At 43.0% G+C, this 72,089-nt stretch overlaps 1 protein-coding gene across 3 annotated transcripts; it reads right to left on the bottom strand.

The window, feature by feature from the left end:
- Positions 1 to 15,990: 15,990 nt before the first annotated feature.
- On the bottom strand, positions 15,991 to 67,970 carry LOC147622883 (uncharacterized). 3 transcript variants are annotated; one of them, XM_086822503.1, is made up of 3 exons: positions 67,763 to 67,907; positions 16,613 to 16,689; positions 15,991 to 16,494 (listed from the first exon to the last, which is right to left on the bottom strand). In XM_086822503.1, exons 2-3 carry the CDS (start codon positions 16,634 to 16,636, stop codon positions 16,069 to 16,071), a joined length of 450 nt encoding a protein of 149 aa, XP_086678629.1. In that variant the 5' UTR covers positions 16,637 to 16,689; positions 67,763 to 67,907; the 3' UTR covers positions 15,991 to 16,068. The 3 variants fall into 3 exon arrangements, 1 of the variants encoding a protein (XP_086678629.1); XR_015269546.1 differs by lacking the exon at positions 16,613 to 16,689 and having other exon boundaries at positions 15,991 to 16,517; positions 67,763 to 67,970; XR_015269545.1 differs by lacking the exon at positions 16,613 to 16,689 and having other exon boundaries at positions 67,763 to 67,970.
- Positions 67,971 to 72,089: the final 4,119 nt, after the last annotated feature.

Raw genomic sequence — 72,089 nt, 5'->3', positions numbered from 1 at the left:
TTGGATATAATGATTCAATTTTGACACTTTGGTAAGGATAAGGGAGATCTTCAAGGAGGCGCCTATTTCACTTGTGTGGTGGAGTTTTAAACTCAAAAATATTGTGATATTTTTATCTCTCCTCTCTCCTAGATCAAACCAAATCAAAAGGGAGCCAAACTAGGTCCAAATCTTGTCCAAATTCAGCCAAACTGAACCTGGAAAATTCTAGAAACTAGTTGGGCTCCCTCACCTATAAATAGATCCTTAGCCCTTTGTAATGACATTTGGAATTCCATTCATTGAGATGGAAAAAGAGAAATTCCTAGCATATTGGAATTAATGAGTATTTTAATTAAATTTAAAGATAAAATTTAGATAAATTTATTTTATCTATGAGAAATATTTAAATGTTCAAAGAGGAATTCCTATGACATTTGGAATTCCACCATTTACATGGGAAAAGAGAAATTCCTAGCATATTGAAATAATGGATATTTTATTTTAGATAAATTTATGAGAAATAATTGATGAAAAAAGAGGAATTCCCATGACATTGGAATGCAAATAGTCAAATGCAAAAAGAGGAAGGAATTTCCATGGTATTTGAGATCCAAGAAATTAAATGGAAAGAAGAGAAAATTTTAGTATAATTCAATTTATGATTATTTACCAAAAGTGAAAATATGGGTAGAATTGATTTCTACAAATCTCATGAATTATTTCATTCAAAAGGAGAATATTGAATATAATTCAATTGAGAAATTGAGAAGGAATATGAAAATAGTCGTCGAGAAAAAGAACCTTTGATTAGACCAAGCAATTGGCAGAAATTTAGAAAAAGTTTTATTATCAGTATTAACCTAGAAAAAGCTATTAAATGAAAATAGCATGTGAATGGATGTGATAAGATGTGTATGGGATATGATGGGATGTGAATGGATGTAATAAGATGTGTATGGGATGTGATAGGATATGAATGGATGTGATAAGATGTGTATGGGATGCGATAGGATGCGAATGCATGTGATAAGATGAAAATAGGATGTGATAAGATGTGATGTAATGAAATGAATGTGGATGTGAACAATGAGATGAGAGGATATGTGAAAGGGTGAGATGATGGGAAGTACATGGATGTGGATGTGGATGTATGGATGTGGATGTGGATGTATGGATGTGGATGTGTATGTGGAAGAATGAATGTGGATGTGTATATGGAAGAATAGATGTGGATGTGGATGTGGATGTATGGATGTGGATGTGGATGTGGATGTGTATGTGGAAGAATGAATGTGGATGTGTATGTGGAAGAATGGATGTGGATGCGGATGCGGATGTGTATGTGGATGTATGGATGGATGTGGATGTGTATGGATGTGGATGTGTATGTGGATGTATGGATGTGGATGTGTATGTGGATGTATGGATGTGGATGTGTATGGATGTGGATGTGTATGTGGATGTATGGATGTGGATGTGTATGTGAAAGAATGGATGTGGATGTGGATGTGTATGTGGAAGAATGGATGTGGATGTGTATGTGTATGTGGAAGAATGGATGTGGATGTGTATGTGAAAGAATGGATGTAGATGTGCATGTGAGAGGATGTGACGTTGATGTGAGTAAATGGATGAGATGTGATGTCATGTCAATCAGGATGTGAATGAATGATAGGGGATGTGAAGGGATGAGATGTGATGCCATATGAATCGGGATGTGAATGAATGAGATGTGATGTGAAATGGATGTGATGAGATGTGATGTAAATTGGGATAGATGTGAATGGATGATATGTGATGTGAATGAATGTGATGTGATAGGATGTGAATCGGGATAGATGTGTATGAATGGATAAGATGTGAATGAATGTGATGTAATGAGGTGTGAATATGGGAAGATGCGAGTGAATGTGATGTGATAGGATGTGAATCGGGATAGATGTGTATGAATGGATAAGATGTGAATGAATGTGATGTAATGAGATGTAAATATGAGTAGATGCGAGTGGATGAGATCTGATGAGAAAAGATGCGATGAGATGGAAAATGATGTAATTGGATGAGAATGGGAATACATGGAAAATGATGTAATTGGATGAGAATGGGAATACATGGAAAATGATGTGATTGGATGATAATGGAAATACATATGAAATGGATGTGGATTAAGTAATGTGGATTGATGTGGAACAATGTGGAAAGACGAGAGTTCGTTATTATAGATTCTGTATTTATGACCTATTTTTAAATGACTATTTTATGTCAAGAATGTTGGTGGGGAAGCATTTTGACCATCTTGTGATTAAGGTCGTGGAGACCTAACTGATAAAGTTGCAATAGCTGACACAGAGAGTCAACAGAGGACATCTCGCGTAGCAAGGTCGCCGAGGTCTTGACCAGCCTCAGTTCGATTTAAATGGTGAGCTTCCGGTACGGTGGATAAGGGACCAAGGAAGCGGCCTATGAGTGAAGTACTAGGTCACCTGCGAAGGATCCTAGAGGGTGCTGACCATATGGTGCTCGGGCTCTGGGTCACCATAGATACCCACACATGCATTGGGAAAGATATTGGAACAAGGAGTAAGTGTTGTTTTCTGAAACCGGGCATGGATCTGGTTGATTGACCTTGCTGGTCCTCAAAACGGATGAGTCCATGGCTCTTTTATATGGATCTGTTGGTTGATCTTGCTGATCTTCAACGGAGATTCCATCTTGATTTTTATAAGTGAATATATTGTCGGGTACTATGAGCTAGGAACTATCGAAAAAGCCCCCTGACAGGTGGTGAGTGTTCTGGTTGCCAATGATGTCATAGATACATCGATGAAGGAATGATTGGAAATAAGGATTCAACCGGAGATTTTGAGGATTATGATCAGTGACACTATGGTTTCATTAAAAGATCAGTGACACTATGGTTTCATTAAAAGATTGTTTTAAAGATAGCTGAATCTATGAAAAAGGCAATTTCATATTGGGTGTGTAAGTGGTGTGACTAGTGTTAAATTTGCATGAATATCTGGCTAGGGGACATGGAAACTCTTTTCCCTGGTACCCGGGATAAAACCTAACCAAATTCCTAATTGGATCCCATCACTACAGTGGTTGGGCGGTTGGCTAATCCATGGTACTAGATGGGGTTAGGCTAGATTGATGGATCCGTAAAATTAGACTCAATTCTATTATAGTATGATAAATGAAATAAATCTCGGATAGTAATTGTTCTATGAAAAAAGAATCAACGGCTGTGCCTCTCGATGGGAAAAAAAGCATTGGTTTCTATGATCCAAGTGCAAGTTTCTTCCTTGATCTGACCAAGAGACTCATAGGTTCGGTCGGATCAGTTTGGTCTAGTAATGACCCTGACTACGTTAGAGTAAAAATATCCTGGAGGAATCGCCCGTGCTTTTCGGGCAAGGGAAGTTTTTCCGGGTTCGGTTTTGGAAGAACCGAGGGATTAGTCTCTTGTCCAGATATCCGTGTGGGCGAGGCCCCGAGTGAGGGATCCCGCCCCGTGCAAGAAGTGCTACTTCCGCTGCTAGCACCCCCGAATTCGTTGCGCGGAAGGGGCAGGGATCTTTCACACATACACCAACAATCACAAGCATGCAAGCATCACAAGCAAGCAAACTACCATAAGCTCAAGAGAGTGAGAGAGAGAGAAGGCAAGAATCAATTGAGACAAATGGGATTGTCTCTTTTCATATTACATAAAATGTCTTATATATAGAAGCTCACTTTTTACAATGGTCGACCGCCCAATTACAAATGGGGGTCCAAAACTAGTCTTTCTAGTTTAAATAGTTCTATGTACATCAATTCCTTATGACCGGCATTACACAAGCCATAAGCTCAGTCATCCCTTGTCTTATTTACAATTGGCGCTTAGCGCGGTTACAAAAAAGACAGATTACAAAGGTAATGTGGTAGTAGTCATGCGAAAGGTCATGCTAGCCAGAGGGGTTAACACTTGAGTAACCAATCATTAACACTGGACCCTGCCTTTTAGAAGTTTGGACGTCCTTGAATTTTAATCTAGGTAATAGCTTCTTTTTTGATACACTTCAATAAGTGATACACTTCTTTTTTGATACACTTCAATAAGTGAAAAAATGTCCACATAGATATTTATTTTTATTAGTAGATCTTTTTCAAGCAACTTGTTTGCTTTATAACTTTTATGCATAAAAAGAAACAATTATAAGGTTCCTTATACCAGGTCTAGAATTATGAAATCCACGAGCATAATCACTAATAATTCCTCTCTTTAATATGGTAAACTTTTCTTTTCACAAATGAGTACATGTCATTACTGTCTTTTACAATTACATACTCATACCTTTACAATGTGACTGAAGCAAACATCACTTTATTATATCACCATCATGAGAATTTATAGTCTTTCCTCTTTTCCAAGGATTTAGATTATTTATCGATACACAAGCCGCTTTTACTAGGTAGAAATTATCTTTACCATGCAATAATGATTTTTTCCACTTTTGACCCTTCTTTAAGTGATTCCTTTGAACTGCCATCTTTTTAAGTGATATCCTTTTATCACTAGCAGCGGAGCAGCTGCATTTTCCTATTTGAGAGTTATCTTTTTTAATCAAGTAATTCCAAACTACTTAATGGCTAGGGTCATTAGCACATTTTTCTTTTAAGTGAGCCAGCACTCACTTTCTAGTTGAGTAAAACTCAACTCACTTATCATGGGTGCTTGACTTAGAGCATCTACCCCATGACCTTAAAGTTTCCTTTTCAATATCTTATTTGAAAATCAAACTCTTGCAAGATTTCAGCCCATCTAGCCTTCCCACCTTTTAACTCCTTTTGAGTAGTTAACCATTTAAGACTTTCATGGTCAGACAATACTTCCAAATTGGCAGTATACAAATAATGATGCCACTTTTTAAAAGCGTACACAATTGCAAATAGTTCTTTTTTATAAGTTGAATAATTAATTTGAACTTTGTTCAACTTTTACTTTCAAATAATTTAGATTTTTTTTGGACAAATAATTTATTTTTTCTCTATAATTGAAATACTTTTCTAAGGTGCTTAATATGTTCTTGTTCATTTTTACTAAAGACAAATATATCATCAATGAAAACCACCACATAATTTCCTAAATATAGAAGTAGCAAGAGAATTAGCTAGACCAAAAGGCATAACTAAAAACTGAAAGTGCTCAAAAGATGTCCTAAATGTTGTTTTTGGCACATGTACAATTCTAACTTTTACTTGATGATATCCAGGCTTTAAATCTATCATATAAATAGGATTTTTTTTAAATTATAATTGAATTTAATCCATAATAATATCTACACAAGCGCATATATATATGCATCTTTTTTCTTCACCAATAATATTGGTGAAGTCTAGAGAGACTTACTTGGCCTAATAAAGCCTTATTCTAAATATTTAGCCAATTTCTTTTCAACTTCTTGTCTTTCTGTCAACATTATTAATTGGCTTTCTTATTCTTTAAGATGACTTATTAATTGGCTTTGAATCCTTTAAAACGTCTATGGATGATTTATTTCTCTATCCGAAAGTACACCTTTTGGTAATGTTTGTGAAAAAACATCTTTACATTCTTCTAATAAATTATTCAAAGAATAATTATCTACTTCACAAATAGTTGAATCAAACTTTTCATAAAAATTAAGATACTGCATATAACACAAAACATTTGTTCTATTTCATTATCCTGATGAAGGTTTTGGATCTCAATATTACATATCAAAGGAGAAGATGATACATTGTACTCTCCTTGCAATGTAATAAATTTTCCATTATGCTCAAATGTTAGTGTATTATGCAAATTAGCTTCTCATAAGTGTTTTTCCTAATGAAAATAATTCAAGTGTGCATTCCTTTAGGCTTATCATTACCATTCCCAGTAAGTTCTTGTCCTTGGGACTTAGGACAATTCCCGGCTGAAGGCAAGAGAAACAAAGTTTTTCTTTAACCACTCTCTCAAAATCTTGCTTTTTTAGAAACTTACTAGGATTGGATTTTTGTTTTTTAAGAGGTTCTTCCTTTTTAAAGAAAAAATCCTTTCTTTTTTGAGAGCCAAAATTTTCTTCATGAGGCTTATATGAAAATGTTTTTATCATTTTCTTTACCATTACTATTACCCATGGTATCATCAAGATGTTTTACAAATTTTATAGCAGTTTTTTGGCTCTTTAGAGCAAACTTCCTTCTTATACTCCCTTTTTAGGCCTTTAATGAAGCCTTTTACTTTTTGAAAATTTTCTATTCCCTTAAGCTTTAAGGCAATTTCTCTATAGCAAGCTATATATTGAGTGAGATTTAAATTCTTTTGTTTCATAGAACAATTATCTGATCCCTCCCAGTTTCGGTCTTTATTTTCAAGAACATATTCCTCTAAGAATAATTCCTTAAATGAATCCCAAAAATCGGGTACTTGCCTAGCTTCTACGAAGCTCATCCAACCACTTATAGGCTTTGCCTTAAGGATAGGGTAGCTTCAATGGGACGATTATGATTGGGCACATTTCTTAAAAGATGCAAATCTTGCCATTTTTATAAAAAAATATGGACCGTATCTCTATTTCTCTCCTTCTCTTCTCCACTAAACTTGGGTGTCTATAAGTCTTTGAATACCATACCCTGGTCTCTACTTTTGGGACCCTCTTCAACTATGGTTTCATTCAATACTTTTTCTAGAGTTTTTTCCCTTTCCTCATCAATGTTACTTTTAGATATTTCTTTTACTCCCAATCCTTCCCGTCTCATTAAGGAGATAAGAAGACCCATCATTTTCTCAAGTTTATTCTCTATATTAGAGATTTTTTCTTTCATTTCCTTCATTTCTATATCCGCATTCTCATTAAGATCTAAATCTTGCATATCTATTTCATCTTTTTTTTGTAATATGCTCTTCCATGTGGAAAGAAGGCATTGGTTTTTCCACCTTCTCCCCATTTTCACCCTTCCTACCTTGAGAAGCTATTTACTCTAACAATAAGCAAAATGGAAAGCTTCTTACAAAGCAAAAAGATGTAACACAACGACATTACTTGGTTGGGTAAATATGATTTATCTCTAATAATGTGAAGAACAATTCCGTTAATTTCTCCTTGTTGATATTTGCTTCAATGATTCTTCAAGGTTGTCATATACTCCACTTGCTTTATGTAGAATCTCCAAAGTATGCTCAATTTATTAGGCAAGAGGTATGCTCAATCAACTAGGCAAGAGGTATGCCTAATCTATTAAGCAATAAGTATTTGTATGGAGACGATTTGAGAAATATGAGGATTATGGAAATGAATAGAGAAGAGATTAAGGAGTAGAGATTAGAATTTTCAATGAGTAGCTAAATGGAAACATGAAAGAGATAGAACTTAGCTCTGATACCAATGTAATGCTCCTTACATCAATATCTTGAGGACTTGTAAGACTAGAACTTTGATTCTCCACCCAACCATCTCTTAAATTGACCCTAAAACACATGGTTATACAGGCATAGGTGATGCACAACCTTCCAACTTTAGCCCCTTGACCTTTCAATGGCTAGGCATGGCCCTTTCACTATCCTCCTCCTCAACTTCCCCTAGAAGGGGGCACCTACTTCTATGGTCTTTGGGCTTCCCTTATGCACCATATACATCCCTTTCACATTAACCTTAATGCCTATTAACCATTGTTTTAGGTAATCTAATGCTCCTTGCATCAATAGCTTGAGGACTTATAAGGAACTTTGATTCTCCACCCAACCATCTCCCAAATGGACCCTAAACACATGGTTATATAGGCCTAGGTGATGCATGACCTTCCAACTTTAGCCCCTTATCTAATGGCTCCTCAACTCCGCCTAGAAGTGGGCGCCTACTTTTGTGGCCTTTTGGCTTGCTTTATGCACCACCCACATCCCTTTTACATTTACCTTAATGCCTATTAACCATTGCTTTAGGTATTTCCAATTTGAAATCCCCTGAACCTTATTTATATGTAAACCTTTTACATATAAATAATCTTTTCTAGTCTTACCTTATAGTGTTTTCATATGAGGTAAAAGTTGGTTTCCATTTGAGCACCATGACTAGCCATGACTTTCCGTCAAAGATGATGGTTTTTTTTACCAATCTTGTCATCTCCCAATCTATGGAATTCTAGAAGGTAATCACCATGGCCCTCATATACTATCTTTTTACGATGTTTAGAATGGCATGCATCCAAAACGTGGTCTACAAATCGGACATGTATGCTAACACTAATTGATAAACCTGTATGGGTAATATAAAACCTTGGTATATTTAGAATGGCTTGGATCCAAAACATGGTCTAAAAATTGGACATGGATGCTAACACTAATTGATAAACCTATATGGGTAATATAAAACCTTGGTATGTTTATGTGATAAGGCAACACTTAGCATGCATATTAAACTTTAAAAATATGAAGTATATGTTCTTTGCAACATTGTACTCAAGTACTCATCACCAAGACCTAGATAGTCATGCAACCAATATTCTTGTTTTTGCACATGCACCTCAATCCCTTCAATCTATCTCTTCATCCTCAAACTTATGTTCTTGCGATACCCCTCATCTCTCACCTTTTACCAAAAGCTCCTACATAAGGCCTGTCTATTTTTTGCCACACAAGCTCATGCCTCAGCCACGCTGCTCTTATCTCCCACAAGAGAAGCTATGTGTTTACATGAAGGCATTTAGTAGATGAATGATTAATGTTAAGATTATACATGTGAGTAGGGCTAATATCATGTACCACTATTTGTGTATACTAGTGCCTTGCTTTTCCTCCACTTGCTTCTTCTCTTAAATTGGTTTTTCTTATCCTCTTCTTAATATAATAAGTAGGGCATGTGTGGCTTGTCTTGTTTTATATCACATAATATTTGAGATTTTCTTTTGTTTTTACATGAAATTTTCATATAAGTATTACAACCCTCTCCCGCACACATAAGGTGAGCAACATCTCTATTGCTATATTTTTGTTCCGGTTCTCTACTAGTACTCTAATCTCTATGCTCTATACTTTATGCTCTTTGCTATTTTTTTTTAAGTCTCTAGGTGTTTCTTTCGTAAGTTTTTTGAGAAGATCGCCATCTTGCAAAAATCCTCTCTAATCCACTCAACTTGTTAATTTAGGTCAGTGTTCTTTACCATTTTTTAATTTATGCATTATTGGCACCCTAGGGTATGAGGGGTCATTTAATGTTTTTATTCTTTTAGTCTATGTTTGTGCTCTTAGATGTCTATGTTTCTTATAGAATTCATGCGCTATGTATGCAAGAAGAGAAAATACATATGCTTTTTGTATGCATAACTAGAGCTTGCAAGCTCTATTTATGCATGCATAGACCATATGTATGCTCTATGTGTACATATACTCTATGTATACAAGCATACAGCATACATATGCTCTCTTGTATGCATAAATAAAGCTCTATCATAAGCCTAACGCTTAGGCTTTATGGATAGGCCTAACACATGTTATTATACACTCAATGTCCGCCTCTCAGCATGTGTCTCACTTTGATGTATTATGCACATTTGTTAGGCCCCCATTGTGAAAGAGTGCATATGTCTTTAGTGGGAACCCTGGCTTAGATGCCGATGGGATCATTATTATGACTCTTGATGATGGTTCGGGGTACGAGCGTTAACTGGGATCATTATTATGACTCTTGATGATGGTTAGGAGATGGTCAGGGGTACGAGCGTTAACTGGGATCCGAGGAATATTCCCTAGAATATTACGCAATTCTTTCTCGCGATGGTATGAAGAATGTTCCCTAGAATATTCCCTTGAATACGAGGTCCATCATTAGTGTGGGGGCAGTGGTCGGTGGGCCACGTTCTTGATACGCAGGCAGTGATGATCGTGTCTATGTAGTGTAACCGCCCTTGTTGTATACTCGTCTACCACACCACCTACAGTACTATATATGGGCATGGTTGCCATGAGCTAAGGCATCCAATGAGCTAAGGCATCCAATGCTTGTGCCCCCTTCTACACCTCATACATACTCCATCCAGAGTTTGTCTAGATCGCCATCTAAGCTCTACTTGAGAGCGTACGGGTGGACAGCACCATCACTTGTGGGTATATGCATGAATAGGTGGTACACTAGCTACCAAATTTTAGGGTTGGGAGCTGGGAGGTAGCTCAGTTGGTAGCCATAGGAATGTTGGGAATTTTAAAAGACTTCAATAAGTTTTTTAATTTATTCAATTCAAGGTGCGGCCGTGCAGAGAAGAAGGAATCTGTAAGTTTTTCTCAAGATGATTGGGCATGGACTATACATTACAGTTATGAACCTTCTATTCATGATATATGCATGTCAATGGCAGAATCGGATGCTTGGTACTTTGACAGTGGTGTTAGAAAGCACATTACTTCACAAAAAAAAATTTCTCATCTCTGCAATCTTTCCCAAGTGCAAGAACCATCACATGTGCAAATGGTTCCTCATATCCTATCAAAGGAGTTGGTAGAGTTGTGCCCACTGTGCTGCAAATAGGGACGCATTTACTCTTTCTAAAGTTTTATATGGCCAAGCATTAAGAAGAACTTGATGTCAATTTCAGTCTTAGCCTTGTCAAGCTTGATTGTGAAACTTATGGATGACAGATGTACAGTTCAGGATAGAAATGATGGTTATTCTATCATTGCCTTAGGTAACTCGTTTCATGGCCTTTACAAGATGGATGTATTTGAGAAGTTACAGCATGATGCTTGCTCAGTCTCTACGACTCATGCTATGAGTTACGCAGAATTATGGCATGTACGATTTGGCCATCTCAATTATGGCAGTTTGTTATGCCTTCAAAGGCATGATATGGTGTCTGAGTTGCCAACTCTTGAGACCCCTGCTAAACATGTATGCGAGGGGTGTATTCTTGGTAAAATGCTCGGGCATCATTTTCAAAGAATTGATCTGTGAGAGCTATAGAGAAATTATAGCTTATACATAGTGTTGTTTGTGGTCCTATGAGGACACCATCTATTGGGGGATATCTCTACTTCATCACTTTTATTGATGATTACTCCAGATATAGCTGGGTGTATCCATTAAAGCAGAAGTCAGAGGTTTTTATGTGCTTTAGGCACTTTGTATGCATGGCTGAAATTACATGTGAATGTAAAGTTGGCACCTTTCGTTTAGATTGAGGGGGGGAGTATATGTCCAAGGAAATTCATGCATATATATATGAAAAAGGCATAAGGCATCATATGTCGAAAACTCAGCTCAGCCCATGCTTTCATGCAAAAAATAGCAGAATGTATGCTCACATGACATGTTTGATTCTCTCCTACCTTTGTTTAATGGAGGGAAACCATATGTAGAGCAATTGAATGCTCAACCAAGTACTGAAATTCAGCCTTTGCACGTGCAAAATCTGCCTGCAAATCAGCCTTTTGATGAGGCAATTATTGAGGATGTAGTGTGGATAAGGAGAGAGCAGCCATATAAGAATCTAGGCGTATGCCAAAATGGCTTGCACACACATTGAGGAATAGCAAGTTGGCAGCTCCTTTACCTAGCAAAACTCGTGCAGGTTCTCATGCAGATTATTCTCATGTGGATCATGTTCTCATTTCTACTTTATGTAATAAGGAGGAACCTGTTTCCTTTGAGGAAGCACATTTGAGGAAGCACAGGACAGATCTACCTCATGGCAAGAAGGCCATTGGGTTTACAAGTTAAAATGCAAAAGCAGATGGTAGCATTGATTGCTACAAGGCCAGACTTGTTGCAAAGGGGTATGCACAGCAAAAGGGCATTGATTATGATGAGACCTTTCCACCCACATCTCATATGACTACCATTAGGTGTCTCATTGCTTTGGCAGCACACATCATGGGTGGAATGTACATCAATTGGACATTAAGACTTCATTCTTGAATGGTGATTTACATGAGGAGATATATGTATCGCAGCCTCCTGGTTTTGCTGTGAAAGAAGAAGAGTCTAAAGTATGCAGGTTGAAAAAGGCTCTTTATGGCCTTAAGCAGGCTCTTTATGGCCTTAAGCAGGCTCTTTATGGCCTTAAGCAGGCTCCTAGAGCATGGTATGAGAAGATTCATGCATACTTGGTTGCAAATTATTTTTGCAACAGTCCAACAGAGAGTACTCTCTATGTGAAGAGAAGTAAGGACACATTTTTGGTCATCGTTCTATACGTTGATGACATGCTATCTATGGGACCCGATATAGATTAGATCAGTTGAGCAGATTTATGCATAGCCCAGGTACGAAGCATTGGCAAGCTGTTAAGCGGGTTTTCTGCTATTTACAGGGCACTCAGTATTTTGGATAATTATGTCCAAAGAGGGGTGAGTCACAGCTACATGCTTTCAGCAGATTGGGCTCGATATTATGACACACGAGTGTCCACTAGTGGGTTTTGCTTTCGCCTTGGTGATTCATGTATATCATGGCTCAGTAAGAAGCAACATACAGTGGCCACTTCTAGCTCTGTGAAGCTAAGTACAAGGCAACTTTTATAGCTACAGTTGAGTGTGTGTGGCTCAGATGTTTTATGTGGTTGATTTGGGTGTTGGGCAGTCATCTAGTACTACAATTTTCACTGACAGCCAGGAGTGCATTAGCAGTTGTGAGGAACCCAAAGTTTCATGCTTGCACTAAGCACATTGAGGTGCATTACCACTATGTTAGGGAAACTCTCTGCAACAACAACAGAGATTAGCTTGTGCTATGTGCCTACACATGACAGCATGGTAGATTTATTCACGAAGTCTCTTCCTCATGAAAAGTTCAAAGCTTTTCGTAAAGCTTTGGTCTTACTGCCTTTTCAGGATTGATCGGCCATACTCTGTACATGTTCACATCATCACTCCTCCAGGGGGGATTTGTAGCATTATACGGTAGTGATGTGTGTGAACACACTTAGGACCGTCAGGGCACTTTTTCCCTCACTAGGAGGTTTTTTCTCCCATGCGTATGTACACCCTCTTATCTACTAATTTTGGGGTGTGTACTTATCTTTTGTATCTGGCACACATTTGTTGATTCTAATCTATTGAGTTTGTGTGCTCTCAAGATTTTGATTCTAATCTACTGAGTTTGTGTGCTCTCAAGATTTTGATTCTAATCTACTGAGTTTGTGTGCTCTCAAGATTCTCTATCTTGTGTGTGTGCATTGTTGCGACCCTAACCCTAATTCCAACATGGGTACAGTATAGTATCGCTTAGAGAATACAGCAGTTTGTGCAGGACAAACAAGAGTCTTGTTTTTGGTGAGTTTGTGTTACAAAAACAAGATGTCAAATGATGGAATTAACCATATTATTATTGCAGAGAAGCTTGACAAGAACAACTTCCATGCTTGAAGGTTTAGATTAACAAAATTTCTGATGGAAAAACGCTACTGGGACTAAGGTGAACATAAGGAGACACCAGAGATACCTGAGATTAATCCAATTGCTACATATGTAAAAGAATACAAGGATTGGAATGAAGGAGCAAGGAAAGTCATGTATTGGCTTTCTATTAGCATACAGGACAGCTTTGAGTTTAGCATTTTCTTCCATCAGTGTATAAGAATTCCTTAGCTTTTAGCTCTATTGTTAGCTTTTCCCTCTCCGCTTCTAGCCCAAGCCTGTAGTAGGAAGCTTCATAGTCTTTTTTGACATTCACAAGCATTTCATTATTTGCCATTTCATGGATTGTCTATATTCTTTGCAGCTCAATCAGCTCTTCATGTACTCTTTTGTAGGCAGCTCTTACAGAATTATAAAAGAAATACTGATTTTGGGGCAGTAGCGACTGCTTTTGTATAGTATCATACACTGGCTTTATGAATTGCCTTGCTAGTTGGTTTCCATGATATTGAGATTATGTTACCTCCAACTTGGCTTCTAGAAAGGCGAGGTCCCTTGATAGAGATTCAATCTTCTAGCTATTGTCTCCCTATCACAAGAAGTTTTAGACAAATTCACACTTTGCAGATTACGACAACATCATGAGCTTCTGTGGGGGAGGCACGGCATACCTAGCTAGGTGCGGTTGGGGACACGAGATTGCCGGTCTTAGGTGGAGGACCGGTAGTCCCCTGTCCCTAACCACACCTAGCTAGGTATGTGGTGCCTCCCCCCCCACGGAAGCTCATGATGTTGACCACTATAGGGGGGGGAAAGGGAAAAGGAACCCCTTTCCCACAAGGGAAAACGTCCAAAACTTCTTGTATATGGGCATGGGCCGTGAAGGTTTTGGATTTGGAGCCGACTACTTGGTGGCAACTTTCATGCGGAAGCCACAATTCCCACCAAGGAGTCAAGCAGCAAATGGCCCACAGAGCCAGCACCACCAAGTTCTTCTTCAAGCCCACAAAAGGAAGATGAGACCAAAAGATATGAGGGGGGGGGATCGGGGATCCCCTGCCCCCATCCGCACCTAGCTAGGTGCGCGTGCCTCCCCGCGCAGAAGCTCATGATGTTGTCATAATCCGAAAAGCTATCCTTGAATACAATGTCCTTGGCAATTCTATATTCCCCCCTATCAATGCTTAGAGGTTTATGGCTTGCTTGCAACCTCTTTGGGATTTCTCGTTCCACCCTGAAAACATCCGGTAATCGATCTATTGTCCCAATACCATAATATGCAAGTCTGGTGAGCGAAAGCATGCCACCTAAGTAGAGTTCCATGGAGAGAAATCCAACCCCTCATCCTTTCTTGATGGGTGCTTAGCTGCTTATCCCAATAACTTTAATCTTCCTTTAATCCCCTTTTAGTGTGTAGATCATAGTAATCTAGATCCTCAAGAGAGCACGAATGGGGAAGGTTTCAGACCTCAAATTTTAGCCAAGCAGGCACACATGCATCCCCCAGGTTTACCCTTTCTTGATGAAGAGCAGATAGTGAATGCTAGTGTTGGTGGGTGGCCTCCCTGGTTGGGTTTGTTTGTCGAAAGGTTACTTGCAGTGTAGCAATTGGTTTTAAGCGCCTCCCCTAGATCATATAGGTGCTGAAGAGAAGTAGCAGAAAAGTGAGTGGTGGGACTTTGTTCTAGCTTAAAGGCTAAATCCAGGAGATGCACCTTCAGAACATCTCATTACAAGAATTCTGAAATGAGATACTCTCTAGGCTACCCACCGTGGCTTCTACATCTCATTACAAGATGTCCAATCAGTAAAAACAACCTTCCAGTGATTTGTTATGAAGTTGCTCAGATGAAGTTAAGATCTCTGCCATAAACTGTTCGTGTTAAGGGGAGTTGGCGTATTATGTTAGTTCCCAATTTAGAAGAACCTTGTTTTCCAGTTTTTGCTTGATCAAGGCTCTTAAAAATGTTATGTCCTAGCCTACTTGCTTTATGGGTTAACTTTCATGTTTCCTTTAACTCTTGTGCTCTCTATCCTTCAGTCCTTGGCACCCACCACTAGAATGATTGGCAGTCCATGTGTTGATTAGTTCAACCATACCTTGTCTAATTAAAGGACTTCATATCATTGTTGTTGATTTTTAGTGAATTTTGAGGCCTTATTAAAATTTTATGTACATGAGATAAGAATCTAAGCTAAGGTTTGTTATATCTTATTAATTATTTATAGATGTAGAGGAATTTGTGAGACATTGCCAATGCACAAAAATTCCAAGCAATCAAGACAATGTCATTAAGACCAATGATGGCCACACGAGCTTTTGCTGATTGGGGAAGTGATTTTGTTGGACCAATCAAACTCCCTACTAAGAATGCACATGAACAATATATCATAGTTGACACATTATTTGATCGAGTGGATACAAGCAAAACCAACAAAGTGTAACAATGCTAGGAGAATGACAAAGTCTTTGCTTGAGAATATGTTTATGAGATACTTGTGTAATAGAGTTAATTAGTTATAGGGACACTCATTTCCTTAATGAGGTAATTGGGTTCGTGACATCTGAGTTCATGACTATGCACAAGAAATCCATCCTCAAGCTAATGGCGAAGCGAAAAGAACAAACTAGACTCTATGCACAATCTTGACAAAAATTTGTGAGAAATCAACGGATTAAGAAAAAAAGGCTTCCATCAATCATACTACATAATTAGTATGTGCTGCTAGTCAGATCAAAACAATGGATAATTCTCAAATGAAGGAACTTTGTGTCGGAGGTCAGATATGAGAACCACACGAGCAGGACGATTTACCGGATCAGTAAATGCCCAGGGATGTTGATTCCTTAGCGCGTCAGCAAGCTCACCAACTGCTTGACGGTTTTCAAAGTTGAAGATATTTGTGTTATTAGCCAGTGGTGCTGCACAACCTTGAGATGCAAGAATGGTATTCAGCAAAGCCTGCTTCGAGTGTTGCGGATTGGCGCCTTGTGCATTAGCCAAAACATCATCGTGCCAGAACACAATAAGAATGGGATCCTCGACACCAGCATGCTTTAAAGCCTTGTAAAAGTCTTTTCTCATTTCTCCATTAATGCCAAAAACATTGCACTGCTCTTCCAGCGCGGAACGACAAAGGCATCTCAGGAGATGACCCATCTGTAGGGTAGAAAAAGTCACAGCTGCATAAATATATATAAATGTAGTGTGATTTCTCACATATAAATTAATCCCTTGAGAAAAAAAAGTAAGTGCATTCATACACATGCGTACACACCAGAACGTATTTTCTCTTAAGCATGGCCTCTGTATCTGTATGTCTGTATGCGCATAGATACCCGCATACAAATCATTCTGAAAATCAATATGATTAATGAGCAGATTGACTCTTGGAAATTCCAGCATGTATGTCCCTCCAACCACACTCCAACAACACTCCTTCCACTGTGCACAGATAGCACAATACTTGTAGGTTGTGACGGCCGCTTCATCACCGGTGGATTAGAGCCATCATCACCCCCCACAAGAGACGACTGCCCCGCCACTTTAGTTTCTCTATCTTACAGCACCCCATGAGAGAGATACTGAGATGAGAAGATTACACCAGTCTTATGCTAGTTGTAGATATTATACACTTTTGTTGTACCTCAGTAGGAGTATTTTCCTTTCATAGCTGTTTAGGACTTTTTTAGTCCTTTTTGTCTTACTTTTGATGAGACACCATCAGCTGTGTATTATGTTTTGGTCTCATAGGCCACTGTGGCCTTTCGCAGACATTAATCTCTCTCTCTCTCTCTCTCTCTCTCTCTCTCTCTCTCTCTGGGCCACTACGCCACCACCCTCTACCAAATCCCAAATCAACTTTTCCTTTCTTGGCCATCAGAGCCCCGCGCCCTCAAAACCACCTCTAAGTATGCTGCAGGATGCCATTAACAGGATGCAGACCCGAAAAGCCCAGGACCATATGAGAGACTTCTCTCATGTGAGGGATACATTAGCACCACCATTGACACATACGTTCAATAGGACGATTTGTGAGGGCTTTCCCACCGGCTGGGCACAACTTACACAATCGTTCCCATCCTGAAATCCGGCCACCCCATGGATCCCACTGACTACAGGACCATCATGATAGGCCACACCATGGCCAAGCTACATGGATCCATCCTCCAGCATGAGCTTAGCCGCTGGGATGAGAAGCAGGGATTGATTTTCGGAAGGGCTTTTCAACACTTGATCACATCTTCACACTTCGAGCCATCATTGAGGAGGGGAGGGACCAGAAGAGGAGGGATTCATAGCTGTTCCGTGGATTTCTACAAAGCCTTCAACACAGTACCACGGGCCAAATTGATGAGAAGCTTGCAAGACTTGCGCACGATGAGAGTGAGAGAGAAAGAGGGAGATAGATAGAAGACCAAAACGCCAATCTCTATATCAAGAATAGATGCATACAAGAGAGCACTCGCGTGGGTACCTGAGTACCAGTGAGTGAGGGCTCAAGGGATCTGAACTGAATTGAGGGAATAAGTGGGTAAGTGACCTATTTATAGGTCACTCAGAGGTAGGTCAACCACACCTCTAGAAAAACACCCACGACCTAAAAAAAATAAATAGACCTGAGGAAAATGCCCAAAAATGGGGCAGATGGACATTGGGTGGCCAACCCACAATCAAGGGCTAGGCTGACAAAAACAAGCCTCTGAACAAGACCAAAAACAAGCCTCTGAACAAGACCAAAAGGTTGCCAAGAAACTGACAACCGGAAATGACCCGCTAACACCCCCTCTCAGATCCGGGATGTGGAAGTAATCCAAGGGATCTGGAGTGTGCCTTGACCAAAGTCTGCTAAAGAGCCTTTGTGAAGGGCAGCGTAATCGTGAAACGCGTTTCGGTCCCTTTTTCGATACGAAACGTTTCAGCCCTGAAACATTCCCGTGAAACGCTGAAACACTAGGCGTTTTGGTGATACATAAACATACAACACCCACATATACATGCATACATACATACATAGAGTGTGTGTGTGTGTGTGTGTGTCTATATATATTTATACATATACACACACACACACTCTATGGATGTATGTATGCATGCATGTATGTATGTATGTATGTATGTATGTATGCCTATATATCAAACACACATACATACATACATGCATACACAGATACACAGAGTGAGTGTGTGTGTGTGTGTGTGTGTGTAGGCATTTCAGTGTGGGGTTTTAGTATGCACCTATCCATGGGTGAAACGTTTTGGTGTTTCGAACCCCGTTTCGACATGAAACCTTTCAGGGGCTGAAATGTTTCACAGTTATGATGGCACTGAAGAGGTCTGCCAAGTTATCCTTTGTCTTGCAAAAGATCAATGCAATGGTACCATCCAAGAGCTTCTCCCGTACAAAGTGGTACTGGATCTCAATATGCTTGGTTGTTCAAGCATGAAACGTCAGGTTCTGACCAATCGCCAGAGAACTCTGGTTATCACATAAAATGGTAGAACTCTTCCCTTGCAGATATAAGGTCCCTCCCAAGCCATGTATGTATGTGTCTCTTCTAATATAGATTTCAATAAGAAAAGAGAGTGTAATTAGAAAGAGTGAGACAATAAGGCTAGAAACATTAGAAAAGTGTTAGAATAAAAATATTAGCTCCAAAAATCCTAAAAGAAATAAGAACATAAGGATAGTTCTATTAAGAGATAAGTATCCCCAAAAATAGAATTTCGAGTTTAGGTGATAAGAGGTCATATTTAGAGTACTTTTACACATTTAGAGTCCATGCATACTAAAAATGTGGAAAAACAACGTGTTTCCAAAGATGGCGCATTTGTGGCTATATACACACGTTTTTGCCTATTCTGCCCGCGATGGCTTGTAGACCAGATGCCTTCCCGTTCTTTTGACTGGTTACATGACCATATTCTGAGTTTTTATCAGAGAGTTATGGCCAAAACAGTTTGCTGTTTCTGTCAGGGTCTCTACATAGAGAAAACTGTGAGAAGGCAGTAAGTAGCCTCAAGGAAATCCTAGAGTTTGAGATGTATATGTCCCTTCATTCTTATCTAATATCTTAGAAAAGAAGCTTAGATTGCTATGGTCTTTCGGAAGAAGAGACCAAAACTCCATAGCTTTTCTTTTAGAGAAAGAATAGTATGCCATAGCCCTGTAAGAGAAGGCTATTTTGCCACCATAGATCTTAGAAAGAGAGAAGAGTCACAGTATGAGTAAGAGGAGATAAAGCTTGGAGATGATTGGATGATTTCAATCGTAAGACAAGGTATTAGAAGACTCTATTCTCATATGTCAAGTTCTAAAGCTCTTGTTAACGAGCAAAGACAACGATAAACGACAAATTTCTATAAAGTATATACATATTTTGTTTTTCAATTATATATCATTCTTAGGGGTTGAGGTATGGCCCCGGCTTCTCTATTGATTGTTACTATGATCTATTTGATTGATTTACCATTTAAAGTTTGTATTCTTTCAAACAACAGCATATGCCTTAATAAAGAATGTCTTATCGCAATCTCAAGTTGAAATGCTAAAATCTTTGTGAAAAAGATTGTTTCCTTAAAGAAGGTGACATGGATTCTAGTCCTATGGTTTAGTTGAGTAAATGGATTACTATCTTGGTTAAATTAAGGTACAGGTACAACTCTCCCTGCCTTGACGCTGCCCCGTTCTTGTGCTTGTATAGCCGGACGGCGGAGACGTTAGTAAGGCCCGGAGTTGGCCCATGGTATCCCTCATACCATTGGGATAATGAGGTTTGCCGATTGAGGCGAGTGATTGTGATGCTGCCTAGTTCTGAGGGTCCAGGCTAGTGCGGTGAATTAGCCCACCCTAGTGCGCAGACATCCCTCTGAGGGGCGGGAGGATCGAGCGATGGAGCCTGAGAGGGCGACAGGCCGGCTTGAGTCCTCGCCAGCCGGCCGACGATGAGGTGTATGGTCCCGTAGGGTTTTGCCCAGCATGTGGAGGCTGGAAGGCCGAATTCTAGATCATCGGCGGTATAAAGGAAAAGAATAAGAGAGCCAGTTTGGCTTGTATGAAATTGATTCATGTTTAAACTTTGTTTTTATAAATCTTATCTTTGGTATGATTATATTGTAGAAAAAGGCTGTTTTAACAAACCTTGTGAAAAGGGTCTTAATTAAGGAACATGTTTGTTTATGTCAAACAGTGTGGTAGGATTAATTAGAAAACAAATTGACGCGTGAGTAGGGTGGAAAGTGGGAGGATGGAATGCCCCGACGGCACCATCCTACGGACGGGTGGACTCGGTTAGTCGGGTAGCTTTCCAACATATTAAGTGAAAGCCCTATGTTAGATAAATAGGTTCTCGAGCAATTCTATTCTAGAAGACTAGGCCAACGGCTGTGCCTTGCATGGATGAGGAAAAAAGCGTTGTCTCTAGGAATCAAGACTAGTAGTTACCCAAATTATGATCGATTACCCTATGGGTGATTTGATTTTTAGGAGACCACGCTCCCCCTGCGGGATAGAACTAGGTCTTACCTATGAATCGTATCCTTGAATCTCTGCATGGTCAAGGTGTCGATGAGTAGGAAATTTTCTCCAAGTTTAGACTTAGTGGACTATCTTAAGCGTTTCCCCTGTTTGTGGAAGGGGGGGAACCTCACAAGTGGTATCAGAGCGGATCTTAGTTCCTAGGATTTGTTTTTCAAAGGTTAACTATCAAGGGATTAAAACAAGCGATTGTTTATCATATGAGGACGAATCAATCATCTCTACTGGCCATAGAAGTGATTTGAATATCCTCACATGTTGAGACAATCATCCTATGAAATTGTGCTTGTATCTTGGGGGTGCACACGCAAGATATTTGTACAATAAATTTGAGAAATAAGGTTGGGGAGAAAATCTTTTGTGAGGAAAAACATAGGGTGATCAAATTAAGAAACTAGTGAGAGACTGAATGACTAGAAGGATAGACCGAAACTTGTTTAGAGAAATTTTCAGGATATATCTCATTAACTTGCATATTATAAATTATTAAGATTATAATTCCATTAAGATTTGAATAGTTGACGTGTGAATGCCATCCATTGGATGCTTTACACTAGGACAATCATCCAAGATTTTAAACCCATCTCAGACAAACATGGGTCTCGGATGTGTAATTCCTAGAGGATCATGCTCTTAGATGTGTTAATTCCTAGAGGATCACGCTCTTAGATGTGTTAATCCCAAGATACTAGATGTGTAATTTTCAGAAAACCAATCATCTTAGATGTGTCAATCCTGATAATCTTTGGATGTGTCAATCCCAAGGCACCAGATGTGTCAATCCCAAGATACCAGATATGTAATTCTCAAAAAAATAAAGATCTCAAATGTATTAATCCTGACTGCCTTCAACTGTGGCGCTATGATAAGTATTTGATAGTTTTGAACTTTTAATGGATACAATGAAAGAAGCAAGCTCACCCTTGCTCGTGTCTAAAAATCGTAAGAAATGCCAAATTAGTTGGAAGCATTGTTGTCAATCTAACCATTGGAGCTAGAAAGTTACAAGCATTGTTGTCAATCTAACCACTGGAGCTAGAATCAGTTATGAGATGCCATGAAAGTATACCTTTGTGAGACAGGTTTTGTCCTCTAGGATTTCGAGAGGATAAAATGAACGAATTTTTAGAGCTAACCCAAGAAGGAAAGACCCTAAAAGAATACCACCAAACTTTTGTTAAAAACTTCTCCAAATTGCTCAAGAGCTGGATGAGGTAATTCTTCTCTATCGATTCATTTGGAAGCTTAATCTATCTTTGAATAACCTCATCAAGAATGTGAAACCATCCTCTATTTCAGACGCCATAATTATAGCCAGAGACTATGATAAAGTTTTTTTTGTATAGAAAGTGTCGAGAAGGACATGAGTCCTTCCATGATAATCAAGAAGAGGTCTCCTAATTCAAGAGGAACGTCAAGCCCACCCTTGGCTACAAGGAATCATGAGCTAGAGCAACAAAATTAGGTCAAAAAATAGGGATAGCAGGGTTAAAGATAATCGAATTCAACAAGTATTTCTATGAGTAAATAGAAGAGGATTGGTGCAAGATTCATGTGAAGTAATGTGCATGATGAATAGAGGTATTCTACAAGACGATACTAAGATTATGAAATTGCTATCATAGGTTAGATTGCGTAAAGGATTGATTCCCTTATGTTTTTCCATGATAATTTATTAAGTACCATACTACAAGGGAGTATAGAATAAGGAATTCGAAGATTCATATCATATGAGAGGTATATGGATACATGAAATTAGGATAATAAGGCCAATTAACTCTAGAATAATAAAGACCTTTTGGAGGCACAACAAAACAAGCCAAACACATGAATTAAGGGACTCGCAACAATGTTTAGATAAAAGAAAATTTCTACCTAGTGGAGACACCACTTTGAAAGAGACACGAGGATTTACTTAGATACTACCAGCTCGCGAGATGAGGACATCTCGAATCTTTTAAGTGGGGGAGATTATAAGGTCCCTCCCAAGCCATGTATGTATGTGTCTCTTCTAATATAGATTTCAATAAGAAAAGAGAGTGTAATTAGAAAGAGTGAGCCAATAAGGCTAGAAACATTAGAAAAGTGTTAGAATAAAAATATTAGCTCCAAAAATCCTAAAAGAAATAAGAACATAAGAATAGTTCTATTAAGAGATAAGTATCCCCAAAAATAGAATTTCGAGTTTAGGTGATAAGAGGTCATATTTAGAGTACTTTTACACATTTAGAGTCCATGCATACTAAAAATGTGAAAAAACAACGTGTTTCCAAAGATGGCGCGTTTGTGGCTATATACACACGTTTTTGCCTATTCTGCCCGCGATGGCTTGTAGACCAGATGCCTTCCCGTTCTTTTGACTGGTAACATGACCATATTCTGAGTTTCTATCAGAGAGTTATTGCCAAAACAGTTTGCTATTTCTGTCAGGGTCTCTACATAGAGAAAACTGTGAGAAGGCAGTAAGTAGCCTCAAGGAAATCCTAGAGTTTGAGATGTATATGTCCCTTCATTCTTATCTAATATCTTAGAAAAGAAGCTTAGATTGCTATGGTCTTTCGGAAGAAGAGACCAAAACTCCATAGCTTTTCTTTTAGAGAAAGAATAGTATCCCATAGCCCTGTAAGAGAAGGCTATTTTGCCACCATAGATCTTAGAAAGAGAGAAGAGTCACAGTATGAGTTAGAGGAGATAAAGCTTGGAGATGATTGGATGATTTCAATCGTAAGACAAGGTATTAAAAGACTCTATTCTCATATGTCAAGTTCTAAAGCTCTTGTTAACGAGCAAAGACAACGATAAACGACAAATTTCTATAAGGTATATACATATTTTGTTTTTCAATTATATATCATTCTTAGGGGTTGAGGTATGGCCCCGGCTTCTCTATTGATTGTTACTGTGATCTATTTGATTGATTTACCATTTAAAGTTTGTATTCTTTCAAACAACAGCATATGCCTTAATAAAGAATGTCTTATCGCAATCTCAAGTTGAAATGCTAAAATCTTTGTGAAAAAGATTGTTTTCTTAAAGAAGGTGACATGGATTCTAGTCCTATGGTTTAGTTGAGTAAATGGATTGCTATCTTGGTTAAATTAAGGTACAGGTACAACTCTCCCTGCCTTGACGTTGCCCCGTTCTTGTGCTTGTATAGCCGGACGGCGGAGACGTTAGTAAGGCCCGGAGTTGGCCCATGGTATCCCTCATACCATTGGGAGAATGAGGTTTGCCGATTGAGGCAAGTGATTGTGATGCTGCCTAGTTCTGAGGGCCCGGGCTAGTGCGGTGAATTAGCCCACCCTAGTGCGCAGACATCCCTCTGAGAGGCGGGAGGATCGAGCGATGGAGCCCGAGAGGGCGACAGGCCGGCTTGAGTCCTCGCCAGCGGCCGACGATGAGATGTATGGTCCCGTAGGGTTTTGCCCAGCATGTGGAGGCTGGAAGGCCGAATTCTAGATCATCGGCGGTATAAAGGAAAAGAATAAGAGAGCCAGTTTGGCTTGTATGAAATTGATTCATGTTTAAACTTTGTTTTTATAAATCTTATCTTTGGTATGATTATATTGTAGAAAAAGGCTGTTTTAACAAACCTTGTGAACAAACCTTGTGAAAAGGGTCTTAATTAAGGAACATGTTTGTTTATGTCAAACAGTGTGGTAGGATTAATTAGAAAACAAATTGACGCGTGAGTAGGGTGAAAAGTGGGAGGATGGAATGCCCCGACGGCACCATCCTACGGACGGGTGGACCCGATTAGTCGGGTAGCTTTCCAACATATTAAGTGAAAGCCGTACGTTAGATAAATAGGTTCTCGAGCAATTCTATTCTAGAAGACTAGGCCAACGGCTGTGCCTTGCATGGATGAGGAAAAAAGCGTTGTCTCTAGGAATCAAGACTAGTAGTCACCCAAATTATGATCGATTACTCTATGGGTGATTTGATTTTTAGGAGACCACGCTCCCCCTGCGGGATAGAACTAGGTCTTACCTATGAATCGTATCCTTGAATCTCTGCATGGTCAAGGTGTCGATGAGTAGGAAATTTTCTCCAAGTTTAGACTTAGTGGACTATCTTAAGCGTTTCCCCTGTTTGTGGAAGGGGGGGAACCTTACAGCAGAAAGCCAAGTTCTCCCAACAGTTGACAAAGCCAAACTACCTGTACATGCTACTTCGGTCGAAGACAATACAACAGTAGGCTGCTTCTTGCTACTCCATGAGATAGCACCTGAGCTTAGGGTGAAACAATAGCTTGTCGTAGACCTCCAGGAATCAATGTCACCTACTCGAAACAAAATCTATCCAACCTCTCAAAACAAGATCATCGTCTCCCTCCTTCCCGACAGCATGCAATATGCCGCGATATGGGGTTTCCCACAGATACCGCAGAATGCGCAATCCTTTTTGCCCATGAGTTTTCCAGGGCTTACTCATAAACCCTGCCAAGAGCCCAACCGGAAAGCAAATATCCAACTTGGTGTTGAGCAACCAGATCAATGATCTAGCAAGCTTCCAGTACTTAGAAGTATCCACCAACTCAGAATCATCATGAGCTGAAAGCCTCACATTCAAGTTCATCGGAGTAGATATGGGCTTACACTCCATGCCAAAGGCCTCAAGAAGCTCATGAACGTACCACTTCTGGGATATGAAAATCCCCCTCTAGTCCTGCCAAATTTCTAAACCAAGAGACCCATGTCGATCATCTCAAACTCCGCCTGCAACGTCGCCTTAGTCTTCCTTATGTGCTGTGTATTGCCACCAGTGATGATGAGATCATCCACGTACAACACAATGACTGTCGTAAGGCCGTGGTCCCTGTGGATGTAGAGGTTCAGATCCGCAGCTGAATGTTGAAATCCCTTACGCTGGAAGAATGCATCAATCTTCTCATTCCAGGCTCTGGGAGCCAGCCTATTTCAATCCATACAAGGCTTTTTTCAGCCTGTACACCATGCCTTTGGAGTTAGGACGCTGAAAGCCAGGAGGTTACTCTACATAGACGTCCTCCTTGAGATCTCCATTGCATCCATATGATATACTGGCCACCTTTACACCATGCCTTTGGAGTTAGGACGCTGAAAGCCAGGAGGTTACTCTACATAGACGTCCTCCTTGAGATCTCCATTGCATCCATATGATATACTGGCCACCTTTACACCATGCCTTTGGGGTTAGGACGCTGAAAGCCAGGAGGTTACTCTACATAGACGTCCTCCTTGAGATCTCCATTGCATCCATATGATATACTGGCCACCTTTTCCTGCTAGCCACAACAAGAGTAGTCCTGATAGTCGCCATCCGAGTAGTAGGAGCAAAAGTATCATCATAGTCAACACCAAGACGCTGAGCATATCCCTTGGCTACAATGTTGGTCATGTTCTGGTCATGTCCGCCCGGCCCGTTCAGGTGTGAACCCGCTCTGTCCCCCAGAGCACTTTTTACCCTGATTGGACACGGGTTTTTTCCCCGTGGGAACACACTCTTGTGTGTGGGCATTTCGCCCTAGGGCTTTATTATGTACTCTCACTTCGTACATCTCATCATTATCAAGAGTACACCCTTCCAGCATCTCTCACTCTCACGTTTCTCTGTGTGTGAGCTTGTGTGTGTGTCTGTGCGCAGGCTAGCTTCCTCCATCCCCAACATTGGTATCAGAGCTAGGGTTTGCCCTTCTTGCTCAAGCTTGAGCCTACTGCACTGAGGACTGAACACTGAGCACATAATCTCTCTCTTGCTTGCGCACTCTCTCTCTAGATCTGTGTGTACTCTCTCTCGTGCGTACAGATCTGCACGCGGCCGTGCAGCTTGAAACGTTGCCGTACTGTGCGCGCCCATTCTCTGCTGCGTACAGGTTCTGTCGTATAATGCGTGCTGAGCGCTGCCTTCATTGCGCGTTGTTTGCTTACCCTGCACACTGCTGTACGTCGCCTGTGCTGCAGCGCACTTCAGTGCTGCTGTGTTGTATGCTATTAGAACTGCTGTACTAGCTTTGCCTGCTAGCTGCGCATTTACTGCAGGTGCCATCATCGCAGCTGCTGCCGCTGTACTTTGCTGTGCTGCCGTACTTCGCGTGTTGCTAACCGCCGCTACTCACGACCTGCTGCAGCTAGTGCTGCTACTGCGCCCAGCTGAGCTGCGCGCTGCCTGCTGGAGCTTTACCTGCTGCTGTTGCACACTACCTGCTGTACCAGCCACCGAGCACTGCCATACAACCCTGTCAGCTGCCGTACGTGAAGTCCCCCGGCTACTGTTGTTTGCAGATCTGCATCCATGAGCTGCACGTTGTGCAACTGGCTGTTCTGAAGCAGAGCTGTGATTATCTGCAGCCCTTTGTGGCCTTGATACAACATTGGAGATCTGTGCTCAGTTTGCCTCTTCTACAAAGCTTCCAATCCTCAGAATACCTCAATTTTTTGTTTAAAAATTTGGGACTTTTTGTTTTCAAGCAAAATTAGGCACCAAATTCATACATTGAACCGACATTGAGCAGGATTCCATTGGGAGACCCACAAATTTGGGGTTCTTGAGATATTGGGCATTTCCAGCAGATTTAGGTGCAATACTTTACAAGGGTTGTTTTGCGGTCTCCTATCAATTTTCCCCTTCCCGAGACTCTCTAATTGGCCCAATTTGCTGTCAAAAATTGGGGCTTTTTGACATCGAGCCCTCTTTTGCACTATTCGAGTCATTTGGCAGTGATTTACCTGGAATTTGTGCACATATGTATACATAATTGTGGATTTTCAGCAGATTGAGTCGCATTACAGGTGGTTACAGGTGACATTGTGTGACATTTGGGGCTTTTGCACATTTCCCCCAAATTTCATTACACATTCGTGCACATTGCAGATTGATTCTGAGCTGAGAGTATATTTTACAAGGCTTATGTACACATTTGTGGTTTCCTACAGTATATGTATGCCATTGTGGATGCTTTGACAGCCTTGCTTTGAGTGCAGTACTTTTATAGTGATTGGCACATGTATTTGTCTCTATTGTGGTGAAGGAGTTCCCTTCCAGTCCACTTGTTTTTCTGCTACTTTGCTCCCGCATTCGTATAGCCTTGCTGGGCTTTGTCTATTCTTGGGGTGAATTTTTTTTGCTATTATCATGGCCAGCAGCAGCAATGATCTCTTTGGCATGTTGTCTACTAAGGACAAATTGAATGGGGATAACTACCCCATGTGGTCTTACATGATGCGGCATGTTTTGGTCGCCAAGAATGGTTGGCACTATGTGGATGGCATTGAGGAGCATCCTCTCGCACCTGCACTAGCGGATGGTGAAGTTGTTTCTACTCATCCTCCTGCAGGTCAACCTTCTCGCCCTCCTCCTACCCAACAACAGCGTACTTGGGATGCTAGGGATGCCCAGGCCCATGCATTGATTGCTCTCTCGTGCTGCAAGCACATTATTCCGCATATTCGATCACGCACCACTACCAAAGGTGCTTGGGACATATTAGTGGCATCGTATTTGAGTCGCAACAAGGCTCCTTCAGGGCAAGCTAGAGTCCGATCGCATGCATGAAGGTGATCCGATTGATCAGTACCTTACGCATGTGAAAGACCTTAGAGAGCAGCTTATCGATATTGATGAGGTCCTGACAAATGGTTATTTGGTTCAGACAGTCTTGAGAAATTTGCCAAACTCGTATCAATCATTTGGGACCACATTGCGTTGTTGAGTGGTAATGCGCCTAATGCTATCACTTTTGACACTCTTGTGACTCTTATGCTTAACAAAGAGCAATCCCATTCCAACAGGAACAATCTGATTTCTTCTGAGTCAGCTATGGCTACTTCGTTTCTTGGGAATCGCCTTGGGCCTCGACCTAGCTCAATGGATCCTCCCAAGAAAGAAGACACGTCTGAAAAGAAAAAGTGATGTAATTATTGCAGAAAAATAGTACCAAACTCGTATCAATCATTTGGGACCACATTGCGTTGTTGAGTGGTAATGCGCCTAATGCTATCACTTTTGACACTCTTGTGACTCTTATGCTTAACAAAGAGCAATCCCATTCCAACAGGAACAATCTGATTTCTTCTGAGTCAGCTATGGCTACTTCGTTTCTTGGGAATCGCCTTGGGCCTCGACCTAGCTCAATGGATCCTCCCAAGAAAGAAGACACGTCTGAAAAGAAAAAGTGATGTAATTATTGCAGAAAAATAGTACATACCATAGAGGAATGTCATAAGCGTATTGCGAGTGAGAAAAAGAAGAAGTTGGCATCTTCTTTAGCCGGTACCAATGAGGCCAATCTGGCCAAAAATGTTAAAGCCATGGTCATTTCATCTTCTTCACCTACAGAGATGTCTTCTGATGCGGTTGCTTTTGATGACTATGCCATATAGTCAATACTCTTGGTATGCTTTGTCTGGCAGATGCATTTCAGGGGGGATTTTACATGCCCACATGCAGTTGGTGATGCCTTATGGTCACTTATGCTTATTGACCCTGATGCTTGTCTATGCTACCTTCTCTTGCAGCGGCATTGTCTCTACAATGTTGACATTGTCACTTTTGCATATGTGATGTTTGCTGGGAGTGCTTTCTACACACTCAGCCAGTGTTGGCTTGCTCTCATAGCTTTGACATGCCACATCTATTCTTTTCTTGTGGGATTATGCATCTTTACTCTTGCCATACATGCCTCCCAATTTTTAGCCTTTATCCATTGCTGAATTTTTACTTTTATCAGCCCTACCATTGCTGATTTTTACTCATTGGACACTCCATTGATGAGTTTACCTCTTGCAGGTTACATTGCATATCTCACAGGCATGACTTTGGGGCCCTACTGCCTCTACACATGCGTATCCTGCTACATTTTCTTATGCTTATCACTGATGCCGTTTGCAAGCTATGCTTTGCTCTCTTGTTGTCATTGATGTGAATTACATGCAATTCAGTTTGGCATTCTTATGCTTATCTTGAGGGGGTAATTATGGACACTTGCTCAAATACAAGAAGTAAATTGCTGAATTGACAAGAGACACACAATGAGCCGGAACGACCGACCCCTCCCTCAAATAAAGTATATTGATCTTGGGAGAATCAAGTACATAGTGTCATGGGCATTTCTGACCAGATTTCCATACCAATGCACATGAATACAGTATTGCAAACAAGTGGTTGTTAATGTAGACTTGCAATCCACACTACCCTCTCAAGTGCCCATGTTCCCTACCATTTGCTCTCTATTGTTCCACCAACACATGGTAGCAACAATCTGCAAGAGAGCACGTAGGACAAGAGAACACTACTCAAGCTATGTGATCTTGTAATCCGGTTCCTCCCTCCTGCTACTTACTCCCATATTTAAGCATAAAAGCTTACCAATAGCACGTAGAGTCGATGACAACGGAAGTCTTCGCGATGGAAGTCCTTGGAGTGCTGAGATCTTCGATTTGTCGCATTTCTTCACGACAAAAGTCTTCAAGAGGATGAAGGGAACTGAAACCGATCCCGTCAAGTGGGAAAGACTCCGTTGGACACCCACACGCGTAATAGCACAACTTAATACCACAATTTAAAATGGACAACTTAATTACAACTTGAAATTGAAGTGAAATGAAATGGATAAATGGACACCAGCACTGGGGCCGGAACGGGCCGACCCCCCCCTCAATATATGATATATTTATTGGGAGTATTTAACAAATACAATGCTCCATGGGTTCCAAGAACCAGATGATGTCCATGTACATATGAATACAGTACCAAACAAATAGACTCGAAGTAGATACTCGAAGCAGAACGACCACTAGCGTGGTCCAGTCTCTACGGTCCTGTGCTTTCACTCTACTCCGCGGAGAGCGCCCAACTGGTGTTCCAGGACCACGCACAAACAGGCGCTCCCGTACTAACGCCTGGCTCTCCCGATCTCAGCACCTTTGGACCGAGGTTCTCCAATAGCTTGGACTACCCGGCACCGAACGGGTGTTGGCCGTAAAGGGAGTTGGGAATCCCTTATCAGATTTATCACAAAGTACTTTATTCAAATCTGAAAATTCACTTACTTGTAGCTTGCAGATGGAAAACCAATACCCGAGGTATTTGTGTGCATTTACTTGAGTGAGACACCAACACACAGCAGCCTGTCGAGGAGGTTGAGAAGGAGCTTCCTGTGTAGAAGGTGTAGCCACTGTAGGAACACAGCTACCAAACCGTGGACAGTCGTCTACTGGAGCGTAGCCTGCTGATGATGGACAGCAACTTATAGAACCGCCTGGCTGCAGTGGAGAAGGGGCAGCCTCACGCAGCCTATAGAGGAGTGGTGAAAGAGGCGCCCAATCGCTTGCAATGGACAGGCGCAGCTGCCAGCTGTATGGGAACAAAAGCGTAGGTTGAAGCACAGCCGCCTGGGAGATGGTGAAAAAAGGCCGTCTGAAGATGGGGAAACAGCCGGCTGGCTGTTCAACCACCTGCGCCTACTGTGTAGTGGGCAGCCTGCAGGAAGACAGACGTAGTGCTTGCTGGAGATAAGAATCGCCTGGCTGCTTCAAGTGGGGGCAGCGCCTGTTGAATAGGTAGAGCAGCCTGCAGGTAAAACAGGCGCAGCCACCTGTATGAGAGGCAGTCGCCTATTGGAGAAGGGAGCGCACCCTGTCAGCAGCAACCGGGTACAGAAGTGCAGAAGAAGCCGTTTGCTCGTGTACATGCGCAGCCTGAAGGAGCGAAGAGATGAACGCTCGATTCTCCACGAAGGGTGAAAAACGATTGCTGATGGTCCACGATGGAGGTGGTGGCTTTAATTTGTAAGGTTGAAGTGGAGTTACACGAATAATGCTGGCTAGCTCCCCACGCTTGCATGTGGGCGGCCAGCTCTTTGGGGGTGTGGGTAGGTGACCATGCACCCACCCCCACACATAGATCTTGTGCCAGGTAGTTCTCCACCCAACAAACCCGCATACTGAGTGAGTGCTGCACAACAAGAAGAGATCATGAAGAGGTAAACGAGCTTTTAGAGAAAGGTTTGGTTCAGTCCAGTTCCTCACCTTACTGCTCTCCTGTGCTTCTTGTTCAAAAGAAGGACGGATCATTCCGCATGTGTGTGGACTACAGAGCTTTGAACAAGCTTACCATCAAGAACAGATTCCCGATTCCGCGAATTGATGATATTTTGGATAAGCTTGATGGTTCGGCTTGCTTTAGCAGACTTGATTTGAAAAGTGGTTATCACCAGATACGAGTGGTGCCACAAGATGTCCATAAAACTGCATTCAAGACAGCCTTCGGACTATGTGAATTTTTGGTAATGCCTTTTGGTCTCACCAATGCTCCTGCCACGTTTAATCATATGATGGATAGGATATTCCGACCCCATCGCAAATTCACAGGAGTATTCTTTGATGATATCATGGTTTTCTCCAAAAATGAGCAGGAACACAGAACTCATTTGGTCACAGTGTTCGAAGAGTTGCGGAAGCATAAACTTTTCATTAATGCCAAGAAAAGTGAGTTCTTCCTTTCAGAGATTCATTATTTGGGACATATTGTACAAAGATGGGAGTTACAATGGACCCTGCAAAGATAGAGACCATTCGGGATTGGCCCGAATTGCAAAACGTACATCAAGTACGTAGTTTTCTGGGATTATGTTCGTATTACAGGCGTTTCATAAGGCATTTTGCTATGATAGCCACTCCTCTACATGATCTCACAAAGAAGAAAATCACTTTCAAATGGACTTCAAAGGAACAGAATGCTTTCTTGCAGCTCAAGCATGCTATTATATGTGGTCCAGTATTGATTGTTCCTGACTTGCACAAGTCATTCGTAGTTGAATGTGATGCTTGTGGTGATTGCATAGGAGCTGTCCTAAATCAAGAAGGGCATGCAGTTGCATACGAGAGCCGTCGTTTGCATGATGCCGAGCTTCATATGGATATCTATGAGAAAGAGCTCTTGGCTGTAATTCATGCCTTAAAGATATGGAAACATTATCTTCTTGGGACTGAATTTGTAGTCAAGACAGATCATCAAAGCTTGAGATACTTTCTATCTCAAACAAAGCTTTCAGAGAAGCAGATGAGAATGGCAAACTTTCTTTCCATGTTTCATTTTCAGATTGTGCATACTCCAGGAAAGAAAAATGTGGTGGCCGATGCACTATCCAAGAGGCCTTATGTAGCTGCACTCTCAGTGGCCTCTCATGGAGACTTATCTACTATGCGAGATTTGTACCATTTGAATGCTGATTTTTGCCATATATAGACTGATTTGATGGCTGGTCATTCACATGCCTCTTATGTTATCAACGAGGCTTATCTTATGAAGGATAATTACCTATGTGTGGTGAAGGATTTGCGTCCAAAGGTTATGGACGAATGTCATGCTCCACCTTATGCTGGTCATAGAGGTATTATGCCCACTACTCGCATGATTCAGAGATATTTCTTTTGGCCAACCATGCGTAAAGACATTGAGGCTTATGTACGTGCATGTATTACTTGCCAAAAGGTGAAATTTGATAGGCAAAAACCTCCAGGTTTGCTTCAGCCATTGCCTATTCCCTCGCAACCTTGGGAAAGTATTACTATGGATTTTATTATGGACTTGCCCAGATCCCAGCATGGGAATGATGCTATTTGGACCATTGTGGACAGGTTTAGCAAGCAAGCTCATTTCTTGCCCATCAAGAAAACCATTAAAGCTGATTATATGGTAAAGCTTTTTCTTGCTAATATTTTCAAGCATCATGGTATGCCTAAATCCATTGTTGGGGATAGAGATCCCAGGACTACAAGCCTCTTTTGGAGGGCTTTATTTGATAATATGCGTACTAAACTTGAGTTTTCATCAGCTTATCATAACCAAACGGATGGCCAAAGTGAAGCTGCAAATTCAGCCGTGTTGGATTTGTTGAAATGTTATGTGGCAGATCAAAAGACTACATGGGAGAAGTATCTTCCACTTGTTGAGTTTGCCTACAACAATACGATCCATGCTTCCACGGCGGGGAAGGCTCCATTTGAGATTATCTATGGCAGAGTGGTATTGCCACCCATCCTTCGTACAAAGGATGAGATTTTTGCAGCTGATGAATATGTTCGTGACTTGGATGTAGCCTTTGGTCAGGTGCGGACACCCATTGCAAGATCTCAGGATAAGCATAAAATGGCTGCTGACAAGCATAGAAGGGACATGGAAGTCAAAGAAGGTGATTGGGTTTTGCTGAAATTTGAGAAAGCCAGGCTTCGGAAGAGGCCAGGACGAGAAGGATCATATCCTAAGCTTTCTCCTCGCTATTATGGACCCTTCAAGGTGATTCAAAAGATCAATGAAGTGTCATACAGGCTTGCTTTACCTAGTCATTGGAAGATTCACAATGCTTTTCATGTGAGTCTATTTCGGAAATATGTGGGGCCAGATCCTGATGAGCCAGTCACAGAAGATCCACCAGAGATTGAAGAGCTTGAGGAGATCCTCCAGCCAGAACAGATTGTTTTTCACAAGGAGAGAAAGCTACCTGCAGGAAAGCTTTCCAGGAGATACCTTGTGAAGTTTAAAAATTATTTGCCTATTGATGCAAAATGGGTAAATGAGGACTATTTTGTTGATTACCCACAGTTGTTGCAGGCATATCTTGAGGCTTTTTAGTTGAGGACAACTCTTTAGAAGCCCGGGGGAATGTCACCAATTGGCCGACCATTTGGTCCATCTCCAATTTTTGTGTCTCGTTCACTTGAGACCAAGCCGGTGTCTCATGTGAAGAGGCTAGTATTTTGCTGACATGGACGGGAGCCAGACTGGTGCCACCCATGTATGACCTCGACTGTGTTCTATCCATGGGATTGTCACGCCATGGAAGAGCCAGTATTCGTGCCGTGTCTTGCCTATGGGACTGTCACACCATAGGGAGGCTCGTGCCTGGAAGTGTGTCTTACCTATGGGACTATCACTCCATAGGAAGACCAGGTTTTTATGTTTTACGTCGTGCCATTTTTGTGTCGACAGATATTTTGTACTTGTTCCATGAACGGGAGATATGTCCATGAACAATTTACACATGCACTCATGTTTTGCATGTTTTGAAACTGTTTTTGCATGATTTGTATTTTGTGTTTGCTTGCTTGACGTGTCACTTACTGAGCGGGGACGCCTGCCAGTGAGTCGTGAAGTCTGCTCTGTCTTCTGACGAGTTTTGGTGCATGTGAACAGGTGGTAAGTATATTGCACATGTTGGTTTAATATTTTATATTTCTAACCCTTTGGTTTATAAGGTTTTATATTCACACTCACTTAAAAGTGGGCACCCACTTAGGGGCCAAGGTGGGGAGCCACACTTTAGTTGTGTGTGTGTGTGTGTGTGTGTGTGGATGCATGGTCACCTAACCACACCCCCAAAGAGCTGGCCGCCCACATGCAAGCGTGGGGACCCAGCCAGCATTATTCGTGTAACTCCACTTCAACCTTACAAATTAAAGCCACCACCTCCATCGTGGACCATCAGCAATCGTTTTTCACCCTTCGTGGAGAATCGAGCGTTCATCTCTTCTCTCCTTCAGGCTGCGCATGTACACGAGCAAACGGCTTCTTCTCTTTTTCTTTTCCCCTTATCCAACGGGGTAACCCTATCTGCATGGGCTCCATGTGCCGTCATAGAAGTTTCATGAGGCACGATGGCATGTGCTCCACGAACTTGAAACTCAGATGCATGTGACTTTTCTGCATATGGCAATGTCTCTCCATGAGACAACTCAGAAGGCAAAATTTTTCTAGTAGCAAGCCTGTCACCCTTACCATGGAATACATGTCTTGCATGCATGTGACTTTTATGCTCTCCATGAGCACTAGCATACATATATCTGTCAAGCTTGGTGCCTTGTGGGGAAGACGCATGACGAGAGGTGACTGTCACCTCTTCCTTTTGCATAAAAGATTTCAGCCTTTGAGATGCAGGATCTCCATGCTTCAAACGAGGTGGATTTCTGAATTTCAGCTCTCCGTCGTCCCCCTCTTTGATATCACCTTTGCGGAGGAGGTAGGCAAGTGCCAACTCCCTTGGCTTCTTGCCCACTTCCCGTGCCATAGACTCAAAAGTTACATCTACCATTGCATCAGCCTTCCTAGCTTCAATGGCACTTTGCACACGGGGATCTTCATGCAAAAACAGTTTCAAAACATGCAAAACATGAGTGCACGTGCAAATTGTATCATGGACATATCTCCCGTTCATGGAACAAGTACAAAATATCTGTCGGCACAAAAATGGCACGACGTAAAACATAAAAACCTGGTCTTCCTATGGAGTGACAGTCCCATAGGTAAGACAGTTCCAGGCACGAGCCTCCCTATGGTGTGACAGTCCCATACGCAAGACACAGCACGAATACTTGCTCTTCCATGGCGTGACAATCCCATGGATAGAACACAGTCCAGGTCATACACGGGTGGCACCAATCTGGCTCCCGTCCATACGACACCATCCTGCTAACACACGGGTGGCACCTGTCTGGCTCTCGTCCATGTCAGCAAAATACTAGCCTCTTCACATGAGACACCGGCCTGGCCTCAAGTGAACGAGACACAAAAACTGGAGATGGACCAAATGGTCGGCCAATTGGTGACAGGAACCTTGGGAAAGCTTCCCCTATGGTTCAACTTGAGAAAGGAGGGCTGAAATCGGGGTTTTCAGCAAAAAGATAAAGAGAGCTGTTTTGCTGAATTTCAGTCATTTGGGAGTGTGTAGAAGAGTGATTAGCATCCGGAATCACTCTTAGAAGCTTGAGAAACACCTTAGCAAGCTTGGAAATGGAGTTGGGAAGGAGAAAGTGCAGAAAATGCAGCCCAGCAGCCCTCATGCAGAAGGCGCCCATCTCTAGAGAGAGGAGTGAGGTGGTGAGTTGTCCAGTGTAAGTGGCAAGCAGGTGCTTTGTGGAGCAAGCTACAGTGGACACATGGCTGGTTACTCCCTTTGTACAAAGGAGATAAGGTCTCGGCGGTGGACATTGGGTTATGTCCACCTCGAGACATCAGTGTGTGTGAACACCGAGCTGGTTATAATTTATAAGTGAGTTTTGGTCGCCCAAAACGTAATGAAGTGTGTAAACACTCACTTATAAATTAATGCTAACTCCGAAGGCTAGGTTTAAGACCAATACTTACCACCTGTCACATGCCACATAACCATGTCAGCAAACAGTTTCACACGCACGGTTCGCGGGCGGGGATCTTCTTACCCAGAACTACACATTGGTCAAGCAAGCATGAAAACAACATGCAATTTCAATTGCAAGTAAGCACATAAAGATGCTATGCAATGCAACATTGGTATGTGTTAGGCATTATGCCCACCCTTGTAGTGTGTACAAGCCCATAAGTTTTATAGTACATAGTACACTTAGTACTTTTAATGTACTAAGTGCACTATGTGTACTAGTGCAAATATACATGTGTGATAGGGGAGTCACACACTCATACTGTGAGTTGACTTATCCCCACATGTCTCTCTCTCTCTCTCTCCCTTCTTCTCTGTGTGTGTCTCCCACATGAAACCCTAACTCTCTCCCTTCAACTGGTATCAGAGCAGGTTCTGCTGCAACCAGACAGTCTCCACGCGCAATCGCCACCCCGCCCCAAAACTAGTTGCCACCGCCATCTCAAAGCCACTGCTGCCCATCGCCATCGTTCCAAAGCCGTCCACCTCCCATTGGGCGGCGCAAGTGTGCAGCCAACCACTGCCGTCGACGATCAGCCGCCGTGAGGAGTAGCCGGGACAGCCGTGGGGCAACGTCAACAGTCGTGAGGAGTGCTGTGCGCAGCCGGGGCAGCCGTGAAGAGCCGGCAAGCTGTGGAGAGTCTGTGAGCGAGCCGGGATAGCGTGAGGAGCTTGAGGACCACCTTGAGGAGTTTCGCGCGCAGTTGGAGGAATCGGGCGCCGTGCGGGAGAGGCTTCGTTCCATCGTCGCCGACCTTGATAGCGCAACTCACCTCATGCAGGCTCAGCTCCCATCGTTGTCCCCTCCAGCACCATGCCATCCCGTCGCATGCTGCTTCCATATGTAGATAGGCGAACCAGCTTAGGCTTCTATGTATAGAAGCTCCAACCAGCTGTGCAGTCCACAGAGCGGTCCGTCTGCACACAAAAGCTCCCGTCTGCACATACTTTCTGTAGCTCGCCTCTGAGGAGCTCGTCGTCTGTTGCCCTTCAACGATGCTCCCGTCACATCAGCAACTAGCTGCAAGCCCATCAACAAATCCCACCTCTTTTCTGCAAAACAGAAATCAAAAAATTTCAGAGGTATTTGCTTCAATTTTGGAATTTGCATGTCCATTATCATCAATTGAGCAGGTACAGGTCCAAATGGCTCAGATTTTGAGCAAAATTGGCAACATTGGGTGACATTGGTCACATTCCGGGTCAATTTGCAGGAAATTGGGTGTCAACATTTGGGGCTTTTGATGTAATTGTGCCATTGGGCATTCATACATGCTGTATGATGTGAGCAATCTCACATTCCGGGCAAAATTGCAGGAAATCGGAGTGCAAATCAAAGGGCTTTTGTGCCAATTGGGTTAATTTGCCTGCAGGCACTGGCATTTGATGCTTTGGGCAATGTGTTGATGCCTGTCAAGCACTCAATGTGCCAGTAAATCAAAGGGCCTTTTATGTATTGGATGTATATGTGGCCAGGGGGAAGCATTGTGAAGACTCTGGATGCCTTCATGTGCATTAATGTACCATTCATGATCAGAAATTGATCTTGAATCAAGGGTCTTTTCAAGATTTTGTGCTTGTTGAGCTTGGCAAAGCAGCAAGGAAGACTTTTATGCCTTGAACCCTCAGAAATCCACTTGCAATCAAGGGGCTTTTGCCCAATTTCTGTCCGGGACTGTTGTATGCAGTGGTAGGGACTGTCAAGGTCTGATTTTCACTCATTTGGACAGCCAAGAGAGCATTTATTGCTACTGTACTTGCTGGTACAGATTTGGTACAACTTTGTACCAATTTTGGCATGGCTGTACATTGATTTGAGTGAGGAAAAAGTTCATTTTCAGTTGCTGTACTTGCCGGTACAGATTTGGTACATCATTGGTAGGCACTTAGTACTGTTGTACAGTATTTTGGAAGGGGAACAGAGCACATCTAAGGTGCTGTCATAAATCTGCAGCAACCAGATTTTGGTGATTTTATCACATTCAGTGGGAGTAGAGTTGCATTCGTGCTTCCGCAGTGGGAGATAAACTTTGGGAGAACAACTGTGAGCACTTTGTGTGCTTTTGGTGCAGTGTTTGCACATCTTGCAGGGAGTCAGGCATTGACCATGTCAATGGTTGCATATTGCTATGGCAACCACACGTGAGAGCTCTTCATTGCTTCACATCAAAAAGCTTGAAGGCTCACATAATTATGACATTTGGCAAACCCAGTACTATAATGTGTTGCTCCAGAAGAAGCAGCACAAGCCCATCAAAGAAAGGGGTGTAATGCCTGCTTCTCTTACTGCTGAAGAATGGGAAGATATGGATGAGCTAGCAAGATCCACTATCATGTTGTCTGTGTCAGACACTTTACTTTTCAGCATACGTGAAGAGAAGACAGCTTGGGGAATGTGGCAAAGATTGCAGGACTTGTATGCCCAGCAAAGTGCCTCAAGCAAAGTGTATTGGTTTTGAAGAAACTCATAGGTCTTCAAATGAAGGAAGGGGCGTCTATGACAGCCCATCTAAATGAGTTTAATGGTGTTGTCAGCCAGGTCATCAATCAAAAGTTGGCAATGGACGATGAGTTCAAAGCCACCTTTCTCTTATGCACTTTGCCAGAGAGTTGGGACACATTCAGGACAGCCACTAGCAATTCAAATGCTATGCTGTCATATGCAGATGTGGAGGGTGCTCTCCTTCAGGAGGAGATGAACAGGAAGAATAACTCTGTTGGAAAGTCCAATGCAATGAATGCACGTGGGAGATCCCAGCAAAGGGGTAAAAACCAAGAACGAGGAAGGAGCAAGTCTCGCTCCAAAAAGGACTTGGAATGCCATTATTGTGGCAAGAAGGGGGACATTTCAAAAAGCAATGCTACAAATGGAAGAATGATCAAAAGAAAAAGGGCAAAGGCAAAGACAAAGACAAAGATGAAGCCAAAGATGCAAAGCCAAAGGGCAAAAGTGGAGTCAAGATTGAAGAAGTCAATGTGTCACATGCAGGTGACAGTGAGGATGAAGTCCTATTCATGTCTTCACTTGATGCCCATTCACTCCATGCAGGAGATGGTCATGGTATGTACTCATGGATCATTGATTCAGGTGCCTCCTTTCATGTCACAGGTTGCAGAGACTTGTTTGTCAGGTATACTGCTGGCAATGAAGGAGTAGTTTATTTGGGTGACAACCATGCATGCCAGATTCTCGGCAGAGGTGATGTGACGCTTGTGTTTTCAGATGGCTCACAGCTTATGCTCCATGATGTCAGGCATGTGCCTGAGATCAAGAAGAACTTGTTTTCTACTGGACAGCTTGATGATGCTGGTTATGTTACCACATTTGGTGGTGGAAAGTGGAAGATTAGTAAGGGCTCACTGGTTGTTGCCAGAGGCTCTAAGGTGGACACTCTTTACTTGATGCATGCTAATGTTTGTCACCATGCTAATATAAATGCAACCGAGCTGCCAGAAATCTCTATGTGGCATAGCCGGTTGGGACACATGAGTGTCAAAGGAATGGAGCAATTGTCTCGTTTTGGTTACTTGCCTTCTCTAAAGTTCTCAAGTTTTCAGTTTTGTGAGCATTGTATATATGGCAGGCAACTCCAGTGCCCCCACAAGAAAGCTCTTGGACAGAAAGATGCTCAGTTAGAGCTTGTGCATACAGATGTATGTGAGATGCCTCAGCTTTCTTTGGGAGGGGCAAAATATTTTGTGTCTTTTATTGATGATGCCACACGCAAGGTGTGGGTTTATCCTCTTCGTTTGAAGAGTGATACATTCTCAGTGTTTGAGAAGTTTGTTGCTCATGTTGAGAATCAAACTGGCAAAACACTGAAGGCTTTGCGTTCCGACAATGGTGGAGAGTATATGTCCAAACAATTTCAGGACTTTTGTGATGCTAAAGGCATCAAGAGGGAGCTCTCTTCTCCTTATGATCCTCCACAAAACGGGACAGCAGAGAGGATGAACAAGACCATTCAGGAGAAGGTCCGTTCTATGTTGTCACATGTTGCGTTACCTCATGGTTTCTGGGCTGAAGCTGTTATGACAGCCGTTCATCTTATAAACAGGTCACTAACACGAGGCTTGGTGGGAAAGTGCCAGAGGAAGTATGGACAGGAAAGCCTCCGTCCTAAAGCACTTGAGAGTGTTTGGTTGTGTTGCGTACGTGCACATACGCAGGGAAATACGCACCAAACTTGATCCTAAGTCTCACAAATGCATATTCCTAGGATATGGTGATAGAGGTGAAATGGGGTATAGACTTTGGGATCCAGTGAATAGAAAGATTATACGCAGCAATGATGTCATTTTTGATGAAACATGCATGTATAAGGAGCCTGCAAGGCACCAGGAGCCTGGCAGAGTCATCTTTGATGATGATGGACATCATGGACAACAACCAAGGGCTGTAAATCAGCCATTACAGCATCAAAACCAGCCCTTAAATGGTGCTGAAAATGGTCCAAATGGACAACCAGAGATGGCAGAAGATATCCCTATGGATATCCCACACTTAGAGGAGATACCGGGCATGATCTTTCAACCTTATGGCATGGAACAGGAGCCACCAATAGGTGATATGCAGGCTGCACAGCAACCTGCAAATGATGATCATTGGGTACAGAGGTCCACAAGACCCTCCAGACCCCTGACAGGTTTGTTCCAGGGGTTGACTACTTGATGCTCATTGAGACTGTGGGGAGCCCTCATGTTATAAGGAGGCTTTACAGAGGGCAGACAAGGCTCTTTGGGAGCGTGCTATGAAGTCAGAGATGGATTCTCTGCACAAAAATGGAACATGGAAGTTGGTGCATTTGCCTACATGCAAGAAAGTTTTGCCATGCAAGTGGGTTTACAGGCTCAAAGTTGCACCTGATGCAAAGCCAAGATACAAAGCCAGGTTAGTGGCTAAGGGCTTCAAGCAAGAATATGGTGTGGACTTTGATGAGATCTTCTCTCCAGTGGTCAAAATGACCACACTTGGAGCTGTATTAGCTTTGGTTGCTCATGATGATCTGGATTTGATTCAGATGGATGTGAAGACTGCTTTTCTTCACGGTGATCTCCATGAGGAGATATATATGTAACAGCCAGAGGGTTATGCAGTAAATGGAAAGGAGAAGCTTGTATGCAAGCTGAAAAAGAGTCTTTATGGGCTCAAACAGGCACCAAGGGAATGGTATCATAAATTTGATACATTCATGAAATCCCAAGATTTCAGGAGGAGTGACATAGATCATTGCTTATATACCAAGAAAGCTTTGGATGGCAGTCTATTGATCCTCATCTTGTATGTTGATGATATGTTGATTGCCGGGAAATCTCGTAAAGAGATGGATGCCTTGAAGAAGAGGCTGCATCAGACCTTTGATATGAAGGATTTGGGTGATGCAAATCACATTTTGGGTATGCGGATACTTCGGGACAGAAATCAGCATGTGTTGTATTTGTCTCAGAAGGAATACATTGGCAAAGTTTTGCGGAGGTTCAATATGGATGGGGGGAAGAAGACTAGTACTCCTTTGCCTCCATATGTGAAACTCAGTGCTATGGACAGCCCACAGTCAGATAGTGACAGGGCTGATATGGCCAAGATTCCGTATGCTTCAGCTTGTGGCAGTCTCATGTATGCCATGGTTGCTACTAGGCCGGACATTGCATTTGCAGTGGGAGTGGTTACTAGATACATGGCCAACCCTGGCAAGAAGCATTGGGAAGCAGTGAAAGGTGTCATGAGATACCTGAAGGGCACACAAGATATGTGCATCTGCTTTGGCAAATAGGATGCATTAATGCATGGTTACAGTGGTTTGCTCATTGCAGACACTTGATGGGCATTGGATGAGGCCAGTTTCAGCCTTGATATGGCCTTGTATATTATCATGTACATGCTGATTTTTTCTTTTCCTTCATTTAAGGGCACTTTGCCTTTAAGTGGGAGGTTGTTGGGGTAAAGGCATTATGCCCACCCTTGTAGTGTGTACAAGCCCATAAGTTTTATAGTACATAGTACACTTAGTACTTTTAATGTACTAAGTGCACTATGTGTACTAGTGCAAATATACATGTGTGATAGGGGAGTCACACACTCATACTATGATTGAGTTGACTTATCCCCACATGTCTCTCTCTCTCTCTCTCCCTTCTTCTCTGTGTGTGTCTCCCACATGAAACCCTAACTCTCTCCCTTCAGTATGGACAATCCCCGTTCATGAGACTATACCAAAATAGACGTGCTCCAGGCAAGTACACGAGGTACCAGACCCAATGGAACACCAATCCACCAAGCATTTCCGGGCATGTACACGGAGGCACAAGTCCCAACGGAAAGCCAAGTCCACAGTATCACATGAGTGGCATCAATCCCCGGCATAAACAACTACCATGGACACCAGTCTAATGTACATACATGATGAGAAAGCACAGGTGGACCAATTGGGTGGCCAAATGGTGAGAATCACCTTCGCTGTGGAGCTCAGTACAAGGCTACTTTCACAGCTTACACACCGTGTACCCGTTCACACCGTTCACTTGAGGGGGGTTTGTTGGTCATGTTCTAGTCATGTTGGGCACTTTTTACCCGGTTTTTTCCCCATGGAAACACACTCTTGTGTGTGGGCATTGAGCCCTAGGTCTTTATTATGTACTCTCACTTCGTACATCTTATCATTATCAAGAGTACACCTTTCCAACATCTCTCACTCTCGCGTTTCTCTGTGTGAGCTTGTGTGTGTGTGTGTGTGTGTGTGTGTGTGTGTGTGTGTGTGTGTAGGCTAGCTTCCTCCATCCCCAACATACAAGCCTAGGCTTAAGCTTTTCCAATGACCCATCGCTGTGATACTTATTCTTAAAGACCCATTTCACTCCAATTACCTTCCGCTTTGCTGCCGAGGTACCAATTCTCAGGTGCCATTCTGCTCAATGGCATCAATCTCCTATTCCATAGCTTTCTTCCAAGTATCTTGTCGGAGAGCTTCACCTACATGAGTAGGCTCTCTGTCCTCCATAGCCCAGGTCATCAACCCATAGTTAACATACAAGCACTCACCAGTCAACCCCTGTCCGCGAAGCTGATGGAAACGCCTAGGGCCATCCTCCAATCGCCATTTTGGAGGGATGCCCTCTATGCCAGAATCCTTCACTGTCTAACGAGCCCACGTTGGAGGGGCACAAAAATGTTGAACCTCCTCAACCTCTTCCTCATTTGGGACATCCTGTTCATGCACCACATCATCCGTGGCATCCTCAAAGATTTCAATTGGCTCCTCCGAGGTAGGAATCTCCTCTGCGTGAACCTGCTGCATAGCATGCAACGATGCTGGAAGCCAACAGTCACTAGGATCTCCGAGTAGTGGAGGATCCTAAACACGAGTAGGTTAAGTAGGGACCCCCTCTGGAACACTAGTCTCATCAAAGACTACATCTCTGCTGACCACCACATCATTCATCTCAGGGTCATACCACTTGTATCCCATCAAAAGAGAGTTGTACCCCACGAATATCTACTTCTTGGACTTGGAGTCCAATTTCCCCCTTGTCCGTGCCATGTCCACCATAGTCTTGTTTTTCCACTCCACCAGATGGTGTGTTCGTGTTGGCAAACTCCCTCTTAATACCCTGCTTAGCACACAACTGTGCCATCTCTCCAGAAGAGAACTCTCCTACTTTGTCAACTCTGACTGTCTGGACTGAGTGTCCAGGCTCCTTCTGCACCAAGGTCAACCAATCCCGGAAGCTAAGAAAAGCTTCACTCTTCCATTGAAGGAAGAAAACCCAAGTCGACTTGCTGAAGTCATCCACAATGAGCATAAAAACTCACTATGTGCACCAATTCTAAAGGCTGGGTCGCCGGGCTGGTAGCCTTCTTAGGAAAAGGCTCTTGATTTGCTTCCCCTTGATGCAAGAGCTACACTTGCTCTTTTTCGCCCCAACCTCAGCAGGCCTGTCACCATCTGGTTCCTGAATGCCTCGCGTGGAGAATCATAGTTGATGTGCCCAAAGCGAGCATGTCATAAGTCGCCGATGGAAGAAGAAGAAAGATGAAGAGAAAGAGCCTTGGGACCTTCACAAACCAATTTCTTAGTCCTCTTGTCCCAAACCCATAAATGATTGTAATATGCGGAAGCTTCGGAGAAGGATCGGTACCTCAAAACTCAGAAATCAGCACTCTTTTCGCGACGGAAATTAACGCACAAACTGAAAGGGGATGTGCAGAAAATAGAGAGAGAAGGGGGAGATGGAGAGGACACAGTATTGGGTCCCAATTACCCTCTGTAGGGCCCCCACCACGGATGGTGTATTTGCTTTATTAGAATGATGTAAATCTGAAAACAAATACAGAAAACTTAACCTTTTCTTGGCTGGAAGATCCTGCCCTTGACCTTCAGAAGTCCACCCCTTTGCTTGGCAATCTCCTTGGCTTGACTGGCCCTTGATTGGCTTGAGCACTTGGTGAAAACTGAGATGAATGATGGGATTATGGCCTCCACTATTTATACTCCTCCTGAGGAGGAGTCGGCCAGCTGAAAAAACAAGCTATGTCCCACGACTGGTGAAATTCAGCAATAAATGCTGAATTAAATCCCAAAAAATACTACCTTTTTTCCCTAACAGGCTGAAAGTGATGCGCCTGCTTCTGATTGGCTGGACACCACTTTTGTCCACAATCCCAAGGCTGGGCAGCCTGTATGGGCTGCCCCATACATGCCCTACAGCCATACAAAGGCTGTAATCTCCTGGAGATTGCCTTATCTCTGCCCTAGGGCTGTCCTACAGCCCCTCCATGGCTGGTGAGTTCAGCCTGGGCCTTCCTGGCCCTCATAGGGGTGGTTCTACACCATTCCCATGCCCACACTCAGATCCAGGGTAGTCCTATGGGCTGGCCCCTTGTCCTAAACATAATCTACTCAGTGATCTGGCATCCGGTACCATACCAGATACACAGAACCACTGACATCATTCTAGAGGGAGACTCACAGCGCGGACTGGCACTGTTTCATGTGCAGGACAATGCACACCTGACCTCGGACAACTGAGATGGATCCCTGGCTGACTCGCATGGGACCAGTTCACCATCCCAAGTCCTGCACCTTCTGTACAGAAATGTCTACGTGGCATCCAAGTGCGGGATGCACGTGACATCCCATTCTGCTTAACTTGACGGAAGCTGCATAGCCTCCAAATAATCCGTCAATAATGCCGGATAGTCTTCGAAAAATTCTTTGTCGAGCCATACCGCTTCATGAGTTCCTCGGTCCTGAAACTTCGTGAGGAACTGTCGTAGTCTTCGGCCTGAGCCATGCTTGAAACGGTGCAGAAGGATCTGTTCTGGAACCATTACTTCTGCTTCATCAACAATGTCTGGTTCCGCTTCGTCTTTGACCTCTGAAGGGGGTGGACCTGCATATGGCTTTAACCAACTGACATGAAATACATCGTGCATAGTCCAACTCAGAGGTAGCTTTAACTGCATAGACACCTCATTAATCTTTTTCCGAATGGGAAATGGTCCGAAGCTCCTGAAAGACAACTTTGGGCATCGCTTGCCCACCTGCTTCAATCTTTGTTTCATAATCCGAAGATACACCCAATCCCCTTCCGAAAACTTCAGGTCCCTTCGGTCTTTATTGGCCTGTCGAGTGTAGGCCTCTTGCGCTTTAGCCAATCTATCTTTAACGGACTCTAGGATCTCCTGGTAAGACTCCGTCACTCTGTTCGCCTCCGGTACTGAAGACGAAGTCCTGGTTAACAACTACTGGAAAGGCCTTCCAAACGCTGCCTCATATGGAGTCCTACCAATAGCTGAAGAAAAAGAGTCATTCAAAACAGCTTGAACTAAAGGCAAAAACGGACAGAGACAAAGAGGGAGAAAGATAGAAGATCAAAACACCAATCTCTATATCAAGAATAGATGCATACAAGAGAGCATTCGCGTGGGTAACAGAGTACCGGTGAGTGAGGGCTCGAGCGCTCTAAACTAAACTGAGGGAATAAGTGGGTAAGTGACCTCAGAGGTGGGTCAACCACACCTCTAGAACAACACCCACGACCTAAAAAATTAAATAGACTTGAGAAAAATGCCCAAAAATGGGGCAGATGGATATTGGGTGGTCAACCCACAATCAAGGGCCAGGCTGACAAAAACAAACCTCTGAACAAGACCAAAAGGTCGCCAAGAAACTGACACAACCGGAAATGACCCACTAACAGAGAGATGACTTGGGGGATTATGCCACTATATGAGTACATATGCCAGAGGAAGATTCAGATCTGATACAGAGCAGCATTGAAGTTAAAAATGGCTGCCCACTATCCCCAAAACTCTTTGGTCTTTACATAGATCAGGTTTCAGATTTCATTGATAGACAGGGGGGAAGAGAGCATCTTTGGCTGGTGTTTGGATACCACTCCTCCTTTATGTGGATGATATTGTACACCCATTGGGGACGAACTTTGAAGTCATGAAGTTGGCCTTTTATCAAGACCATCTTCTCCATCGAAAAGAGGATGGCTTCATTATACGTCCGAGGTACATGGACACCCGCTACAGTTGAGCAGCATGACATTGATGTGGAGAAAGTCCTTAAGTTGCTGGAAAGCAACGAGCTCTACGTCAATGAAAAGAAGTCAGAATTTTATATGTTCCAGGTGCATTACTTGGGATATATAATTAGTGCTGAAGGCATTCGACTTGATCCGGCTAAAGTGGTCGAGATTGTCAACTGGGAAGTACCTCAGACAGCCTATGACATTAGATCATTTGTGGGTATATGCCAGGCATATTCCACCCACATCGATAAGTTTTCTGACCTCTCGGCAGATCTCACCGATCTGCTAAAGAGAGTGAAGACAAGAAGGCAAAAGATTCAAATGACTCCACGAGCGTTGGAGGCATTCCAGAACCTCAAGGTGGCTTTGTCAGCAGCGCCTTGTTTAGCACTTGCCTCGTGGGACGACCCATTTCAAGTGATCACCAATGCGAGTAATATCGCAATTGGAGGTGTATTACAACAAAAATGGTCATCCAATAGCTTACATGTCTCGTAAGTTACTACCTGCCAAGAAGAACTATTCAATCTATGATCGTGAACTCCTAGCAGTGATACAGGCTTTGAAACATTGGAAACATTTCCTGTATGGCCGTGACTTCGAGGTTCGCACTGACCATCAGGTATTACGCTGGATTCAGACGATGCCAAGTGCACAGTGGAGTGATCGACAACACCGCTGGAGTCAGATATTCCAGGAGTTCGGTGTGGTATGATTGAGAGGCCAATCCAGTGGCCGATGCTTTGAGCAGGAAAGGACAAGTGTCTACGATTCAGACCACTAGACTTGATCTTGTTGGTACAGGACTAGAGGACATGAAGCACACGTACGCGGATTCCGAGGAATTCGATACACAGTGGGAACAGGCATTGGATGCCATTTTCTGATACGCGATGGTTGGCTTTTCTACAAAGGCCGACTATGTGTCATGAAGTCATTCAGGGGCAGCTCTTCTTCATGATGCCCATGACGCCATTACAGGTGGTCATAGGGGCATGAATTCGACTCTGGAGAAATTAGAACGGCAATACTGTTGGCCAAAGATGAGGTGTGATGTGTTTACATATGTACAACGCTGTGACATTTGTCAAAAGGTGAAAGCTCCTCGTCACCGAGTCAATAGTAGAACTTCATGCCAAGAAAGGAGAATATGCGATAAAATGTGAGATGAGCGAATACGGACAAGATGAGCCCCATTCACAATGACCCACCATGAAGCCTGCCCACGTGTCCGTCCATGTGACAATCCCTCCAACTCAATCAAGTCACGAGCCATGAATACCCAAGGCTGCTCCTGCAAACACATATCCTGAAAAAGAGCCCACCTACGCGCCACCATATACAAGCGGACATCCAGTAAAGCAGTCCCACCCATTCTTTTGGGCGTCGTAATGTGATTCCAAGCTATCCATGTTTGACCCATAATATTTCCTTGCCTCTTCCACAACATAAACCGAATGGGAGCAACCAAACGGAGAAGAGATTTGTGCGTCCAAGGTAGCAAAGGCAAAAAATAGGAAATCATGCTAAGCATAATAACCTGAGCTACCTTAACCCTCAGTGCATAGGCCACCCTTGAGCTTTCCAATACACAAATTTATCCGAGATCTGAGCAAAAATCCAAGCAAGAAGCGCTTGGGGGTCCACATCCACACCCACCGGATACCCAAGATGACGAACAATGTCTCCTGTATGCACCACACGGCCTTGCCACCCTAATGCCTCAAGATCAAATTTCGTGCATACAATGAGGGCTGATTTTGTTGAATTTATTTTCAGCCCAGAAGCCAAGGCTGAAACTGCGAACGAACAGCAAACATAACACTTGACTGCGAAGCAGGATGTCCGCTGTAGAAAACATGAAACTCCTTATATACATAGGCTTTGCCAGCCAACTTATGCTGCTTATGTTCAACTGCACACAAAACATCCCAACCATGACAAAAAGTTGTACGCCAAAGCCTGAACTGCTTTTGGCGCGAAGAAATACCCTTTACATTCCATTGTACAATTTTCATAAGCCTTCCCAGAAAAGGAATCAACAAGGCCGTGTACTAGGCCCAGGACAATCTGCCAAATCACGAACCTTTTGAAGCATTGCATTTTTAGACATGGTATTTGTGATCTCAGATTGCCCTTGGAGTTCCCGAGCACGTGCTGAAGGGTAATGACCATCCCATGGCGAGATGACCTCACCCTTCGAACCAAACACAAGAGGCAATCGTTGTTGTGCTTCTTTTGTTAGGCGACTTCTAATAGGATAGCGTTCTACTCTATCCACCCCAAGAGCCCCTGTACCCTGAGAAAGTTGGCCTCCCGGCCTCTCAATCTTGGTCTGTTGTTGGGCACCTGAACCCAAAGGGCAACGAGCATATGTATGTAAGGACCCCTGATGAGTACGCAAAGGCCCCCGCAAAACAGCATCTGAGAAATCCCCCCGCGGGGCAACAAATCGTGTCTTTTTACCACGTACTTCCACCCATGGCTGCTCAACCTCATTCTGAACATCCACATGTACATCCATGTGCTGGGCATCATGTAAAGGAGCATCATGCTCATCTTCCACGGGCAACTGCCCATCAACGATATCCTTGGTAGCAACAACTTGTTCTTTCTTAGGACATTCGAAGACAAAGTGGCCATCTCACCACATTTAAAACAGTGGCCAGCAAATGTATCCCACCTCAATTCATACATTAAAGGTTGCAGCCCAGCCATATTGGCACGCAAATGTGTCGGCCCAGGTCTCCCAGTATCCCACAACATGCATAGACGATTTCGGTTTCTAGATGTCATTCGAGGCACCACCAAGACATCACCGATACCTCGCATGAGACCTGGTAAGACACGCCAAAACATTGGTGGGAATTGTTTCACTTCAACCCAAACTGGGCAAGCCTGGCACAACATATCTTGGTACTCTGCCATAGGCTTCCACGGAACCACATGAACCAACTGCCCATCCAAAAAGAGTGGCACCTACTCCAAGACTGCCCTACGGGCTTCCGAAGTGCGAAAAAGTATTTCATAAAAGCCTCTCGGACCATCATAAATCTCCTCAAGTGCCTCAGGCGACACCAAGCGGCCCAACCATGCTCTAAGGCGAGGCAACAATGGAATACGCCCAGTAAAAAAGAAGATAGCAGCACGATAATGAAAATCTGCTAGCTGTTGTAGCAACAAAGGAGTCTCCATGCATACATCAGCCACACCACCATTATCTACTGCAGCCATTTGCACTATTTGCCTTCACATATTCTTGCAGAAGCTCACCAGTGATCTGCAGCAAACGTGCAAACTCCGGAGAAGATACCTGAGAACTTTCCTCTGCATTCTCTCCAACATTCACCGGAGTGTAGCTTGCATCAACATCAAGCCTTTGACGTTTTTGTTGCTCCAAGGCATCTGAAGCATAACCCACATCCTTCTCGATCATTTCCTCAATAAGATCCATGTTAAGGCTATTGGCAGCCATGCCACCAACAGCAACAGCCGGGTCATCCAAATCCATGTACAAAAGCAAAGAAAACCCGTTCTCTCAAACCCTAATTCAGCACCTGAAAACCCTAATTCAGCACCTGCAAACCCTAATTCAGCACCTGCAAACCCTAAATCAGTAGCTGCAAACCCTAAATCAGCACCTACCTTTGGATTTTGTAAATGAAGCAAACACCCTTGTGTATCTACACCATGTTCACACGTCCCTTGAGAAGGCAAACAAGCAACGAGCACACGAGACTCCAGCGAACAAAGGGACGAAGAAACAACTGCTGCTAATCTGTCGACACAGGCACAGACTTAAGTGATACACGGCAACAGTGAACGACGCCTATTGTTGCCTTCTTCCATGCTCGAATCTTGTGCGCTAGGGTTCGCTTGTGGCCCGGTCGGCTCTGTCCATCTTGCTGTGTGCGCTGGAGACCCTCCTACTCACGCGATCAACAGCCGGTGACCTTACTCTCTCAGAAAACTCGGTGACACCATCTCTCCTCACCAAAGTCTCTCTCTCTCTCTCCGCTGCCTGCTCTGCGCCCACCCCCTCTCCCACTTTCTCTCTTCGCTGCCCACCCTTCCTGTTCCGCCTTCCGCCTCCCTGTTCCCACGCTTTCTCTCTCTTCGCTGCCCACCCTTCCTGTTCCGCCTTCCGCCTCCCTGCTCCCACGCTTTCTCTCTCTTCGCTGTCTCTCTCTCTCTCTCCGCTGCCTGCTCTGTGCCCACCCCCTCTCCCACTTTCTCTCTTCGCTGCCCACCCTTCCTGTTCCGCCTTCCGCCTCCCTGTTCCCACGCTTTCTCTCTCTTCGCTGCCCACCCTTCCTGTTCCGCCGTCCGCCTCCCTGCTCCCACGCTTTCTCTCTCTTCCCTGCCTGTTCCCACCCACCCTTGCGCCCCGGTATTCCCACCCACCCTTCCTCAGGCCCCCAAGGCAGCAACATAATTCTCTCCCCCCCCCCTCCCTGTTTTGCTGCTGTTTCGTGCTGCTGCCATGGATTAATTTTCAGTCCATTGGCTGTGGGAAGTTTTGCAAAAAGTCATGGCCAAGCCCGGGTTTAAAGAGGAGCTCGTGAAGGTGGAGGACAAGCTCGGCACAATTATCAAAGAAAACAAGAAGATGGTCGACTCTTCTGTTACCGCAATCATAAACCGCCTCTCCAAACTCGAGAAGGGATTTGACAAAATCCAAGAGCTCGAAGAGAGATCTTCCAAGCAAGAGGCTGAGATTTCAGCCTTAAAGGAGGAACTAGTGGAGGCCAAACTGCATGCTAAAAGTCAAGCGGCTGAAATCTCAGCCCTCAAAAAGGAGTTGGAAGCCACTTCAAAAAGCAAGCTTGAGGATGGAGAATTTCAGCCCTCCTTGATTGAAGAGCTGAATACCATCAAGGAACAAATGAGGATCATTCGAGAGGAGGAGGAGCAACATAAAGAGAAGACATCTTCATGGGTGGAGGTGATCACAAAGACACAAAAGAAGATGGACGAGGCCGAGAAATGGATCGAGGTCGCCAAGAAAGGGAAAGGTAAAGAATCGCCACCCATCCCCACTCCCACCATCATCAACATGACCCTTGAAGAGGAGCAAAGGAGGAAGACCCGGGCCTTACATGTACGAGTGTCCGGTCTAAAAGACCGTGATGATGCGGAAGGTGAAACCAAGGAGCTCTTCTCTATGATGGGCATTGAAGCCACGCACACAAAGGCATGGAGAGTGGGAAAGAAGAGGGAAGGTAGTGGCGAATCTTCTTCTAAGGAGAGAGCACTTATCATTCGTTTCCCCTCCATGGAAGCGAAGAAGGACTTCTTGAAGAGACGTCCTACACTCAAGCAAACGGGAATATTTCTTGGAGATGACCTCACACTCTCGCAACTTGCCCACATGAAAGAAGTTATGCCCGAGATAAGGGCAGCCCGAGAGAAAGGGAAAGTGGCCTTCTATAGAGATGGTAGAGTGGTGATTATGGAGAGGCGCTCTTCATGACGGCGCGAGACCTATGGGACTACACTCAAAGTTGCTACTTGGAATTGTAATGGATCTCTACGCCTTGATGTAGGGGCTTTTGAGGATAGTTTCACTGGGAGGGACATCATCTTCTACTGTGAGACGCATCAGGCTCCTGGACAGTCCATGCCACATGTTAGTGGATACCGATGGGAGACAGCTTGTAGACAGGAGACTCGTTCAGAGCATAGAGGACGGGGCTCAGGAGGAGTGGCAGTATTGTTTAGAGAGGAGCTACAGCCACTGATACATATAGTCCGCAGAGATGAGCAGGCTAGGTACATGTGGGTTAGACTGAGGGCAGAGACCGGCAGATATCTCTACATTGCTATATGCTATTTTGCTCCTAGTACATCAGTGTATGCATCACCTAGCGGGCAGTCTCCCTTTTCTATTTTGGATGATGACATTTGGGAGTTCTCCAGGGATGGTGACATCATTCTCTTGGGGGACTTCAATGCCAGGACCGCCCATAGCCAGACAGTATTTTATGATACCTCAGAGGAGATGTTGAGGGAGCTTGATGTTAGGGATATGGGCCTATCTAGACTCTCACAGGATGAGGAACATACAGTGTATGGGCGGTATTTGATAGACATGGGGACTGCACATGGATTGGCCATCCTGAATGGCCTACAGAGATTCCCGACATCGGGCGGTTTCACTAGCTTTCCACATCGGCATGGTGCTAGTACAGTGGACTATGTTATGGCTCAGCCCAGTCTCATTTCCTCTTTTCAGGATTTTATGGTAGGCACTAGGCCGGTTGGAATAGCATTGGATCATGCTATCTTGTCCTTCACTCTCACATTTCAGTTCAGCACCGCTCCATTGGGACAGGTCTCCACACACACTCGTTATACCTTTACGAGAGAGACTGACACCGTATACATGGATGAGATATACAGACGCCTATGTGCCGAGGAGCCGGGACGGCCATTAGATGAGCTCACTCAGATATTGATAGAGACGCTTCATGCTGCAGCATCAGAGGCATATCCCCATAGTCAGCCTACACAGAGACGATCTGGGAACATGCCCCAGAACAGTTGGTATGATGAGGAGTGCAGAGAGATGAGGATCAGATTACAGAGAGAGGTGCTCATGGGTGTTACCACTCACAGACAGTCACGGATTACCTTCCGGCACCTAGTGCGACGGAAGAAGAGGGCTTATCTTGCTCAGTTAGAGAGGGATTTGTACCAGTTGTTTATGAGTCAGGACTCAGGCGAGGCATGGAGACTATTCCATGAGCATTCACCATCACCAGCCATTACCTCCACAGAGATTTGGGGTGAGTATGTAGCATCCCTGTACACAGCACCAGGACAGCCGCCCCTGCCAGACCCAAAGAGCCATGCCCAGAGACGTGTGCTTTCTTTACTGCTGAGATGGTAAGGAAAGCTATTGACAGGATGAGGACTGGGAGAGCATATGATCATGATGGTTTGGTAGCAGAGCACTTTATTCATGCCAGAGATATGCTTGCAGAGCTTATTGCTATGATGTTTAACCGAGCCATGTGTGAGGGTTTTCCTGAGACTTGGAATATGTCCACAATTGTGCCTATCTTCAAGTCAGGGGATCCTATGCTTCCTGGGAATTATCGTACCATCATGATTGGTCACACATTGGCTAGATTATATGCATCTATTCTTGAGCAGGAGTTGAGTAGATAGGCAGAGAGAGAGGGCATACGTGCATCAGGGCAGGCAGGGTTCAGGAGAGGTTTCTCCACTCTTGACCATATCTTGACACTCAGAGCTATTATTGAGGAGGGCAGATTATATGGCAGGAGGATTTACTATTGCTTTGTGGATTTCCGCAAAGCTTTTGACACGGTACCGAGAGCCAGACTGATGCGCAGACTACAGGAGATGGGAGTGCCCACAGAGCTGATTTGGGGAATCATGGCTTTATACAGGACAGTTGTGGGGCAGGTACGTACTACCCAGGGTGTATCTGAGATGGTTCACTCCACTATTGGGGTGAAACAGGGCTGCCCCCTTTCCCCCACCTTATTTGGGATGTATGTGGATGAGGTTTCGGACTATGTAGAGCGGGAGGGTGACAGAGGAGCACAGCTAGCAGGGACATGGATTCCGCTGTTATTGTATGCTGATGATATTGTGCTGATCTCAGATTCTCCAGAGGAGATGCAGCGTCATTTGGATGCATTGCACATGTTTGCAGAGGACAGTGGATTGTCTATTAACCTTGGTAAAACCAAGGTGATGGTGTTTAACACCACAGCACAGTGGGTTAGGAGGTCAATGCCCACCTTTACATATGGTCAGGAGACAGTGGAGTATACAGATGCATATACTTACCTTGGTGTGGTTTTTAGTGGCCCACTATTTTCCTTGAGGAGAGCAGCGGAGACCAGATTGACCAGAGCTTATGCAGCATTGGGGAGACTAGAGAGGATGTGTTCGCAAGTTCAGTTTCAGGAACCTCAAACAAAGCTCTGGCTCTTTGACACTTTGGTCACTTCAGCCATGCTGTATGGAGTGGAGATATGGGGACCCTCAGTGGATCACCACAGCCGAGCTGGTAGCACTGATGGATGGAGACGTATGGAGAGGTCCTTGGTTTCTATGATTTCCCAGATGATTAGGGCCAAGGCCTCCGTACCACATGATATTATCCGTGCAGAGATGGCTGCCCCCCCCATTGGTAGTAGAGGCACTCACTCGATCAGTCTCCTTTATACATAGCACTTGGGCTCTCCCTAGAGACAGATATGCTCGCTTAGCCCTGGAGTCTTCACGACAGTTGGCATCACAGGGAGACGGATCATGTTGGTATGCACAGATGACAGCTTGGTTCCAACTGCATGGCTTTAGTATGGACAGGCTACCTCCATTTCAGTACTCCCTGTAACTCGCAGCGGCGGTGCCCGGGGGACTAGGGCCTTTGACACACTTGTTGATACCATCAATGCATATTAAAACATTTAAACATGGCCACAGCCTTAACACATATCCATCATCACTTTGCATAAAACATAAAGCTGGACAAAACATCCACAAATGCTGAAAATGGAGCTTGCACGTGTGACACCGCATAGAGGCCGGAATGGGCCGACCCCCCCCCTTGGAGTATTTTATTACCCAAGGAGAATAATATCATGTACAAGCTTTGAGGGCCTTACTCTCCCCACGGGAGATGCCGGATTATCCATATACAAATGCCATAACACAGCCCAACACAAGGCAACCAAGCCGGAACATAGGCTGTAGAAATGCCGAGCCAACAATATAATCCATATACCTCCGTGTGGGTACTGATTCTTCCCCAAAAACCACGGGTCTTCATGCAATAGAGCTAGTACAGCAAGTACAACTCTCCATTCAGCCGGTACAGCAGGTACAATGGCTGGTACAGTAGGTACGGTGGTTGGTACAGCTGGTACAGCAAGTACAGAAGCTGGTACAGCAAGTACAGTGGCTGGTACAACAAGTACAGTGGCAGGTACAGCCGGTACGATGGCTGGTACAGCAGGTACAGCAAGTACAGAGGCTGGTACAGCAAGTACAGTGGCTGGTACAGCCGGTACGGTGGCTGGTACAGCAGGTACAGCAAGTACAAATGCTGGTACAACACATACAATGGCTAGAAATCATAATAAATGATTGAATACCCTTGCCTTAAGTCTTTCTTCGCGATGGAAGCCTCCAAAACAGTCCCCAACAGCCGGTATTCTTCATGGGCAGCCTTCAAGAGAGAGAGAAAGAGAGTAGCCATCATTAGGGAAGCCTTCAACGGTGGTAGAGGCTAGTGTGCAGCAAGAGAGCCTCCATTAATGAAGAGAGAGGGCTCCAATTTATAGATTTGGGCCTCCCATGAGCTAAAATGGCAAGAGAAGGCTACAATGACAAGTGGAGAGCCACACAATAGCTGAAGTGACAAGTGTGAGGCCACTTGTCTCATTTTGATCCATTTTCTAACAAGTGTCAGGCCACTTGTCTCACTTTGATCCACTTTCTTGCCACATGTCCCAATCTAAGAGATGGATTCTCCCATAATCTTTACCTCTAAAAATATCCCAACTGGTAGACATTCTGTCATAGGCACTTTGCCAACTCTTGGTATCTGCTCAATTCCAGATGTAATGACGCGAACAGAATTTCCATCGGAGCCGGGCCAAAAATAGCAACTCTCCTAAATTTTAGGAGTGTGGTCCTTTGTATTCTAGGATAATCCCCCATTCCCAAAGCTTGTACTTTCCAAATATTTAAACATCCTGGAGTCCACCAGACCCCTTTCAGACTGGGAAATGTCCAGGCTGGTGACATCCTCCCCAACTTCTTAAAAGTTGTCCGCAACTTTAAGCTTCAAGCTATATATTCAAGATATAATCATGTCCCATCGATTGGGCGAGACGAGACAGTCTCAAAAAATCCAATATAACTGAAGAATCCATGTCCCAAAGAAATGGGCGAGACTAAATAAGTCTCCATAATACCAATATCAAAATCATGTCCCAAGATAAATGGGCGAAACAAAAACAGTTCCATAAGTCCAGATATCATAATCATGTCCCAAGATAAATGGGCGAGACAAATCAGTCCCATAAGTCCAGATATCATAATCCATGTCCCAAGTAAATGGGCGAGACAAAACAGTCCCATAAGTCCAGATATCATAATCCATGTAGATCACCAAGGAGCTGCCTTGACGCCCGGCCCGACTTCAGTGCCCATATTCTCTACCATTGGCTCTATGTTCTACCAAGCAAGGTAGCAACATCTTGAAGAGCACTTAGGACAAGAGAAATACTACACAGGGCGGCTAAACAAGGAGTCCTGAAAATAATCACTCGCAGGCATAGATAACCTGGTGTTCCATACACATTTCTGCTACACATAGTTTATAGGCATTTCGGCCACGCATTTCGGCTACCAACTCACACTACCCTCTCAAGTGCCCATGTTCCCTTCCATCTGCTCTCTATTGTTCCACCCACACATGGTAGAAACAATCTTCAAGAGAGCACGTAGGACAAGAGAACACTACACAGGGTATGTTGTGCTCCACACTACCCTTTGAAGTGCCCATGTTCCCTTCCATCTGCTCTCTATTGTTCCACCCTCACATGGTAGAAACAATCTTCAAGAGAGCACGTAGGACAAGAGAACACTACACAGGGTATGTGAATCATGAGTTTCATAAGTCCAATGCATCCCAAATAAAGGGAGCCAAAAAGAATAATCCATCCCAGTAAAAGGGAGCCATAAACATAATCCATAAACCTGAGGATGGATCCAAATTCCTAGAAAAGAAGTCCAGGAATCCATACACCTGTATACCATAATCCTTGTATACCATAACTCTTACCACATACTCCGTGCTAACCACACACCTTGGAGTAGAGGTGAACTTAATCCATAAAAGCATCATATCCATGAGATAACCAAAGATTTCTTCTCTATAAACTCGAATAGATTCGTCCATAGAAATTGCCTGTTAAGCCCAATATCTATATAAATCTCGTCCAAGAAAGAAATCTCCATATATAATCCATCCCAATAAAGGGAGCCATGAAAAGAATTCATCCCATTAAAGGGAGCTATAAACAATGTTTCCCTGAAACCATCTCAAGGCAAACAACAACACCTTTCTCCTTGCATAGCTATACAAGGGTTAGTGAACATCAAAAATACTTCATAGCAAAAGCACTAACTTTGCAAACTCAAAGTATACTTAGCTTTTCTTTGCCAGGTTGGTCATGAAGCCAAAAGAAATATCTCGTCACCATATCCTTAAGATATCCTGAGATATATCTCCATATAGCTTGCCTGTAAGCTTGATAATATAATCCACAATATCCATATGGAAAGAGTGCTAAACGTGTGCACATAAAGCCAACTTCACACTTCCATGATAAAATTCTGTGAATTCATAAATCCTTAGATCAACAAGCTGTCTACTGCTCATGCTCTTGCTTCATAAGCTATGAAGCGGCTGGCCATGCTTAACAGCAATGATGGTAAGTGTGGTCCCCACTTGAGATCTTTTCTCTTCCTTATTGATAGAAGGAAGCCTCCGCTTCCAAGAAAGCCTATGCTCTGATACCAATGTAACTCGCAGCGGCGGTGCCCGGGGGACTAGGGCCTTTGACACACTTGTTGATACCATCAATGCATATTAAAACATTTAAACATGGCCACAGCCTTAACACATATCCATCATCACTTTGCATAAAACATAAAGCTGGACAAAACATCCACAAATGCTGAAAATGGAGCTTGCACGTGTGACACCGCATAGAGGCCGGAATGGGCCGACCCCCCCCTTGGAGTATTTTATTACCCAAGGAGAATAATATCATGTACAAGCTTTGAGGGCCTTACTCTCCCCACGGGAGATGCCGGATTATCCATATACAAATGCCATAACACAGCCCAACACAAGGCAACCAAGCCGGAACATAGGCTGTAGAAATGCCGAGCCAACAATATAATCCATATACCTCCGTGTGGGTACTGATTCTTCCCCAAAAACCACGGGTCTTCATGCAATAGAGCTAGTACAGCAAGTACAACTCTCCATTCAGCCGGTACAGCAGGTACAATGGCTGGTACAGTAGGTACGGTGGTTGGTACAGCTGGTACAGCAAGTACAGAAGCTGGTACAGCAAGTACAGTGGCTGGTACAACAAGTACAGTGGCAGGTACAGCCGGTACGATGGCTGGTACAGCAGGTACAGCAAGTACAGAGGCTGGTACAGCAAGTACAGTGGCTGGTACAGCCGGTACGGTGGCTGGTACAGCAGGTACAGCAAGTACAAATGCTGGTACAACACATACAATGGCTAGAAATCATAATAAATGATTGAATACCCTTGCCTTAAGTCTTTCTTCGCGATGGAAGCCTCCAAAACAGTCCCCAACAGCCGGTATTCTTCATGGGCAGCCTTCAAGAGAGAGAGAAAGAGAGTAGCCATCATTAGGGAAGCCTTCAACGGTGGTAGAGGCTAGTGTGCAGCAAGAGAGCCTCCATTAATGAAGAGAGAGGGCTCCAATTTATAGATTTGGGCCTCCCATGAGCTAAAATGGCAAGAGAAGGCTACAATGACAAGTGGAGAGCCACACAATAGCTGAAGTGACAAGTGTGAGGCCACTTGTCTCATTTTGATCCATTTTCTAACAAGTGTCAGGCCACTTGTCTCACTTTGATCCACTTTCTTGCCACATGTCCCAATCTAAGAGATGGATTCTCCCATAATCTTTACCTCTAAAAATATCCCAACTGGTAGACATTCTGTCATAGGCACTTTGCCAACTCTTGGTATCTGCTCAATTCCAGATGTAATGACGCGAACAGAATTTCCATCGGAGCCGGGCCAAAAATAGCAACTCTCCTAAATTTTAGGAGTGTGGTCCTTTGTATTCTAGGATAATCCCCCATTCCCAAAGCTTGTACTTTCCAAATATTTAAACATCCTGGAGTCCACCAGACCCCTTTCAGACTGGGAAATGTCCAGGCTGGTGACACTCCCTGGATGCACCCTCCCTCTCTCTCACACGGGCAGAGATTACCAGACTTATCAGGCAAGACTTGACTCAGCTGGACACTAGGAGGACATGGATACAGCCGACACACGAGCTTGGTACGAAGATGGCTTTCTATAGAGATCATCTTCTCCAGCTCACGGAGGATGGGTTTGTGATTAGACCCAGCTACATGGATACTCATCTTTCTCATGGGGTACGGTGTGCTATTGGTCAGATGCGCACATCCTCACACCAGCTAGAGATTGAGACTGGCAGATTCAGAGGAGTACCAGCTGAGGCCAGGATTTGTCAGCTGTGCCAGATGGAGCCAGAGACAGAGTTACATTACATATATCACTGTCCGGTATATTATGAGATACGAGGCCGTTTTCACTGCCTGTTCAGAGAGGGCTTTGGACCACTTTCTAGAGTCATGAGATACCAGGATCAGAGATGCCTCGGATTGTACTTGCTAGAGCTGCGTAGACATAGAGAGGGTCTCCTGAGAGGGAGGGGATCAGAGAGGGAGAGACACCTACAGAGGCAGATTACAGACTTCTTTCGACCAGAGATTGAGCAGTCAGGTCAGCAGGCATTGCAGCTAGCCCCAGAGTACAGCCGCACCAGAGGTACACTGATTGATCGGGCTATAGAGCTGGGGCGGTCCAGGCGCCCCAAGATGAGAGGTCCATCTCGACACCGGCGGAGACTACAACAGAGGATCAGGACCATACTAGCACGGCATGGGAGACGTCCAGTCAGAGTACTCACCATGGAGGACATTGAGGATATCCGCCATCGACCGATGAGAGACATCTTTGGATAGTGATGTGTATGATGCTTACCTTTGTTGCTGGAGTTTTCCTCCCACATGTTATCCATTAGGAGCTCCTGGTACCGTACTTTTCCTCATAGTTGTTTCAGTTTCAGTTAGTTGTTTAATTGTTTTTAGCTTTCCTTACATTTATGAAAAATACTTTTAGTATTTATGCATAATTATTAAATTAAGAGAAAAGATGAATTTTTGATATATTTATTTTCATGCATAAAGATTTAGATGCAAAAAGAGGAATCCTCATGATATTCTAGATTCAAACATTTTAAATGTTAAAAGAGAAATTTTTAATATATTTCAAAATAGTATTTTTATCAAAAGTGAAATTATGAGTATTATCATTTTATGGGAATAAATTTATGCGAAATAAATTTTATGCAAAAAGAGGAGTTTTAAGCATTATTCAATTGTCAAAAAAATAAAGATGGGTATACACAAATTTTCTAGAATCGTGAGAATTATGAAAATGATTCATTTAGATAAATGAATTAGCAAATATGGGTATGATTGATTTTGTAAATCCCATGAATCTTTTATTCAAAAAGAAGAATATTGAGTATATCTTGTTTTGAGAAATTTGAGAAAGAATGTGAAAATATTCATCGAGAAAACTTGGATAATTCTTAATCAAAAAAAGGAAATTGAATACATTGAACTTTTGGAAATTAACGTACATGTCTAGATTCTCGGAAAATAGAATCTTAGAGTACTTTCTGAACGAGAAAAGACCTTCCCAAGAAAAGACCAAAAACACGCTACTTGAATGAACGTATGACTGATTTATTCCTAAATTCCCTGGAAACGGAATCTGAAATCCCTGAGAGGATCAAAGATCCAAAAAGTCAACAAAAATTTAGATTTAATGGAATCGAAAAAAGTTGCCTTTAACTAAGCCAAGTAATTGGTAGAGACTTAGAAAAGTTCCGTCAATATCGAAAGTAGAGTAACTGTACTTTCAAATTGAGATGGGAATGGATGTGAGTGGATGTGAATGAATATGAATAGATGTAAATAGATGTGATGTAATATGGATAGATGTGAATGCCTGTGAATAGATATGTTATGATCTGAATGGTTATGAATGGATGAGAATGAATGTGATGTGAATGGATGAGAATGAATGTGGATAGATGTGAATGGATGTGATGTGGATAGATGTGAATGGATGTGATGTGATGTGAATGGATCGGAATGGATGTGATGTGATGTGAATGGATCGGAATGGATGTAAATGGATGTGATGTGATGTGGATAGATGTGAATAGATGTGATGTGATGTGAATGGATCGGAATAGATATAGATGGATGTGAATGGATGATATGAATGAACATGAATGGATGTGAATGGACGTGAAATAATCTGATTGGATGTGAGTTGATGTAGAAATGATGTGATTGGATGTGAATTGATGTAGAAATGATGTGATTGGATGTGAATTGATGTGGGATGATGTGATTGGATGTGAGTTGATATAGAAATGATGTGATTGGATGTGAATTGATGTGGGATGATGTGATTGGATGTGAGTTGATGTGGAAATGATGCGATTAGATGTGAGTTGATGTGCAAATGATGTGATTAGATGTGAGTTAATGTAGGAATGATGTGATGTGATGTGATGGATTGATGTAGAAAAATATGGAAAGATGAGAAATGATGATGTAGAAATGATGTGATGTGATGTGATGGATTGATGTGATGTGATGTGATGTGATATGAGTTGATGTAGGAATAATGTGATGTGATGTGATGGATTGATGTGATGTGATGGATTGATGTAGAAAAATGTGAAAAGATGAGAAATGATGAGGAATAATGTGAAAGGAAGTGGAATGATGAGATATGATGAGAAATAATATGAAAGGATGTGGAATGATGAGGAAAGATGAGAATTTTCTTTAGAACTGTATTTGTATATGAAATCTATTTTTTAAAGACTATTATATGTCCAGAATGCTGGGAAGCATTTTGACTATCTTGTCGATTAAGGTCGTGAGGACCTAAGTGAAAAGGTTGTAACAGCTGATAGAGAGTCAATGAAGAACATCTCGCGTGGCAAGGTCGACCAAGGTCTTGATAAACCTCGGTTCGATTAAAATGGTGAGCTTCCGGTATGGTGGATGAGGGAGCAAGAAAGCAGTGAAGCGCTAGGTCACCTGCGAAGGAACCTAGAGGGTGCTGACCATACGGTGCTCGGGCTCTGGGTCGCCCAGGATACCCCGCGTGCGTCGAGAAAGAAAACGGGACAATGAGTTGGAGTTGTTTTCCGAACATGGGCATGGATCTGATTGATTGACCTTGCTGGTCTTCAACAAATGAGTCCATGGCTCTTTTATATGGATCTTGTTGGTGGTTGATCTTGCTGATCTTCAACGGAGAGTCCATCTGGATTTTTCTTATGTGATTATATTTCCGGGTACTATGAGCTAGGAACTATTGAAGAGACTCCTGAGTGAGTAGGTGGTGAGCGTTCTCGTTGCCAATGATGTTATAGGTACACCAATGAAGGAATGATTGGAAATTGGACTTCAAGCTAGATATTTTGGAGGATTATAACCAGTGGTTGTATACACAAGAAGAATCCCGGATGATACAAAATGGAATGGGGGCCATGGGGCCATTTTATATGCCCCCAAATACCCAGTCGGCCTGTGCTAAAGGCAGCCGACTGCCTCACGACTGGTGTCATCCAGTCGGCCATCATCAGAGAGGTCCACAACCTGTATAATCCAGTCGGCCTGCTCTCCAGAAGGTGAACACGTGCACACTAGTGCAGTCGGCCAGCCACTACTGGGTCATCCTGCTATCATAGGGCAACCACCCAAACCATGGAAAAATAGGAAAAAATGGGCAAAAAATATGGAGAGTGGGGAAAAATGAGAAAACACCCAATACGGGCGGGCACACCCACAACAGAGGCCCTGGTGTATATGTATAGACAGGAGATGACTTCTAACATATACATGATTACCATCATTGTGAAACATTACATGAGCATATACATCCTGCAAACATAAACCAACTTGCACATGACACAACACTAGGGACTGAAGTTGGTGGGCCAGCGCCCCCCCCCCCCCCCCCCGCCCCCGCCCCGAGGTATCTTTATTACCAGCAGAAGTATTTTTATATACAAGATGTGGGTGCCCAGAGAGTACACACTCATCCACCGACACCAGATTTATCCAACTATGGAAACATAAGTAAACACATTACCTGCAACTCCTCGGTCACCAACCAAGGTCGAGCGGTCACCAACCCCTCCTGTTTTGCAACACCCTCGGTCACCAACCAAAGTTGAGCGATCACCAACCGCTCCTGTAGAACACCCTCGGTCACCAACCACAATAAAGTGATCACCAATCACTACTGTACTTTGATAGAGCGGTCACCAACCCTCTAACAAAGTGCTGTCCCAAACCTACAAAACAGTAACCAGAGATGGTTTTGGCTCACTGGCCACCCACAAGTTCCACCAGATCACACCCCCAGGCTTGGTACTTGTCTAGGGACATGTTTGCTCAAGTTTCGTTCGCGAGAAACCTCCTGCAAACCTGTACCTCCTGCAAACCTGTAAAAACAGCCAATAATGGCCCTTATAACAATCGGCCAGCTCTTGTAGAGGCTCTACTCACTCCGTCCAAGCCCGAAAAACAGTCCCAACAGCCATGCACAAGCTCCTGGAGCCAAATCGATCAGCCTGTAGCCCTGTAGATGAAGTCAACATGCCCTGTAGAGAGAGAAATAGAAGCCAGCCAGCCCTGGAACCCGTGTGCTTCGCATGTATTCCACCTGCAGCTCATGCATATGAGTAAATTTGCTGTTTTTCCTGCCCACACAGCTCCTAACAGCCCACGATTTCCAATTGAGTGCTCTACAACTCAGGGCTTGCCCACTTTGACCCTCCCACACCCAGAATAGCAACTCGTGGAGCTTTTTAGGAGTGCCCGGGTGCCCATCTTTCATATTTGACCTTGGTTCATTAAAAATAGTCCACCCTGATGTGACCTCACTTATAAAATTATAAGTGTGTCCGCCCACACTTTAAGTGAATGTGAACCCTGCATCCAATAAACCTTAGTAACATGAAATAATGAATAAATTGGGTTAAGTGTGCACACTTACCACCTACAAAACACATAAGGAAACCATATGAGTCCCAAACAGGTGTGCACACGCGTATCCACGGGTTGTCCAAGCATCCCCGCCGGTGCCCGTGGACATTCACAGGCAAAATACCAAACAATGTCCAGGCATCAAAAACAAGTCATCCATGCATGTGCAACTCACATACATATGCTGGTGCACAAACATAGTGGATGAAATCTCCCAACTTACATCTTGTACATCCAACTAGCCTGTTCACAGGCGCCGTCCACACAAGACCAAAAAGTACTCACCAGGGTAATCACCCTTCCATGAGTCTAGAGTCACTCTCGAGGGTTACCACCCTTCCATGAGTTCATAAATCATGCCAAGAACTCACACCAGGATACCAATCCTTCCATGGAGCCCTTCCACATGTATTCAATCATGACATCATTTTTGACGTCTACCAGAGAAGCGGTGACATGGACTAACTGACTGACTTGCTATGCTTGAGAATGACCTACGTGGCTCATGCATGACTTATCCTGGACTGAGGATTACAATGGGGTCACGGCGTACGACAAATATCATCCTGAAAGGAACTAATACTGTACAATGTTGCACTAATGATGATGAGCCAGCTTGTCACCATGCACTACAATGGAAAGTGCATGTGACAGTCTTAAGATAGGCGGTCTACTAAGTCCTTTGGAGATCCCGCATGGCAGATGGGAGAATATTCCCATGGATTTTATTACAAGGCTACCAAAGACACTGAAAGGACATGACTCTGTGAGGGTGGTCCTTTCACAAAACTTAGAAAGATAGGTGAGGTTGCTTAGAAAATAAAACTACTAGAAAGATCCCATCTTTCATGTCATTTTTTCAAAAAATTGGGCGACAAGGAAAATCTGGCAGATAATGAAGCTCCTCTTAAGTTTATAGAACCATGTAGTCTTCCACATGAGTTAAGAAAGTAACCTGTCTGTTCACAAATAGGGTGTCTGGACGTTAATTGATATATAGAGATTGGGTGGTTCATTCAACTAATGCCATGCTAGACTATTCTAATAACACATTTACTATTTTGAGTCTTTTCTCCATGAGCTTGGCAAGGAAGGCTGCATGCTAGGGTTTAGGGTTCTAACAGTTTAATAGTCGATCTTGAATAAAAGTGCTGATCCCCTTGTAAATTGCACACCAAATGACGGCCCAAATCTCATCTAAGCTTAGAATCAGGGCTGAACAAAAAACAGGGGGAACAAGGTACCTTTCATAAGGAATTCAACAACCCCCGGCCCCCGCCCCAACCCCACCTTTCCTTCTCTTTTCCCCTTCCCCTACAGTTGATCCCCCTGTTAGCCTGCTATAGGGGACCCCAACAAGAAGAAGAGGAGCGCGTGGGGGGCAGGGGCCCGGGGAGGGGGGGTGCTTTTTGTTCTTTTGACATTCCCAGCCCCAGCAGTGTATAGGCTCTGAACATGCAGCAGGCCACAGCAACATCCACACTGAAATTTGTCCAGATCTCAAGTCCGAAGCCTGCTCTGTTTGATCTTAGTATGTCATCCTTGGTGAAATTTCCCATCACATGGGTGCACCTATTCTCCCCTAGGGACTCCTAATCTCCTATCACACGCATGCACCTACTCTCCTAGGGCATCCTTGCTTGTGCTATAGACTCAATGGCCTTGTCCCTTTATCAAACAGGGGTCCCAACGGTCCATATGCACCCTGTACAATTATGGCACATTCATCAGAGTGACAAAGCATGAGAAATGAAAACAACAAATCCATGCTAGCTAAAGTAGACGTGATCTATGCCTCCTGAATCCATCAGCATCTGATATAAAACTGAGTCAGCCTCTAAGAAGCATCCCAAACCTTGAAGGCCAGGAGTCAACGACTTGGGTTATGGTGCAAAAAACGAGTTGCCATCACAGTACACTAATTGTTTTGCAACCAATGAGAATCACTGGATGATAAAGGATAGCTTCAGTGGGATCTAACCTGAAATCTACCATTTTTCTCTGAAAGCTCGAAAAGAAAACTAAATATCACTTGTCAAAACCACAAATCAGATAACGGAACCTGTAAAACTGTGATCAAGAGAAAAAAAAAAACAGATTCCTACTCTGCGCAGATCTCATTCTCCATCATACGGAAAATTTTATGAAATTACCTAAAATAGCAACGTAAATGCTCAAAAAAATATACATATACAAACGCGCTGAACTTAAGCGGGCCTTCTGCACGTTGCCGTACCTTGATCAAGAGGCGTCGTTATTTGGCGGAAAGGAAAATCAGGCGTCCGAGGCGAGCAGAAAAATGTGAACTGTTGAAATTCAGGGACTGCACTTGGTTACTAATTTCTGATTCTTATTACTAATTCAGGGAGGTTACTAATTTCTGATTCTTATTACTTATAAGAATGATGTGATGAATACCTTACTTAAGGGACGCAGTGCTTTTAAAAAAAAACATATTTTTCAACCAATCAAAACTAGGACCCATCCAGTAATCTCTATAACTAAAATACATGAAAAACCGTTCCTTAATTAATAAGGGCTACGTAATATCATTAAGTTTTTTTTTTTTGTGGGTACATATTCCCTCTTTGTATATTAATTAATTTTTTCATGGATACCCCAATTTAATTTTTGATAAAAACACTTAGGCTTTGCAACCTTAGTAATAACCTTAGTGTAGGATAGATTTTAATATTTATTTATTAATCCTTGTACAATTTACAATTTCACAAAAAAAAAATTTAAAGCTAGCAATTTCACAACAGTGAGCTTTAAAGATGTTTTAAAAAAATGGAGCGCTTTAATTTTTAACAAAAACCATCAAAATCAAATACAATAAATTGTTGCATGTTCACGAGCAGAAATCGGACCCATAATCAGAATTAGGTAGGGGAATGATCCTTATGTATTGCCTTTATTGATACAAAGATTACAACATACCAAGAACCACAAAAATTTCACAATTCGACAATTTGACAATTTTCTTTTTCAAAAAGCTCAGTGCAGGTACAGCTCGACCAATCTTGCCTTGATCGTGTGATGTGTGGGTCATACAAGCGGGAGCATGGGTCCCATGGATGAGGCGATTGAGACCAGGGGGGCTGATTGTGTCGGCAAATCCGTAGCACTCTCATGCAAGCTTTCATCACTGTTGATGTGTTCAGATAAGAAAGTGGTGGGGAGGAGGGTGGGAGGGGGCTTATGGGACTAGGGTTAGCAGCGGCCTGAGTAGGCCTCATCAAATTTGGGATCGAATAATCTAGCAGGCTACCAGCAATTTTAAAAAATCGAGCGCTACCAACAAACCATAAAAAACCTGAAAAACTGTAATTTTTTTAAAAAATCGAGTGCTACCATCATATTCGAAAAAAAAAAACAAATACAATATACTATTTAAAAGGAATTGTCTCTGCATGTCCGTGGGCTAAAATCGGACCCATAATCACAATTACCTACACGAGATATCCTTCGGTATTGCCTTCTACAAGAAACCTCAAAGAAATGCATGGTCTTCTCTCTCCCAGCGCACGCGAAGTTGAAGCTTCAACACAGTTTTAATGGCTTTAAACACCATTTCTCCATAGATATACTATTGGCATCAACCTCATGATGGACAAATTTGGCCTAGTATGGGTGGCTTTCATGCAATCCATGCAGGTGGCGAAGCTAAACTTCAGTACAATCCCAAGATTTTTTCTAAAAATAAGCCTTTGAACCTTTAAAAGTTATAAACAACCGTTCACGAGATGAAATATATATGGGTGTCTTTCATGCAAAAGAAAGAAATTAATGCTTCCACCATTACCAAGTTAACTTGCTCATGGGAAGATGTTGTAAGATGACTATTGTAATAGTGTAAGGTCTGACTCCCACTTAGGGTTGTTCTTATCTCTTTAGTTTGTGGTTTATACAGAAGAGAAGAAGATAGAAGAAAATTATTCCATCCATCTCTTCCTTGTGTCTTACTCTCTCTTGTGTATGTGTGTTTACTTGAAAGGAGCTCAAATCTCTCCCAGATTGTCTTTATGGTATCAGAGCTCCGATTTGTGTGAGAGATAAGGAGGCAAGCAAGAGGCAAGAACAAGGCAAGCAAAGGTAGCAGTACACGAGTAAGGGTATTTCCATCTCTTCCCCTCTTTGATTTTGGAGCAATAGCTTTGGTAATTGTGAGAGCTACATGTAGACAGCGAAGTCACTGTCTTAGATTATGCATCCTCTTGGGTGAAGGAAGAAGGCCATGTTATGTGCAGTAACTACATTTTTGCGCATTTCGGCATGTTTCAAGCCCCCTTTTGGCTTTACGAGTTTTTCACATGCACTCTGTGTCTATATATGCCTAATTTCAAGTCAAAGTAAAGTTAAAACAAAAATTTGGTTGCAAGACACTCTGTGTAGAGAATCTAAGTGTTGCAAGTGTTGGCAGATGTATGTGTATGTGACTAGTTTACATATAGTGGAATCATAACAAGTTAGCTGCAAGTGCAAAAGTTTTTGGAAAGCACGATTTGATAAGTTGCTAGGTAATCATATCTAGCAATCTATCCTAGATTATGAGTGAGAAGCTAGATAAGAATAACTTCCAGGCATGGAAGTTTAGGATAACAAATTTCCTTATGGGAAAAGGATATAAGGAGTTCATCACACAAGTGATAAAAGAAGTCAGAGATTGCTAAAGAAAATCCGACCCCATAGAGTAGGTGCATACATATAATAGCATTACATATGTTGGTAAAGTGCCATTGTCTATACAGGATGGCAAAATGAAGTACTTTGTAGATGTACTCATGTTTTAAACATTACAAGAACTTGGTTTTTGTTAGACAGATGGTTGAGCAAGGTCTACAAGTGACATTCAATCCTCAAGGGTGTTTTATGGAAGATTTTAAAACTAACGCTGCTTGGATACAAAGGGTAACATAATTGGCATGATGTTTACTTTAAATGTGATTTACCGGAGGTGAAGACATCCATATTTGTGCATGGAATAGGTGTCATTGTAGGTATTGATATATGGCACAAGCACATTGGCCATGTGAATATACAACAGTGCTGGATGAAGTCTATGCAGGCCCAAAATATCGTTGCATGTTTATCGAAGTTTAAGGTTGATGGTATGCATAAAGCATGTGAAGCATGCTAGCTTGGTAATAAGCATGCCAAACATGCTTTCTCGTATGAAAAGCACATCAATGCATGGCTATGCAAATGGATGTTCCCTACACAATCACAGCTTTGATTATGAAGTTCTCACCATGTAAGTATTGATGCAAATGCCTGTCTAGTTGTTTAACTAACATCAAAACAATGAAAATAACAACTTTAAATGCTTAAACAATGCAAAGCACTTAGTTTTCCTCTTTTTCTCCTGTTTCTTCACAACCTTATCCCACATCCTATTCTCTTCTCTACCAATCGCATAGCTTCAAACAACCATATTAAGGGAAAAGAGGCTTGTAAGAAGATGTTAGGGAGTGCAAATAGAGTAGAAAAGACCGGTGGTTCCCTGGCAGCATGCCAAAAATGTTATAGGCTACACCATCCATCCCCCCTTAATGCAAAGGACAATTCTCACCTTAACTTATCGTCGCCGCCAATGTTCGTATCTCGGTAGACTCTAAGAGTTGTTAGTGGCAGCTAGCACCACTCTTTTGCCTCCTCCTTAAGCTGTCACCACAAGAGGTTGCCATTCTCCACACAAGGGCATTCACTCCTCTCAACTCTCACACTTAAGAACTCAAGCATGAAAGGGACATGTACCAATAATGTAGCTCTCTAGTTGTAATTTGCTATTGCTATTGCCATTGTAGTAGCACTTCATGCTATAGTAGTTCTTTATAATGTGCCCTAATTTGCTATTGTAATAGCACTCCATGCTATTTATATTTTGATTTCTTTGCTAACCACCTCGACCTTTGTGACTCCCCTTGCTTCTAGAGTGGTCTCTTTCTCTTGTTTATACATTAGATTCTTGTTGTTTACTACCCATGATTTTTGTTTAAAAACGGCTTGTACCTTGACCTCTAGATGATTATTAGCCTCTAACTCTACTTGTATCTAAGTAAAAGACCTATTGATATGAATTTTTGAAGGATGAACCTTCCCTAATATTCATCTCCTCATGGAAGAGGAGTTTTTGAAATTTGGAAAGTTCTCTCAAACTCCAAAAGTGGTTGCCAATGTAATAGCACTCCCATGCTATTTATAGTAGTCCTTTGTAATGTGTCCTAATTTGCCATTGTAATAGAACTCCACGCTATTTATATTTTTATTTCTTTGCTAACCACCTCAGCCTCTATGGCTCCCCTTACTTCTAGAGTGGCCTCTTCATCTATTTATACATTAGATTCTTGTTGTTTACTACTCATGATTTTTTGTTTAAAATAGCCTACACCTTGACCTATAGAGATGATGATTTTCCTCTGCCTCTATTTGTATCTAAGTAAAAGGTCTACTCATGTGAATTTTTGAAGAGTGAACCTCCTCTTATATTCATCTCCTCACGGATGAGGAGTTTTTGAAATTTGGAAAGTTCTCTCAAACTCCAAAAGGAGGTTTAAAATTGA

This window comes from Cibotium barometz, chromosome 28 (genome assembly GCF_041138505.1).
Source record: "Cibotium barometz isolate CiBa-2024 chromosome 28, ASM4113850v1, whole genome shotgun sequence".
In the NCBI taxonomy this organism is placed as follows: domain Eukaryota; kingdom Viridiplantae; phylum Streptophyta; class Polypodiopsida; order Cyatheales; family Cibotiaceae; genus Cibotium; species Cibotium barometz.
The sequence above is the reverse complement of the archived record's forward strand: the minus strand, read 5'-3'. Positions and strand labels throughout refer to the sequence as shown.

What these genes read in the sequence shown, in the direction of transcription:
- LOC147622883 (XM_086822503.1), bottom strand. Translation starts at nt 16,636, where the DNA reads ATGCTTAAGAGAAAATACGTTCTG. An exon ending in TTAAGAGAAAATACGTTCTG is followed by an intron (nt 16,495 to 16,612) that starts GTGTGTACGCAT and finishes TCTACCCTACAG; the next exon opens with ATGGGTCATCTCCTGAGATG.